General features: G+C 36.5%; 3 protein-coding genes across 8 annotated transcripts; 2 read left to right on the forward strand and 1 right to left on the reverse strand.

Moving 5' to 3' along the window:
- The first annotated feature begins 5,739 nt into the window (after nt 1-5,739).
- On the forward strand, nt 5,740-20,509 carry LOC142553753 (uncharacterized protein At5g08430). 6 transcript variants are annotated; one of them, XM_075664229.1, is made up of 14 exons: nt 5,753-5,859; nt 6,080-6,133; nt 6,333-6,374; nt 7,220-8,022; nt 8,716-8,828; nt 10,272-10,331; nt 12,489-12,539; nt 13,882-13,952; nt 14,796-14,998; nt 17,159-17,266; nt 17,819-17,863; nt 18,773-18,883; nt 19,028-19,072; nt 19,963-20,509. In XM_075664229.1, exons 4-14 carry the CDS (start codon nt 7,395-7,397, stop codon nt 20,223-20,225), a joined length of 1,698 nt encoding a protein of 565 aa, XP_075520344.1. In that variant the 5' UTR covers nt 5,753-5,859; nt 6,080-6,133; nt 6,333-6,374; nt 7,220-7,394; the 3' UTR covers nt 20,226-20,509. The 6 variants fall into 6 exon arrangements, with proteins under 6 accessions (XP_075520345.1, XP_075520343.1, XP_075520344.1 ...); XM_075664231.1 differs by having other exon boundaries at nt 5,767-5,782; XM_075664230.1 differs by lacking the exon at nt 6,333-6,374 and having other exon boundaries at nt 5,740-5,782.
- Nucleotides 20,510-20,826: 317 nt separating this feature from the next.
- LOC142553754 (zinc finger A20 and AN1 domain-containing stress-associated protein 5-like) lies at nt 20,827-21,795 on the reverse strand. The gene has a single exon (XM_075664234.1). The coding sequence runs from the start codon at nt 21,497-21,499 to the stop codon at nt 20,987-20,989; it is 513 nt and encodes a 170-aa protein (XP_075520349.1). The 5' UTR covers nt 21,500-21,795; the 3' UTR covers nt 20,827-20,986.
- Nucleotides 21,796-54,360: 32,565 nt separating this feature from the next.
- On the forward strand, nt 54,361-59,149 carry LOC142553755 (uncharacterized). Its single transcript, XM_075664235.1, has 5 exons — nt 54,361-56,110; nt 56,802-56,986; nt 57,086-57,256; nt 57,825-58,277; nt 58,395-59,149. Exons 1-5 carry the CDS (start codon nt 54,625-54,627, stop codon nt 58,836-58,838), a joined length of 2,739 nt encoding a protein of 912 aa, XP_075520350.1. The 5' UTR covers nt 54,361-54,624; the 3' UTR covers nt 58,839-59,149.
- The last annotated feature ends 12,940 nt before the right edge of the window (nt 59,150-72,089 follow it).

A 72,089-nucleotide genomic window follows, 5' to 3' on the forward strand; every position in this document is an offset into this window, starting at 1 on the left:
CGGTGTTGGACTTGGTGTTGGGCAACACCTTACGCAACACCAGATTTGGATGTCAATTCAGGTAGTCATTTCTTAGTTTGTAGCATAAGGGTTTGATGTGCCCAGGCTTATAATAATAATGACAGATGAAATGACGCTTTCTTTGCTTGGGTTTTGAGGTTGACACTGGCTTGTTGACTTGTGACATCTTTGCTGAGGAGTGAACTTTTGAAGGTGAGGAAGATGAACTGGGTGTTTTCAGCCTTTTTTCAGAGACCAACTTTGAGATTGGCACAGTCTTCATAAGCGGATTTACGGTTAGGGGGAAAAACACAGTCTTCAACACCCTTCACAAACACTGTAGTCTTCGAACCAGCGTTGGACGAACACACTTTCAACATATCCAAGACCAGTTCTGCCGTCATTTTCCATAGTTAGCATTGAGTCAAGCTTTGATGGGCTTGAGTTGAATTTAGCAAGTGTCTTTCATACCTTCTCAAGATCATTCTTGACTTTACATAGTTCAAGGTCCTTCCAACTCAGCAAGACTTCAAGACGAGACAAGCTGCTTTTAAATCAGTGTTTTCTTTTGAAAGTATGATGTTGGTCTCATTCCTTCTGAGCTAGTCATCATACAGTTCTTCGTACATCATCTGGACAATCTCCACAATAAGCTCTTCTTGGTCCGATCCCTGGATTTCATCAAGATCTGAATTCTCCAGAGATTTAGCATTAAGACATAGTGACTTTGACACGGTGTTGCGGCCTGGTATTGCAACAACAGTGGCAACACCAAAGGGATTTATGTGCAGTTTGTATATCTCTTTCTGGATGACAGATAGAGAGGTGCAATCATCTCCTTCCTTAGAGTCACGTTCTTCATCGGTATCTTCGTAACCTAAGGAAGCTGCCATGTTTTTATTTCTACGAAATCGGTTGGCACACTCATTAATGACCAAATCCGGAACATTATCTACATTGTACTGAATCAAGTTTATTTATCTCTGGTCGACCCAATACTTCATTCCTTGATCTAAAATTTCATTGAGTAGGTGCATACATTTTATTCCTTTCAAAAGGAACAAAAGAAGGTTTGGTGCTGTCATGGTTTTCTTCTTGTATCTCATTCTTTTCAAGTAGTCACCAAACTTCTTAGTAATCAAGGAGATTGACTCCTCACCAAGATCGGATTCATTTTCCTCTTGAATTAGGCTGTTCATGGAGTCATCAGTAGTTTGTAATGCAATGACCTTCCCTTTATTTCTTTTCTGTATGTCCATATTCATCTCAAATGTCCTGAGTGAGCTGATCAAATCTTCCAGGTTAAGTGTAGAAGTGTCCTTAGACTTGTCAATAGCACATATTTTGATGTTGAAGCGTTCTGGGAGGGATCTCAGGACCTTGATAACCAGTCTTTCATTCGACATAGGATCATCGAGACTAAAAGCCTCATTTGCAATGTCACACAATCTTCGATCATATTCAACAATAGTCTCGTTCTCCTCCATTCTCAAGCTTTCAAATTTGGAGGTTAACATCCTGAGTTTGGTTCTGCGTATACTTTGAGACCCTTCGCAATGCTTCTGAAGAATATTTCACGCTTCTTTGACAGAGATGCAGGTTGTTATAAGGCTGAACATGTTGACATGAACAGAGGTAAATATAACATTGAGCTCCTTTGAGTTAAAGTTTGAGGTTTGGACTTCATCATTAGACCATGAACTCTCAGGTTTAACTCTACTATTCCCATCATCAACTGTTCTTGGTGGAGATCAACCATCTAAGACCCGTTGCCATGCCCTTTCTTCGATAGATTTAATGTACATCCTCATCTTGACTTTCCAGAGGGCATAGTTTGATCCATCCAAGACTTGTGGCCTAAAAGCAGTGCTAGAAGCCAACTGATCCATCAAGTTATTTAGAATACTACCTGTAAAACAACAGAAGGACATAATCAATCACTTAGTATATCAAGCGTTGGCTCTGATATCACTTGAAAGGATTGTTGTTCATAAACTTACATGAAATAATTAGAAAACGAGTATATCAGAATTTGGTGTTGTGCTCAGGTGTTGTCAACACCAGTACACAACACTGCAGCGGAAATTAATTTTTAACACACTAGTAAACTTAAATAAACAGACACCAGATTTCAATCATGCACAAATACGAATATTTGTGCGATGCCTCACGGCACGAAATCGCTAGAAAATTATGTAAATCGTTTTAAAAAACCAGTACTAGTGAGAAGATACTCAAGGAAACCAAAATACATAAAAATTAACTAATACGAAAAACTGGATGCATAAAAACGAAACGTATTGCTCAAAGCCAAACACAATCACTCCTCGATCAACACTCTGCGTCAATGTTATTCTTCAAGTGTTAACAACACAGTGATTATGTGAGTCAATCACACAAACTCTTCATACAAATCTTCAATACTGAATTCGGTCAGGTTCAGCAAAGCTCCAGTGGCCGTAAGTAATTCTTCTCCCGTCGTCTCCCATATTCAATATTCGATCCCCATATTTATATTCCTTCTTGACCTAAATCTCCATAAATTTTCCATACCTATACACAAGGAAACAAGAGTTTATTTAGAATCAAACTCTATTCAACGCTGATATCTTATATCTTATGGATAAGTTCTCAAACTACATTGAATAATTCCCAAGAATAAGATTATCTATATCTAGGAAAACAAATCTTATTGAATGATTAAGTCAATTCAAATTAGTCTAGAAATGCAAAATAAGATATTAATTTATTTGGAATACAGAATCAAGTATTGATCGATTTGGAATACAAGATTCCTTTTAGTTAGATATTATATATTTAATTATATTCTTAAGAATATTGGTAATTTTAGAATTTATATCGATATTGTCTAAGAAATTGTAATAAATTTATCGATTTATAAGATACTCAAAATAACATTTAATCAAAAAATCATTAAATTAATATTCCTCAAGAATATTGTCTAGTCTTGGATCTTATATAAATATTCTTCATGAATATCAACAAATATTTTGATATTTTGATCAATATTTCTTTTTAAATATTGATATATTTTTATATAGGTCTATATTTCAATAATATTTATAGATTTTGGATATGATATCAGATTTCAATCATGAATGTTTTTAGATTCTCAATATTTAATAATGTTGTGCTACTTTAGAACCATCAACATCATGATATTTCATGAGCACCAATATATAAATAGTTATAATTGTGCTACTTCTAGAACACTAAAAATTATCTCATAAAATTGAGTATTGAAAACACGTTGTGATATTCCAATAGCATCAAGAAAACGAGAAATATGTTCATCCTCGGTTGTTTACAGCGTCATGCTGATAACGTGTTATAAACCATAAAAGAAAGATAGATTAGTAGAGATAATTCATAAAATAAAATAGAAAATGAGTCAATAATCATGTGTAATTTTCAATAAACACAATTGTGGGGACCCGGACGCTAATCATGTTCTTAATCATCATGGGGACAATTTAATCAATTATAACAAATATGGTCTAATTTTTTTTCCCTTTTTAAAATGCAATATTAATTGCGGAACGTAATGGAATACATTCTAGCATACATATCAGTATTAAAGTACAATTCTTGTACTATATACAATCATTCAAAACTAAGGTTTAACGACTACATATCAATTGTTTAAACCCTATCTCTAATCAAAGCCCGTAGTCTCCACTCTAATCACGATCTCTCTTCATCTCCTCGACCCTGAACCTGTCTCACCTGTTGCCATGCACACATACAAACACGACAACAGCCGGAGAACTCCGGTGAGAAATATATCCCAGTATAAATCAACGAAACATGCAATCATATAATCAATATAAAGCATGAAACAGATATCAGGAATATGTATTAAAACCTGAAAACATAATCAATAGAAGACCGTCAATCAGACTCGTGACTCCACGACTTAGACTAGACTCAATCCTAGTCTAGGGATCCCGGTTTCCAGACGTTGGCATTCCTATATTGAATTCAGTAATAGAAGAAACTCCAATTCTATTCAATCGATATAACCAAACATCCAGTGTCTTGACCTATCCGTCACAGACTGTGGCACTATCGCCAATTCACTATCTTGTGACAATGTGCAATGTGCCAGTGACGATTCCATCACTATCGCACTTATGTCACAAGATCACTCGTCTAATACATGCTTCTATAAATCAATAGACCAAGCATACCAATTCAAATCAAGGTAAATAATAACAATACGTATGTGATTTAGGGAAACTCAAGTATATCCTACTCGAGTCGTTCTCCCAGTACCACATTGACTTATACCTTTCTATTATTGCAGTTCTGACGCCTTTCCTGTCTGGAATTCAAAGTCTCTCAACACTCAATCTGGCAATGACAATATCAATAGTACCATATCAATATACTACTCCAATCAATACCAATTCTGATTAATCTGGATTTAATTCAAAATCAATGGCATAACGGACCAATCTGAATATCCCCGTCAATACAATATCAACAGATAATAATTACAATCCATAACTGATATCCAACACAATCTGTAATCAATCCATAATCCAAATCTGTCCAATATCAATCGATATATTCTGAAAAATCATAACAATTCCATAATCAATCTGTTTCTCAATCTGACTTCGATTCTACGATGTCTAACATGTCAAGAACATCATATATGAATCATATCCGATTCTGACAATATCATAATTTCAAGACATATCAGAACATAAGAAAACTTACGTCCAGTTGAAGCCTGCGTCGATAGGAACTCAGTACTGAAGTCAGATTCAAAATCTAACGGGCGGATCGAAATCTAAAGGCGTAAGAATTTCTGGAAGATTTCTCGTGCTTCCTTTCTTCGTTTTCTTCTCCCTCGTTTTCTGCTGTATATATATATATATATATATTTATATATTGCATGTTTAGGCAACGTGTCTAACCTTTCTTCAATCTTGGTTGGCGCTCGAGCGGTCATAAATTTCCACCCGGGCGCTTGCTCGGCGCTCGGGCGGTTGAAACTTACCGCCCGGGCGCGAGGTGTTCTGCCTCCCGATTATTCATTGGCGCTCGGGCGGTAATCTTCTGTCCGAAGCATACCTTATTGAACATTGGCGCTCGGGCGGTCACTTTCTACCGCTCGGGCGCTAATAGTTCTGTCCAAAACTTGTACAATTCTTATGCTTTGCCCAATCTGGTCTCGGAATGGCCCGGCTATAATCACATCAGTTCAAAATCAATAATTTCAGATTACCAGCATTAAAATCTCGGGCATTACAACAATCACCCTTTATATGTGAATATTACAACATACAAATCTTTATATATATTATCTTGCCATATTTATCTTGATTACAAATCTGACTAAATAAGATAATAATTCACAATAAAAATATATTTATAACAAAATTGAATATATACCGGCCATTATCAATAAATAATATTTTTCTCATCCTCTTCACTCATTTTATTAATTTCTTAATATTATACAACGATTGAGATAAGTTTAAAACTAAAATATATTATTTTCATTCAATATTTTGAAATAAATAATTTTTTTGTCAAATATTATTCAATTTAATTATTTATGCCGATAATATTATCCAATATTTTATACCAAAAAATTTAAATTTGTTTTTTAAAAATTAAATTGTATTATTATTATTATTATTTAATAATATTATTATTATTTAATATTATTATTATTATTACCATTTGGCAAAGCTAAGCTGAACTCCGACAACTCAGCTCCAGCGGACTACGTCAGCCCCCAAATGAAGTTAGCTTTTTTATACATAAATTTCTTTTTGTTCCTTAAGAACACTATGCTTTCTCCAAGCTTTTCATTGAAGCACCGTAATAATCTGCAATTATTTTTATATTTTTGCGGTCAGCAATTTAATTTTTATAGTGTTGTGCGAAAACCCATTTGAATTTTTTGAATTTGAGAGCTTCTGTAATTCCTTGCGCTCGCTGCTTATTACTCGCCTGAATTTGTTTAAAGGAGATTGGAGTTTTCTCCCTTTTCTCGATTCTTATTTGGGTAAGCAAATTTGGATTTTTTTTGTTGTTGCAGTATTTCATTTAAAGGAGATTGCAGTTTTCTCCCTCTTTCGCGATTCTGATTTGGGTAAGCAAATTTGGATTTTTTTGTTGTTGCACTATGTTATTTATATGATATGATGTTTATATGCAATGCATGTCTTCTTTTGGATTCTGTGAATGGCGTTTGCTCATGGTCTTCTGATGCTTAGTGAGTAAATTTTAGGCGTTTAATTTTTTTTGATGCAATTCTTTCTTGATTCTCCCCGCCCTGCCCGTGCATGCAGGATTCAAGCCTGACCAAGGGCCAGCCTAAAAGTTTTGTTGAGGTCCGTTTAATATGTTTTTTTTTTCAACTTGCATTTTCACATATTTGAAAGTTTGACTTTTTTTCCCCAAATGAGGGCGATGCGTTGCCCATCCCTTGCTGTGTGCCATTATAGTGAATGCCATGTGAAAATATAAGAATGGAGTTGGTTTTAATTTTTTAAATTTAAATGAACTCGCGTTAGAGAAGTCAACTGCTTAAGCATGAGTATAGAAACTTTTAACAGCGCAGAAGCTTCCTGTGCTTTATGTTTCCAGAATTCTCCTAGATGATACCTTGAGTATGATGCAAATTCATCAAGACAGCTTATTAGAGTGCTGTGCTTATAAGCTATTCTGGAGTTTTTGTTTAAAATTTTTAGAAGATTATGAGTTGAAATGACAAAATGTTCGGGGCTAAACAGATTTTTTGAAAAGTTAAAGATACCACCCTTATTTTATGAATTAAAGAGCTAACGCCATTATGATAAATGATAATATAAATACGCAAAGTACTTATCGATGATGAGATTTAATGTAAACAAAGTGCGACCAGGCCGAGTTGGGACAAAGACTTGCGTGCATGATGATCCCTAAGTTTAAAACCGAGCTCTAGGAGCTAGGTGTTGATGTCAAATTTTTCTGTATCAACAGTGGGGTTCACCTGTAAGATTCTTGTTCTGGATTAAGTTAATTCTTGACTTGCTTTGGAAAAGCCTCTCCTTCTGCATTGATATTGTCTTCCGTGCATTTATAGCATGCTAAAAGGTTGTGAAATCTTCAAAACTCTATATTTTCAAGTACATGAGGCAGAATCTACTAAACTTACATACTTCATTGATAGTTTTGCTCTTTTTGTTTGTCGTAGATGGACTGGAAGCGCTTAGTGTGGTAGCAACAATTTGTTGATGTTCCTCATCAATCTCCTGTGGATTTCTAAGGAATAAAGTTATAATGCTCAGACAAGGACACATGGAAAGCTATAAAAGCTCTTGTTAACTCTTTGCTGCTAAGAAGCTCAAGTGTTGTATGAACTTGACGATATGAAAGACACGTTTTGGTTGGAGGAATACAGTGGGAAACCGCTTCTTTCTTTGAAAAGGAAGAGAAGAGTTGGGAAAAAAAGAATAGAATTTATTGGTTGGGGATCCAGACCTCTTCTTGAATTTCTTGGAACAATTGGTGAGGATACAGTGAAAAAGTTTTCCCAACGCGAGGTGTCCGAGTTCGTTACCAAGTATGTACATGATAAAAGTCTTGTAAAGAAGAATAAGAGAGTTGAATGTGATGAGATCCTTCGAGCCCTTTTTGGAAGGCCATCTGTATCTCGAACAAAAATATATGATTTGCTAGAGGAACACTTCGCTGAAAACCTTGATGAGTCAGACGATGATCTACTATGCAGTTCGGAAGAGGAAAATTATAAAGAAAAAAGCTCAAAAAGTAATTTTAATGGTCACAAAAAGAAGGATTTTGAGTCTCCAAAAAGTTGCTTTGCAGCTATTATCCCTGAGAACATCAAACTAATTTATTTAAAGAGGACATTAGTTCAGGAGTTTCTCAAGGTTCCTGAAAGCTTCGAGTGTAAAATAGTGGGGAGTTTCGTTAGGATGAAATCTGACCCTAATTACAATTACCAAAAGAACCGCTTTCAGCTTCAACAAGTTACAGGTGATTGACAGTAGATTATATATGTCTCATTATCCTAATGGATGCTGCACTGATGTTAACCACTTAACCTACTGCGTCAGTCTCTTTTTAGTTTTCTTCTCCATACTGGCCGTTTTCATAGCTAGTCCCACAGTTGTGTTATAACCCATAGACTCTACTAGGACAACACAAAATGAATGTGAGACTTTTGGAAATATTCGTTCGAAATTGTAATCATATTTCTGTCTATGACTCTGTTGTTAATGCCATTGATCCATCATCTTTCTTTTATCGTGAGTAATAAATAAGGAGAAGTGAAATTTTAATTAACGGCCAATTGTAGATCAAGTTCTATATTATCCTGTTGGGTATAAAACGTCAATGGCTTTCCCATGGGACGGCAAGTAAATCAGGTAGGACGTTGAAGTGAGAGAAGGTATTTATAGTAAATCAATATATCATTTGGCAATTTTTACTGAAGATTTTCTATTTACTAGGTGAAACCATTCTTTGTTCAATTACGAAATTTTTTGTGATTGCTTTCTCATTAAATTGGTTTAGTTGTTTGGAAACCATGATTTCTGAGTTTATCAAATAGGGGAAGGTGCTATCTAAGATTCTAAAAGTGTTGAGATTGTTTACATTTGTTCCAGTTCACCATAAATTTTTCTCCTTATTGTAGTTTGCCAATTGATTTTTTATCATGTTCTGAAGGTGTCAAAATGCTTTCTGGAGCTAGTGATGCTGGTATAGAAACTTGTCTACAAGTTTCAAATCATTTTAAAGATGTTCCTATCTGCATGCTGTCAGACGATAACTTTTCTGAGGTAAATATTCATCTGAGCCAGTCAATGTTTCAGTTCTGTTGACCAGATGAGGATTAGCTTTAAGAGCACGATACTATGTGTTGTGCGGTACCCAATGACATTTTTTGTGGCATATTTTGAGTTGTGTAAAATTAGTCAATCTTGAATGAAGGAGAAAATGCTTATAAATCACTCGCAGGTTCTCCGAGGGATAAAAAATTAATACATATTTAAAAAGAAAAAGAGGATGGTTGACAAATTTGTAATCCCACTTAGTAAATCAGATTGCAACAATTGCAATACTCTATTCAAACTTCATTTCTAACTCATAGGAAATCCTTTGATCATCTTATCCATATGATGGTGAAAGCATAACCTAATTACAATACATAACAAGCTAGAGGAAGAATGGACTGTTCCAAAACATCTGGAAAACAAACACTTGCAATGCTATTTGGCTGATTAATCGTCTGGCATTATGAATCCTCTATAAGAAAGTGAATTAATCTCCTGCCTAATTGTTAACAACTTCATGAAAAATAAAAAAACAACGTTTGCTATGAGAAAAATCTCTCCTGATTTTTCCAAGGTTTCCAGTGATTCCACAATCTTGCCTAACAACCCGGGCATGTAAAAAAATGTCACACAATGAAATAATGAAAAATCATATTTTTGATATTTTTTATCAAAACAACTCTAAATTTTGGTCCTCATCTTCCAATTAATTCTGAATAAAAAAAACTTTAATATGATGACCGGTTTTCCCATGCCTTTAAAAAAAAATCAAATGTTCTTTTTCTTTGTCATTTTGCACCTGGTAATCTGAACTGCAAATGTTGCTTATATTATGTTTACTTTATTTCAATTACCTCCTGAATTTTGACGACAAATTGCTCAGTGAACCAAGTTTCTGTTTTTTATTGGCAATTCATATAATTTAACATATGCCACTGCTTTGCCATTCTTTAACATATAGAGCAAAATGCGAAATGTTACTTTCAAAGTTGAAGGCCACTGGGTTTGCTTTTTAATTTGGAATTAATTTCTTAAAGTTGCAATATATATTCTGCTGATATCTTTTCATTTTAAGAGTAACGAAGCACACAGCTTTTTCATGAAAGTTTGTTGTGAAGGGTCATCACATGTGGTGTTAATAACTTTTGGTAATTGTGGAGATCCTCACCATTGGACAAAATTGAGGTATTCTATAGTTGGAGGTTCTCATATTTAGTCTCTCCTACTTTATTGGTTTGGCAATTGGTCTATATGTTATGTTACTCTTCAAAGTAGCTTGGCTCTTCATGTTTAATTCAACATTTGATGTGATTATAAAATTTATTGTTTTACTTTAACTGAATTAATAAAGGTTCAGTTTGTACTTGGTCTAAATGGCCACTGGCTTCACATTGTAACCATTTTCAAAGCATTTGTATTGTGATATAATCCTAGTCTTGTTTGGTGCAGGAAGAAATGGAGGATTTACGAGACAGAATTAAAGCTGATTTGTTCAAAAAGATGAATGTCGTAAGAATTCTTTAGCGCAAATCGAGTCTTCTACTTCTTTAATTACTACGACTTTTATTTATTTTTTGATAGGAAACATTAATATTATAAAAATAGATAAAAGTGTTTTACAGAAATAGCGGATGAGTAATCCGCGACATATAACTATGCTAGGACAATCGTCAAGACATACGAACTTCCAATCCCTAACAATATCTGAAAGGGAAAAATGATTAAACTCCTTGAGCTTCGTTGTCCAAGTGGCAACCCTGAATTTGATCATCTCCCATACTTTTTCCACGGATGCGTTCTCGCCTTTGAATATTCTGTTATTTCTCATCGACCAAAAAGTGCAATGAATGACTAAAAATCAGAATCTGTTAACTCTTGTCCCTGCTGTAATTCCGGGGTCAATAATGGACATGTCTCGTGCCCCTTCTCGGAAATACCCACTAAAAACTCAATTCTTGCATCACCTTTATCCATATTCCTCTCGAAAAAGAACAATGTACGAGTAAGTGATCCTGATTTTCGTCATGGTTGTGACATAAAGTGCACCATTGCGGACTTAATACATAGCTTGGCCATCTTCTTTGCACTGAGTCGGAAGTCGGAAGTTTGCCCAAAGCCACAATCCACGAGAATATTTGAACCTTTTGCGGGACAGGAATTTTTCAGATATGATCATAACATGAGAAGAGGGGAAAAGTGGTAATGAGAAAGAAAGAGTCGTAGAAAGAACGGACTGAAAAATTACCAGAAGAGTCACCCAACCAAATCCTGAAATCGTTTGCTGTCAACTCTAACCTAACCGCATCTAAGAATCCTAGTAGGCTAGCAAAATCCCCCAACCCAATCTCATTTAGATGTCTTCAAAAACGCACATCCCATCAAAATGTGTGACTGACCCCCTATATCTACAACCTCTAAGAAGCTACGAATAGGATTATTAGTCTTGGTGCATATCCGAAACAAAGATGGAAATCGTTCTTTGAGCGAAGGACCCCCTCCACCCCAAACATCCTCCCAGAACCGAATGTAATTGCCCTGTCTTAAAACCGTCTTAGTCAAAAGATGAAATGCCGGGTAAGAATGAGAAATAAATTTCCACGTGCTTCTAAACATCGCGTTCCTGGCCAGCCCCAAGCTTTATTTCCCCAAACAAGCCAACAAAATTTTCATGTTAATAGAGATGGCTTAATTTTCTCGTGTTAGATGTTTATTTGGTCATAGTCTACATTAAGAAAATTTGGTATTTGATTATGTTAAATATCCTTCATCTGCTGGTGTAATTCATTGGGAGTTGTATGTATAAACTTTGACAATTCTCTCCCCTTGAGTTAGCTTTTGGATTTGAGTTACTTCAAAGTCCAATTTTATCATGGTAGCAGAGACATGTTCCGATCCAAACTCGGGCCCACCATTATATGTTGGACTGTCCTATGTACCACCCGATAATGTCTTGTAATCTTCACGTTCCATTTATTCATTCCTGAGTGTGACAGGGTGTGTAAAATATCCCACATCAGCTGGATTAAATCTTTGGAATTTGTATATATGAACTTGGACAATCATCTCGCCTTGAGCTATTGAATTTCAAATGACGCTCATCTTGGGTGTATTTGAAATATATTACACTTACTATTGAATTTGTTTAACTTGACATAGAGTGAATTTAAAATTCATTTCCAAACAAGTTAAGAAATTTGAAATACTTCATCTCAAATCGATCGATCCAAGCACAACATAAATGTTTTGAATGTAAATATTCGAGTGATAAATGCAATTGAGTCCAAGGAAGAAGTTCAGGGATGCTGCTTTGGTTGGATTTCTCATATTAGAATCCAGCTCTTTCCCTGTAATTTGCTTTTATCATTTTGGCTGTTGACTGTTGTCATCAAATTATTTTTTTTAACTTGAAAACAAGTTATAAGCAGTAGCTCTTGACATAGTTTGATGACCCTTAAAGCACTATGAAAATGATGATTTTGGTCAATTTGAGCACTTCTTTCCTTTTGTATCAGCCTTTATTTATGTTTTACATTTTCTAATACATGTTTTGGAAACAATGATTCTATATTTTTGATGGATTTCTCACAAGGATTGAAGTAGTCTTTTGTTTTTTTTCCGACTATTGCTTTCGGTTTTATTCTTTTGATGGAGTTCTATAATAAACAGGTGGAGTTCAATTTGAAGGCCAAAATGTTGCACGAAGATATAACGAAACATGTAGGTACCCCCATCGCTCTCACTCCTCATTTTGTGATCTAAGACTAAGAATAACTTACTATTTCAGTTTGTATAAGTTACTTCTAAAATGTTAATTAATCTCTTAACATTTGATTTGTTAGTGTCCCCAAGGAATTACTTACATGTGTCCGCGTGTGTCGTGCTGCTAATATGTATGTGTAGACGTATAATGCAGCAGATGATTGCTTGCAAGGATCTGAATAATAATGAAAATTGAGATGAATATTTTGTGTAACTAGGGTTGTAACTTGTATCTCATGGTATATCTAGATCATAGTAACTGACTTACATGCCCTAGATATGAGAAATTTAGAGTATTCGAGCTTTCCACCTCATTTACTCAGTAGTGAAAGTGCTAGACATAATGTGGATGAATTGCATGCCTTGGTTATGATTTTAGGCACTTCTGTCAACACGTAATAATATTAGTAATTTCAATTCTGATTCTAAAATAGAGATGATTTTGAAAGTCACTTGTAAGTTTTATTATAAATAACTGTACTGGTGAAACTGTGGCTGTCTTCATAATCTGACTGAAAAGCCAAGTAGCTTAGTCATCTTTCTTGTCATTATCTCTCTTTCTGTTGTCTGCTTGATGCGGTTTTAGAGCTTGACTTGGTACAGTCTTGAGAAAGCCTATATGTGTTCAATTACGTTGCAATTCCATTTTACAAGTGGCCCTATCTACTATGTGCCTAAATAATCATGTTCACTCTTGTAAGTGTAGGCACATTTAAATTTCCAAGCAAGTGATCCTTGTGCAAGAATTTTGATCTTGCTTAGCAACATATTTTTAGTATGTACTTTTATGGTGATGCACCTTTGTGACTTGTGACCATGGTAATTTATAGAAACATAATATTTTTCTGACATTTTTCCCATCCCCGTCGAAGTACGGAATATCATTTTGGTGGAAGACAATTTGGATGATATCGCATTGTTTTGAACCTTAGGAAAGGCAGCAATTTGCAATATATGGTTCTTATTTTCAGAGACTGCCTTGAGTGTTTTGCAATATGCGAATACAAATTTTTTTAAAGGTTGCAAACACTCCCTTAGTTTACAATGCCAGGAAAAGAGATTCTCTTACATTCAAATCAAATGGGTTGTGAATGAATACATTGCAATTCCATCACGAGGTCCATGGCCAAATTATGAATGAATGCATCTGTGAACTGGTATTCTAAAGATATCCACATTTGTATACAAATTATTTCAGATCACCAAGTTAGCTATTCATAATTTCAAAGTTCTTTCTCTGATTTTTGTTAACCTCTGTTGTGGTTCTAAACATTTCACTTAATCCTTTTTTGGGTTGTAGTGGATTGCGAAAGAAATATCTTTGTTGCAAAAGCTCATTGATCATGCCAATGAAAAAGGACGGCGGAAAGAATATCCTTTGATGTGCCTAACTTTTGCATAGTGAAACTCATATGTGCATTCTAGTGTGTAATATTGACTAAATGCCTTCATTATATATGTGTAATCTTGGAACAAAACTGAATCATTCTTTTAAGTTACAGACACAAATTGGAACTTGAAGGAAAAAAAAGAGTGATAAAATCATTATTTTATTTACACGATTTCACGTGTCTCATGCAGTTCTACTACTTTTTCTTGTGGGGTAGACAATGCGTGTATCATCTGTTTGTTTTAGACTTTTTTTTCTCTCAATAGACTTTTGTTTTAGGCTTTTACACTTTTTTGAACCTGTTTTGCCTGGAATTTGTTTTCCTGGTTTTCTAGTCAGACTTGTCTTCCTGTCATATTAGTTACTTTGGTGGAAGTTCACGCTCTCCATTGAGCCTTGTTAGGTTTTTTCATGGTCATGCTGTCGTTTTTTCAATGAGTTAATTGTCTCACTTTATGCCATCAACTTTTTTTATTCCTAATTAATAATATTGCTGCTTATAAAGGTTTTCCAGTATACCAATTTAAGAGCCCTATAACCATTATTGGGTTCAAAGGACCAGTTTAAACATGATGATTTTGTGCCTGAAAAATGTTGGTAGCATTTCATTGATCTTTTTTATGAAGACGTGGTTATTATAGCTATATATTTACTCATATGAAGACTATATACCAGGAACTATTGCAGTCTGTCCTACATATATATTTTTTGTTTGGAATTGGACAACTTTGATGGCAAAAGTGAGGGAAATAACTACTATCCCATGACTCTTATTTGCTATTTAGATTTTGGCCACATTGTTTCCTTAATTTTATAGATTTTACGTTATTCGAGCTCCTAGAAAGAAGGAAGCAGCTACAGAAACCATCAGAACGGGAAAAATTATTGGCTACCATTCCAGAAGTTATTGCTGAAGAATTAGTGCCTGATGAGACTGTGGCAGTGTCTTCTGAAAAAGCAGAAAGAAATAGCTGTTCACCAAATTCAGCTCTTGTGGTTTCAGATGTATCCAGCGCAGATGCCTCAGGTGTGTGTTGCCTTCTCTCCAATCCTTACTTGAAGTATCCTAAAGACCATGTGACTTTAGTTGGATTCCTCCAAATACTTTCCTAAATAATCCAGCGTCATTTTGTTTTCCCCATGCTTCAGTTTTTTGTTGCATTTTAACTTTTCTGTATTACAACTTCCTGTAGGTATTTCCCACCTTGCTCACTTCACGTGATTTTTCTGGCTTGTAATGCTTGTGATTTCAAACTATTTCTCTTGATATTCATGCTCTGAATCTCTATTTTAATTTCTTAGCTGATGCTTTACAAGAAACGCATACCATTATACGATATATGCTCAAATATTTTCTAACAAGTTTTTTCTCTTGACCGGCCAATATATTTGGCTTTTAATATCTTGATCTTCTTTACTTGCACTTGATGTTCTTTTCAATTTCTGAAATCCTTATCAAATTCTTTTTGCTATGTCTTCTCAGTCACAAAATTCATTCTGCATCATCCTGACTGGCTATAAGGGCTGTGGCTATGACCTTTATTTGTTTGCTTTACCACCCTTATCTGCATGTTTCAGTTTCTTTCCAGTGTCTCTATTTTTCTGTTGTTGCATTTGTTTTAATTAATAAATTGGCTGAATGAATCCATATTTCTTAAAGGGGCCTTTATACAAAGTATAGACAACCTATTATAGGACAGTATACTATAGAATTAATTAGACGACTAATATGCTGATGATAATACATCAAATCATATTTAAAATGAAAATATAATAACATATAATATTATGCAAGCTGTACAGGTTAACTCTCACCCTCAAGTTAGTGTATAAATATCATATATGCTTGCTGTATAAAATGTTCCACAAGGAAAAGCACCGGTCAATTATCAGCTATCTGATTTACTTTGCCAGACTCTTGGTTATCTTTTATTTAGCTCATGTCAAGCTCAACATGCTTTGTTCCATCATGTTACACTGGATTATTTGCGATCTTAGTTGCTGCCTTATTATAGTAGAAGAGTGTCATAGGTTTTTCTGAACCAGAACTGAGTTCGCTTAGGATAATTTTTAGCCAGCAAAGCTCCATAGTTACATGATGAAGAGCCCATAGTCAGCTTCTGCACTAGATAATGGAACTATATATTGTTTCTTGCTCCTCCAAGTCATCAGATTGCCCACAACAAATGTTATATATGTCATGATGTAAACTTCCTATCCAATCTAGATTCGTCAAATCTACGTATGTATTACCAACAATGTCCAGATGACAATGTCTGGAGAATATTATGCCTTTGCTTTGAGAAGGCTTAAGATTATCCAAGATATACTTCACCACATTCATGTCCCAGTCATTTGGATTATGCATGAATCGCCATTAAATGCATAAGATTAGTTGAATTTCAGTGTGAGATAAATCGCTCAATTTCTCCGTCGGCCTGTTTAAAATAGATATTCAAATCATGATTCTCCTCAATGGGAGGATTTCTCGACCACCACAACTCTTGTCTGGTAGCCGACTTCCCTATTGCTCAATGAGTGAAATTGCGATGCTTGGTTTAGCCAAGTTCCCAACTGCTTCACGATGGTTGAGCTCCTGACCGCGCAATATTTTGGATGCTGTTTGGGAATCATCGGGTTGCAACTAGCAGAAGGAAAGGGAAATAAACTTTTGTCTATTTTCTAATATTTAATTATTCATTTTTTGGCTCGATGTCCGTGGATCTAAATGGTGATGTTTTATATAAGGATAGTAATTAGTTCTTACCCAGTTTTTTTGTTGGCATTGTTTCTTTCAGAACTAAACAACAAGGTACGAGAAACGGAAAAGGAGTAGGAGGTCCATCAATGAATAATAGGGCATTTGCCAATTCTGCCTTTGTTTTACCTGTTCCATTAATGTATTGACTCCACATGCCTTTGTCTTATTTTGTCAGCCCTAGTGTTCTGATACTAGTGCTGGGGATGGAGGGGGTGTAATTGGTCAATTGTTTTCTGATATTCTGCATGATGCTATTTGTTCGTCTTTCCCAATGTTTGGAAGGTTATGCTTGGCGACTCCTTTACTTGTTTTACTTTAGTGAAACTTCTTGTGCTTAGTTACTCTCTTTTGATTGGGAAATATTAGCAGCTATTTACTCCGCAATCATATCTCCCATTTCATTCCATCTTTGTCATTCTTTTCCAGGATTTGTGAATCTCATTAACCGTTCTCAAGTTATTCTCAATGATTTAACTGCTATCAGAGAAAAGGACGTGAGAGCTTTCGACATCATACCTGTTGAGGCTCCAAATGGTAACTCCATGTTTTGGATAATATTTTTTCATAATAATGTTTGTCTTGTAGTGGAAAGTTTATGCTTCTTTGATAATGTGTCACCAAAGAAACCTGTAATTTCTGATGTAAAGTTCATCGTATTTCTGTCAAAGAATATGGGAAATTAAATAGAGAATGTGGACATCACAGGCGGGTGACTCTCCATAATTCTAGTCCTATGAACATGGAAGTAAATAAAATATAACCAAACATATAACCTAAAGTTATTAATCACAACCTTTATTAAAAATACAGATCCTTATCAGGTCAACCCATAGGGAAGGCAGTCACATAATTCCTCAAAGCCTACAATGCGCGAGACATTGTAAGCTCAGAATGCTGAAAGTCGGGAATTGTTAAACCGAATGCATCATCATCAATCACAAACATTTGAAATTGTTATTTAATTATTGGAATTGAAATGAATCACCAACACTTTGTGCGTCAAAATTTTGGGATTAAATGGTTTCCTCATTTCAAATTCTTTGTTATTACCGAGTACCTAATCATTTAATCATCAACGTATTGCAGGAGATACAAATGCTCAAGGGGCATTCAAACAGGCGGAGGAAATGAGTAAGTATCAGTTTCTTGCAGAACTTGTCTAAAAACAAATCATATTTGGTCACATGAGCTTACAGTTGAAATTTGAGCTTATCTTCAGTACAATCCGATGTAATATATATTTTAGGGTTGTAAGTGTTGATTTTTATTTCCATGAGATATTCCTGGACGTTATTAACGTGTAGATACCAGACTAACCGCAATCCATGCATTTTCTATCATGTGTGGTGGTGATTATCTTATTTAATTTTCGGCCACATTTGGTGTTACATCTCCTTCTACATTAACTAGATATTCATCTCTTATCTCATGGTATAAAAGGTTTTAGTCAAAAAGGCTTGCTAATGGACGTATAGCAATTAGCAAACATACAAATAGTGTTGTATAAGTTGTAGCACTAACTGTATCAGCAGACTTGTGATATGGGACCAAAAAGTGCTGGTCCAAGTCATTTTCTAGCCCTTGGATGTCTAAATATTCGATGCCGTTCATCTATCCCAGTTTTTTGATGATCCTGCATGGTGACTTCATTAAATGTTATTATGATGAGACAACTGACCCTTGAGAGTGCTGCTTTTAAATGGGAATATTGCCAGCCATTACTTTGCGATCCCATCATCCTATTTCATTCCCTATTTGCATCTTTTACGGACCCAATTATCAGTGGGCCTGGATCCAAACGGTCCAGGAGTTGTGGCTTACAAGTGTGTAGAAGAAGGAAAGTAAATAAAAATGTATAGGGAGTGAGGTAGCTAGGAATTCTGTTAGTTTTTGCTTGAGTGCTGTCACTTGCTTAGGCTAGGGGAATATAGCATTAGCTAGGGTTTGTGTACAGAGTTCATCTCTTGGAAAAATTTCCTATTCTATTGGCAATATTATTTTCAGTTCCTAAATTGTGACCGCAATAGCATCTCTGTCCAGGCTTTGAAGATCTTGCAACCCCGTCTGAAGTTACTTTGAAGGACCTGAATGTTGCCGCAGACAAGGATGGGATGGGTGTCAATTGCGCCATACCATTTGAGGCTCTGAACCGTAATGCCGTGGTTTTAATATTAATTTTTTAAAAATGACGAGATTAACAATGCGAATTTTAGTACTTGTTTTCTTGATTAAATGGATTCAGGTTCAAAAGTTTTGCTATCCAGTATTTAATCATGTACTTGCTGATGGATGCAGGAGACAAAAGTTTTTGTGAGACTTCCAAACAAGTGGAGGAAACAAGTAAGTGCCAGTTTTCTTGCAAAACTCTCTTCAAATTCTATTCTTTGTTAGAGGATAAACATGCTGGGGATTTTTAAATGTCAACTAACATATGCTCAATTCTAAAGCGCGAAGCACCGAGCTCAAGGTTTTTCTGTGGGAAGAATTTCTGATTGCGAAAAATGATCTAAATTTTTTAAATAATTTATTTTTATGGAGATTTTAAATTTTTATAATATTAATACTGATGGCATAAACTTTTGCCTTTTCTCTTGTGCATTAAGCCCGCGTAATCTGGTCAACTAATGATTTGACCGTTTTTCTCGCTTTTAGTCGAATAATTGTTTTTTGCTTGTACTTCACACGTAATCTTGCTTAATCCCCACTTAGTCTTGCTTTTTAGAACACTACATCTCTTAAATTATTCTGGAGTTTAGGAAACCTTCTTTGATAGCATTGAGGTTGATATCTAGTGTGGATATAGACAGTCCCCTGCAATTCTTTACTTATAGGCAATGCAACATTGGATACTTTTATATCTTTGTCATGCTTTTACTTAAGGTCTAAGGAGCTTTATTTAAAAGGTGTACCGGAATATGATAAACAATGGCAAACATGACATGTAACATCATGCATAGCTGATGAATTGAAATTAAGCATACACCTTTTCATATGTTTTTATTTGTTAGACTTGATGTAATTGAAATAGTCTCTTTTTAATTATTGGATCTCTAAATGTTAGTAAAAGTAGGCACATTCAACATGGTTTAACTTCGATGGACAGACTAGATAGCATTCCATCTCCAACCAGTAGGTTTCTTAATAATTTGTATGATTTTCATATATATCTATATATATATATATAATTAAGGCTGACTGTATATAATCTCAACAAAATTCTGAAAAAGCAGCAGCTCCAACTGAGGTAATTGAGTTGAGCGACGATGAATCAGAGCCAGAGACAAATGAAACAGTCAGCGAATCCTCCGACAATGCTGTATGGCACTATTTGGATCCCCAAGGGGAAATTCAGGGACCCTTTTCGTTGAACATATTGAAGGTATGGAGCGAGTATAATTACTTCCATTCGGGGTTTGAGGTTTGGAAAACCGGTCAGAGCCAGAATGAAGGTGTTCTTTTGGTTGATGTTCTGAGGCAGACGTTTCCTTCGTGAGAATTATTAGAGATGTTTCAACAACTTGGTACGTAAATTTTGATTAGCGAATTTGAATGTATTTGGTTGATTATCTAAACTATTCACTGTAATGTGTTAATGATAATACCAAAAAAAAAAAAAAAAACATGTTTTATTACATTACAATATGAATAGAAAGTGAGGTTAGGAACTTTTCTGGTTTGAACAATTAGAAACTAAACTCGAGGGAAGATCATGTTAAGATATCGAAGGAAGCATCGAATGTTTCTATTTAAAAATTCTTGAATACAAATGTTATATCACGAGATGTCCACCTCTGATAAGATGAGCCACACTAAATGTGGTTTTATGCTATATCGTCAGTGTTTCTCTTTAGACGTAGCATAGCATGCAATGCTAGCACGCCGTCGTCCGTGTTCGTCCATCTCTACGTCCCCGGTTTTTTGGTTCTCTGATTGAATGCTATCTTGCTATGTTTTATGTTGTGTTTTGAGTTATCCGTAAATCAAAATTGTACCAGGTCAATATGATTAGATTTAAGAGTATCATAGGCATACTCAGACAGACGAGCACCAAAAAAAAAATCATAAGAAAAAAAAAATCGATCTGAAAATGTAAATAAACAATGAGAAAAATAAAATTATATTATATTCCCATAAACACACAACACTTGAAAAACTATTATATCAATCAATATCTATAAACACAATTTCCAAGGAAATTAATCGGTTCTCGAGCAATAACTGATCGATCGAGCGGTATTACATTCATCTTCCGCATCATATCTTCACAATTTTCGGGGCTTTCACAACCGGATTCTCCCTCGCGATCGCCTCTCTTCCGCTGGCTTTGTAATCGTAGCTGCAGTCGTGGCGATCGGAGTATCTATGATTGGCGCAGAAAAGTTCGCCACAACGGCATCTAAACCCGGTCAGGCCTACCTTCATGCGGCAACCGGAGCAGCGGTTCACTTCTCTCTTCACAGGTGGCGGCCGATACTCCGCCGACGCCTCTCCCTTCGGAGCTCTGCTCCTCTCCGCCGGATTGGAATCCGTCTCCGGTGGAAACTTTAAAGAAGAGGTAGATCTGAATGATTTCTCTTCGGATACGTGATTGATCAGCCTCTCTACAACCGGTGACTTCACAGGCGCGACTGCGGAGCTGGTGCCGAAACATTTCTGGCACGAATTACCGGCGGCGGAGTTATAAGCGACACCGCATTTCGCGCATAAAACGATTGTTTCAGGTACGACCTTGAATTCAGCATCTTCCTTCTCGGTTTTTTGCGCCATAAAATCTGCAAAACAATCCGCGTAAGAACTGCAAAACAGAAAATTGGGGAATATGGATGAGATTTCCGGAATGGAGAGATGATATAGCGGATGGATTAGAGGTCGGTAATGGCGACAGAATATTGGCCACGTAGAACGCGCATCGGGGAAGGGAGGAATTGACGGGAATGCCCTTTGTCAAACTGGCCGACGTGTAATGTGCGGTGGATTAGATCCTCAGATGTTTAGATATCTTGACAAAGTAAATCTATTTATTTATGCGGTTCTAGTTTTCACATCAGTCCATGCATTGTGAACACCCTTCGGCAAAAGAGAGAAACAAAATACCTGGGGATGCAGACAAATCAAATTGTTATTGAATTATTTGGAGTTCGGTTTGATAAAAAGTTCAATTGGGATTCGTTTGCTAATTATATCAAATCAAGCTCGAGTATGATTTCGAGCTCGACAATTTAATCAAATTAGGTTGAAGCCTAAGAATTTTCGACTCGTGAGCTCGCAAATATGTTCGCTGAAAGACTTGCAAGCTCGAGCTCGGCTTGTTTAGGTGGCTCGTAAGCTCGAGCTCTAGCTCGGCTCGTTTATGTATTATTAGTTGTTATGTTTGTCGTTTTGATTATTTAAGAATGAATATACACTTTTATGTTTGATTTAAAATCAGTTCATAGATATATTTAATTTTTAACAAGCTCGAATCAAGCTCAAACTTGAGCTCAATTGTATGCTTACGGGATCGAAAATTAGTCGAGCTCAAGCCAGGCTTGTTAAACAAATAAACGAGCTATTAATGAGTCAAGCTCGAGCCGGCTTGATTAACATGATAAACGAATTTTTAACAAGCCGAGCTCGAGCTTTTCGCGAGCTTAGTAATTTCAAGACAAATTGAGCTCGATCTTAATGATAAAAGCTCGAATCGAGCTCAAGCCGAGCTCAAGTCTTATCAATCTTAAACGAGTCAATCTCAAATTTGACATTGTTTAACTTGATTTGAATTGTTTGCATCGTAAAAATACCCCTTTTGATGGGGGGCTGCCCTGAGGTTAGAATGTTTGGACTATTTTGAAAGGCAAAAGAGAGAAACAAAAGACCTCGAAAAAAGGGGGGAAACAAAAAGCTAAAAAAAAAAGAATAAAAATAAGGATTTAAAATAAAAAAATGAAAAAAAAAAAATTGATTGTGCTATGCCGTTTTACTCCACAATACCCCCTGTCGTGGGATCCCCACAACAGGGATCCGTTCCCTTAGTAAGATAGCTGATAAGTCCAATTTCTATAGAGATTTAGAGATTTTATTTGTGTTTATTTAGATTTTTTATCCTGCTTAATTGAATTAAGAATTATAGATTTGAATAAAAGAGGAAAAATGATTTAATTTGAAAATAAAATAAATTTACAAGATTTCAAAGGGGAAAATACCAAAAGAAAGGAAACAAAATATTCTTATATTTTTATTATATTGATATTATTGAAGTTTTGGTAGAATGTGCATATCTTCATTAAGATGAAGCATCATCTTTGAAAATAAAATCTACAATCTTATCTACAAAGTTTAAGTTGGAGATGAGTTTAAAAGGAATTGAAGGAGGATGTCCATTTAGAAGGATAAAAGAGGCGAAAGCGTACAAAGAGCAAGAGAGTCGTAACAGCAGAGGAAGAGAGAGGAAGTGCAGAACAGAAGGCTACAATGAAGCAGCAACAGTGCAGAAGAAGAATTGAAGGCAGAAGCAGGAGAAATTCATCAACACACGCCACAAATCACTGAGAATTCCTTTCATTCCTTCTTGATTATGTTTTCTTCATTGAATTTAAATATGGATTTACATTTTTGTTTTGAATTTATGGAGTAAACTTTTTTAAACTAAGGCCACGATAGGGCCGAGACAAATTATTTTTGATGTTTTGAGTTCGATTCAATTCTATTATTTATTTTTATTCATTGATTGATGTCGTTTATCATGTGTTCTTTTAATCTGGCCAATTAAATTGAATATTTGTTGGTTAATCTAAAACCGGAAGACAATAGATTAATGTTTGCTTCATACATCAATCAACACATGGCTAAACTGACTAGAAATAATATCCATTTTCAGTGTGCGACTTTAGGTTGAAAAAATAAAATTTCACAGCGATTTAATGTGGTTGAATCTAATTAAATTCAGTTAGGAATAATTGGACTGTTAGATTTAATTAGATTTATTAATTCGAGAAATCGTTTAATAAATAATTCTGAGAATTTCGTCGTGAATTAAGTAAATAATTATTGAATTTGAATTTGACACGTGATTATAAGTTTGTCTCGCTACTGTTGCGCCTTAGTCGTTTTTAAATAATTTGAATTCTCCTCTAAATTAATAGTTTTGATTATTTTTGCTTTAGTTAATTTATTTAAATTGTTTAACTTAATTTCGATTAGTTTATCTCATCTCACTTGAATTTGATCTAGTATTTAAACATCGATTTCTATGGATACGATACATGGACTCATCATCCAATTACTATTACTTGACTTAGTTCGCTTGCTAAATTTATTCTCAACCGAAATCATTGGTCAATAGCCATGGAGAGAAGTGGCATAGGTAAGACAGTTGGGGTGGGATACCATGTACAAATCCTTATTTTTGATAGTAATGTTTCATTAATTATGTTATTATACGTAATGTCTCATAATTAATTAAGGTACATATGTAATATTTTTACATTACTATAAACTAATAATTATAATAAAAGACCAATAAAATTTAAAATAGTTAACTAAAACATATCAATACATAATAAACAAATACACACACACACACATGTTTGTGTGGAGATGCATTAGCATCGTCATCATGCTTACTTAGTCGATACACATCTTCATTCGATAATCAATCGGTGATCGGAAAGTGTCTTACATGGATAAGAGGTAAGGCTTGATTCTTGACTATAAAAGAGACCTTTCACCTTCAGGAATTCCATCACGTTCATTGTCAAATTTCGAGTTTGAAGGCTGGTCTAGATCAGGGAGGAGAAAATTGTAGAAATTAGTGTATTAGTGAGTTAAAGATAGGTAAAATCTTACGTATAACCCAAAACCATATCGGAAATTCCAGAAAAATTCCACAATATATCCTATAATCACCCAGAAGGCTAGCAAAAAAAAGTGGTGTCGAAAAATGATCAACCAATTTTTCGTTAAAATTCAGAAACTGCCGCTGGTATGGAGGGGAACAATATTAGAAAAATTCATTTTTCACACCCGTTTTTCATACATGTAATCACAATATTTAACCCTGGTTCGAACATGAAAGTTTCTCACAATGTGTCATACTTTTCATATATGGCGGCAGTTGGCCAAAAATATTTTTGATAACCAATATAAGTTATAGGTCGTTATTTCAATTCTTATACTAACCGACATAGAATAGAATCAATGTTAGTAGCATCCGATATATTGCTTAAATAATATATATTGCTACTATTATTATCATGACAGATAATGATTCATTGAATACAACATGTACCGACTCTTTTACGATTATAGTTCTATGATTATAAACCCTATGTGCTTTATTGATATAAGAGTACCCTAAAAACACACATATATCATATTTAACATCAAAAAAGGTTAAATGTGTTTTATCATTACTGTGAATGAAACACTTGCAACCAAATATGCGGAAATATGAGATATCGGGTTGTTTTCCATTCCGTATCTCGTAAGTGATCTTCCCGTTATTCTTGTTAATAATTATTGATTTGTTATGTGTTAGCATGCATTGTTAAAAAATTCTGCCCAAAACCTTTGAGAGATACTAGATTTAGATAACACGCGCCGATGCACTTCTTTGAGTGTTTTATTCCTTCACTCAACAACTTCATTTCGCTGATATGATCTAGCAACTGAAAGCTCATGCTTAATACCATTGTCTTAGATATGTTGAGAGGAGTCTATGGGTGAACTCATTTCCTCTATCATTCTTTATCTTATCTACTACTGAAGTTTTCTCATTTTGCCATATCTTAAGGATATTGATAAGCTGAGAAGCGGTATGATCTTTAAAACTTAGGAATATTACCCATGTAAACATTGAAAGATCATCAACAATCACCAATATGTACTTCTTTTCCTCTAGGCATTATGGGTATTGGACCAAAGAGATCCATGTAAAGAAGTTCCAAACATCGAGCCGTGAGTTACTTCCCTTGTTCTTGAATGTTGGATATGGCATGCTTACCTAACTGACATGCTGAACAAACTTTATCTTTAGTAAAATCAATGTTAGGTAACTGACCGACGATTTCGATTGAGAATGAATCTAGCAAGCGGACTAGGTCAAGTTATAGTAAATGGATGATGAGTCCAAGTATCGATCCCACAGAGACTAATATTTAATTACTAGAATTTTTTATCACTTAACTTAAGCAAGACAAAATAAATAAAAAGATGATAAATAGATTATTAATTAAACTATTAAATAAAATTATTGCAATTAAAAACGAGACATTCAAATATCAAGGAGGGGTTCGAATTCAAATAAATAACTAAGACACACCATGGTACCAAACTCTACTATGTTGACACGTGTTAAAATTCAATTAATTATTTAATTCTTGTCAATCACGGTGAAATCCCCAAATTTATTTATTAAACGATTCATCGAGTTAATAAACCTATTTAAATCCAACATTCCAATTATTTCTAATTGAATTTAATTAGATCTAAATGCATTAAATCTTCGTGATATTTCAGTTTTCACCTAAAACCGTACACTGAAACCGAATACTATTTCTAGTCAGTGTAACTATGTGTTGATGACGTCTTTGTTGCTATATTTAACCAATCATCTTCCGATTCGTGATTAATCAACAAACATGTAAATAGTTGATCAGACTATTAACAAAAAATATTAAACTAACATCAATCAATAATTAAAATCAAGAAAAATAATATATTGAAAATAAAACAAATATCAAATAAAGTATTGTTTGGCCCTATTGTGGTCTTAGCTTAAATAAAATTAATCCATGAATTCAGAACAAAAGTGCAAACTCAGATTTAATTTCATAGAAGAAAACAAAAGAAAGAAGGAAATAAGAGGAATTCTCTGTAATTTAGGCGTGTGTGAGGAATTCCTTCAGCTTCTGTCCTCCAATCTTCCTCCCCTTATGTTCTTCTTCCGCGTTGTCTTCTTCTATCTCTTCCCTATGTACGCTTCTCTCTTCTCTCCTCTCTTCTTTGTTATGTCCCTTCCGCGTTGGTTTTTTCTTTTGTTTTGCGCCTCCCTCTCCTGTTACGCTTCTGCCCCTTTTTATTCTTTTCGATGGGCCTCCTCTTTCAAATATTTTAAGCCTGTGTCAAGTATAAAAAATGTAGATAAGATATTTATCAAGATTTATATAGATTTTTCTAAATTTTCAATATCATCAAGGAATGAGAATATTTTATTTCCTTTCTTTTGATATTTCGTTTCCTATGAAATCTTATAAAAGCATCTTATCTCCCAATTTAGGCATTTTTTCCTCTTCTATTCAAATCTACAATCATTATAAAATTAATTAAGATAAACACAAAATTAGGGATAATAATTCTAGATAAGCACAAATATTATAAAATTAAAATCCCTAAAATCTCTATAAGATTTGGGCTTATCAGTAACACGATACCAATTTCTGTATATTAAAACTTGCAACATTTTTGAAATTTTGGTGGTTTATTCGTTTATGCCAGAGTCAATTTTTATTACCATGCAAAGCAACTAAACACATTGGAGCAATAAGATTATCGTCATTCCAGCTTACTTTACGAGTGTCTTGTTCTCTTAGTCCGATTAACATAACATCACAATTAGTGGATTTAACCGTCCACGTGTGTTTGTGAAACTCAACAGAATAATCATTATCATATAATTGAATAATACTAATCAGATTGTAGAAAATATTTTCAACTAATAATACATATTTAATAATTATCTTGTTATGAAGAATCTTATCTTTACGAACTGTCTTACATTTTGAGTTATCACCTAATATGATTTGTGACCCTTTGTAATCAATGACTTTAGACAACAACTTAATGTTACCTGTGACGCTTGTTGGTACGTTCAACTTTCGTACGTTCAACTTATTCATATATTCTAATGATATTAAATACATTATTTGAAAGAACATTTACCATGTACTATTCATACGTCAACATATCAAAATAAAGATCTACGAGAAAAAACCTGAACCTTAGAACTTGTACTTCGGCTATAAAATTTTCGACAGCACTTCATCGTAAACCAGAAAATACATGAATTCCTTATATATTTACATACCTAGGAATAGGGTTTCTTGGGGGAATATGAATCTTGCTTCAATTTGTACTTGGTTTAATTTGGAAAGAATAAATGGAAGAGATGAAAAACCATAGGCTTTCCTTCGATTTTCTGGCTGGACGATGTTTGAGAGGAAGAAAATGAGCTAATAATTCGATCCCCTTACCTTTAAACAACTAAAATCTTGTTTCAGAGTCGCACTTTTGTCCAACAGACGCTGCAACACTGACCCTGGGCGCCGAGGCACCTGCCTACGCAATTGGCATGCTGGGAGGCACTGAGGCGCCTCTTCTTGTACAGCAGATAGGCACCTCTTTTCAGGCGCCTAGGCGTCTCTTTCTCAAATTTTTGTCCCGAACATTATTTTTCCTTCCGAATTAGAAAGAGTGGCAAACTCAAAATTTGTGGCTCTCTGTCTTGGATTTCATTTACAATTGATATCATGCAATTTGAAGTTTGGACTAGAAACTTATGCTCACTATATTAAATGTCAGTGCAGGAAAGTATAATACATGCGACGCGCGATTTAGGTCCTTCTTTTTATCAAGTTTGAAAAAATCAAAATATAAAAGTTATAATCCTATATATTGGCTTTCTAATGAAAGTGGTTTCATCTCATTTAGGCTAATATACAAATTAGTATACTAAAAATTGTCTAATGAAAGTGGTTTCATCTCATTTAGACTAATATACAAATTAGTATACTAAAAATTGTAACCGATGTGGTTTATCCAACACAGTCCAAACACACGTTTCAATTATAAAATCAAATACTAATCCTTACCTTCGTTACAACATCATATTTTGGTACAAAACTTGTTCATTATCCATATTTTGTCCAATCATGCCATACACATATTCATTCCCTTTAGTCCTTGATATTTCTGCCCCTTCAACACGATCTCATTTCCATACACAGTATTGTCATCGTCCTTCTACTTTTCACCATCATCTCCATATTCTAATGTTTCAACCTCGACATATTCATATCTTAGCATCACCATGAATAAACTAACATTTCTATATCCAAGTGCAATACATTAAATAGATATATTTCATTCCCACGGTCATATTGCTAATAATCTTGAGCACTTTACCTATCAAAAATCGCAAACATATTCACCCACTCCATAGATACTATTCATTTTCGTCATTCATGTTCGTATACTTCATGTTCATGTACCATGTCATCAAAATATGGACTGTAAAGGGCCTAAAACTCCTTTGTTGAAAATTTGCGGAAAATTAAAAATTTTCTTTTTAAAAGAACTTAAATGGCCTCATTCATAAAATCACTGGGGAATCAAGTTCAATGTTTAAAATAATAGCAGCGGAAGAAAATAAAGTTTGCCAAAAATCACAATTTAAAAATATCCAACAACTGATAAAAATTGTTTGCGGAATAATATAACAACTGCTGCACTGAGGTCCTCGGGTGCCACTACTGCCGACCCAAGCTGGCTCACTGGTCCTCGCCCTCGGCCCTGGCCTCATCAGTACCTACAACAATCAAGTCTAGTGAGCCTAAAGACTCAGCATGCATAAATCGCATCTAACGAGTAAAAATCTGAATTTAAAATATGCATGAGTTAACATATCCTGTCCTGAGGCATACTGAAAATAATCTGTACTGAGCAATTATAATACGTGCATAATTGAACTGGAAATCACTGTAAAAATATTTGCTCCTTGGAGCCTGTACTGAAATATCTGGTAAAATTTTCTGTTGAGATTATGTTTTACACCTGTGGCCACTGCACTAAGCTGAACTGATCGGTAACTGGCTACCGGGGAGGCTGAAACTGAACTGAGCTGGCCGGTCACTGGCGACCGGGTGGTACCATACTGAACTGATCGGTCACTGGCGACCGTATAAATAACACTCCCACATAGTGAATGAACCACAAGCCATATCGCATAAATCTCAAAAATAATCATTTTCTATTTAATGCACGTAAAATAATTAACTGGCGTAATGAAAATGTCCCGTAATTTTACCAACTGGATTGGATTGGATCGTTCCCAGGCTCGCTGCAACCTAACTGTGCCATGAAAAATATGCAATAGCTTAAACATGACCAACTATGCAATTTACGTTCAAAAGATGCGACTATGACGCCTAATGACTTCGCATTTAATCATGACTCCGAGCCAACCTGAACCGACACTGAACCGACGTATAGTCATGATTAAAATACGCTGAAAAATCATAAAATAATGTTCCTAAAATGATAGGGTCGAAATCTAGGTGGAATGGAGGCCAAAACACGAAACGCTCTTTCGAGAGTCAATTTGGCACATTGCACCGTAAATTCTCGTACGACCTCGAAAATGATCCGAATGACGAACGGTTGAAAACATGACCTTCCTAACTCAATGAGGCACTGTCCAGTCCAAGGCCATGGGCTAAAAGCCAACCAAGAACTCGAACGAGCCTTCTAAACAACACAGCAACTTGCTGTAATTTTCCAGCAACTGCGCAACTACAAGACTTGCGTTGGTTTCGAGGCTATCGGCCATTAGGGAAGTGAACCACCGACCAGAGACTCTTACCAACATCCCAAGGAATGATTTGAACCATGGCTAAGGGCCATAGGCCAGCCACAATCCGCATCACACCAAATCTTAACCGAAGGGTCCAACCGAGAGCAACCTGCATGCGTGTGTAGTGTTTATGCTATGATCGATGTCTTGCATCGTTCCAGTGGCCATTTGATTGACCATGGCACGATCTAGACATCTAGGAGCATGATATGAACCGTGGCTAAGGGCCATAGGCCAACCAAGATCCATACCAAGCAACAAAAGAACGAACCAAAAGCTGAACAAATGAAGAAGCCGAAGGGGTATAGGGGCTGTTGTGATGTTTTTATTAAAAACCGATGAACCATGGACCAAGCCACCAAAAGGGCAACTTAGTCACGTCTTAGACATGCTAGGGAAGTGATCCAACCATGGCTATAGGCCCTTGGGGCAGCCAAGATCAGATCCTTCCTCCATGACAACAAACTGAATTTTTCGAACAACATTTATGCACCTATGGGAACTTGCTGTCATTCTGAATTTCCAGCAAGCATGGGGCTGGTTTGAATGGACCAACATGGTCCTAATGCATGCTACTACATGTATATAAGCCGCCTTGAGAGCCTGGAGTCGATCCAATACCTGAAACTCACAAAACAAAGGAAACCGTGAAGCTTGCCAAGGAATTCGAAAATTCTGCATGTGTGGTTTCAAAATGTTTTGACTTGGATCTCGATTTTTACTTGAATAAACATGATCATGTACTGAAAAATAAATGATAATATGACTTGATTGAGGTTTGAAAGAAATCTAGACATGCCTGGTTTCGTTTTGAAAGAAAACGAACGAAACAACGACGACGCGGCCCGGAGGAGGTGGAGCGCTTCTCTTTTCTACCTTACCTTGCTCTCGATTTTTCTCTCTTCTTTTTGGCTAGGTACCTCACGATTTTTCTACTGAAAATGAGTGTGGATTCACTCTGAATTTTCGAAAAGGAGAGGGGGGAAAAATGGTTATGAGGGGTGAGGAGAAGGGTGCACAATATAAGGAAGAATCAAGACCAAGTCCACTCCCCTTTGAATTTTAAATTTTGAATTGATATCAAATGAGTTGGTGGATGCTTCTAGGAGGTAGTGGCCGAAATTTTGCTTATTTTCTAGTCTAGGATATGTCCATTAATTAATTAAATTGTGCTCCCAAAAATCCTAGAATTATCCTACTAATTACATGCAAAGAATTGGTCAAAGTTGATGAGTTGGAAAATGAATCTTCTAGCACTAAGGGTGGCCGAAAAATGCATAATAAAATAAAGGGGAATGTTGATTATCTAGTCAACTAATAATCCTTGAAAGCCTTACTAATCCTTTAAATAATTTAGTGAGCTAACCCCTTAATTTAATAACTTAAATGAGTTCATTTCTTAATCACCTCAAATAATTAAATTAAATCCTCAAACCTCCCTTTCTAACTTAAATGAACTTGGTTGCTAGCTAAATTAACTTCTGGAAATATTTCTCGAATCTTAAATTCTATCTCAAAACTCCAACTCCGGTCCGGCCTCACTGAAAATACTGAAATGCTAAAAATCAATCTACTGAACTGAAATAATGAAATAATTAACTTCAAACAAATGCATTTAAAATAATCATGCAATGAAGTCAATTAAATTTAAAAATCTAGAATTATGCATGGCTTATACGTCTACTGATTTACGGGTTCTACAATCCTCCCCCCCTTAAATAAATTTCGTCCTCGAAATTAAAACTCACCGAATAACTCAGGGTATCGACTTCTCATCTCCGGCTCAGACTCCCACGTAGCTTCCTCCTCTGAATGGTTGAGCCATTTGACTTTGACTCTCTTAACCAACTTGTTCCGAAGTTTCTTCTCCTGTCTGTCTAGGATCTGCACGGGTCTCTCCTCATAAGATAAGTTCGGAGTAAGCTGCAACGGCTCGAAATTCAGCACATGCGAAGGATTTGCCATATACTTCCTCAGCATGGAGACGTGAAAGACATTGTGTACTCCGGCCAGATTCGGCAGAAGAGCCACACGATAAGCAAGCGTCCCAACTCTGTCAAGGATCTCAAACGGTCCAATGAATCTCGGACTGAGCTTCCCTTTCTTGCCAAATCTCATGACACCCTTCATAGGTGCCACTTTCACGAAGACATGATCGCCCACTGCAAACTCTAACTCTCTCCTCCGCTGATCGGCATAACTCTTCTGTCGGCTCTGAGCAGTCCTCATCCTATCACGGATCTTGACTACTACATCTGCTGCCTGCTGAACAATCTCTGGACCCAACTCTGCTCTCTCTCCTACTTCATCCCAATGAACAGGAGATCTACACTTGCGGCCATACAGCGCTTCATACGGAGCCATACCTATAGACGACTGGAAACTGTTGTTATAGGTGAACTCTACCAATGGTAAGTTCGACTCCCAACTCCCAGAGAAATCAATGACGCAAGCACGGAGAAGATCCTCTAAGATCTGAATAACTCGCTCCGACTGTCCATCTGTCTGCGGATGGAAAGCTGTGCTAAACAGCAACTTCGTACCCATAGTCGAATGCAAACTCTTCCAAAACGAGGAAGTGAATCTGGGATCTCTGTCGGATACGATAGAAACTGGAATACCATGGAGTCGGACTATCTCTCGGATATACAGCTCTGCATACTGAACCATGGTGAAAGTCGTCTTAATAGGCAAGAAGTGCGCTGATTTGGTAAGACGATCTACAATCACCCAGATAGCATTCGATCCTCTGGCTGACCTCGGCAATTCGGTCACAAAGTCCATGGTAATGTTCTCCCACTTCCACTCGGGAATAGGAAGAGGCTTGAGCAAACCTGCTGGTCTCTGATGCTCGGCCTTCACTAACTGGCAAGTCAGGCACTCGGATACAAAACGCCTGATGTCCTTCTTCATCCCTGGCCACCAATACAATAGCTGCAGATCTTTGTACATCTTCGTACTCCCAGGGTGAATGGAGTACGGGGACGTATGGGCCTCTGATAAGATGTCTGCTCGGATAGAATCACTGCTGGGAACCCATATCCTATCTCGGTATCTCACAATACCGTCGCTGACTGTATACAAAACACTGCCCTTGGCTTCATCTCTCTTCTTCCACTGTGCCAACTGCTCATCTGCTGCCTGACCGCTGCGAATACGGTCAATAAGAGAGGACTGGATAGTCAAGGTAGATAAACGAGGAACTCTACCTCGAGGATAAGTCTCAAGATCAAACCTCTGCATCTCAATCTGAAGAGGTTTCTGCATCGTCAAATGAGCCATCACTGCGACTTTCCTGCTCAAAGCATCCGCAACTACATTAGCTTTACCCGGGTGGTAGCTAATGTCACAATCGTAGTCTTTCACAAGCTCCAACCAACGCCTCTGACGCATGTTCAGCTCCTTCTGCGTAAAGAAATACTTGAGGCTTTTGTGGTCGGTAAAGATCTGACACTTCTCTTCATACAGATAGTGCCTCCAAATCTTCAAAGCAAAAACTACGGCCGCTAACTCCAGATCATGGGTAGGGTAATTCTTCTCGTGGATTTTCAGCTGTCGAGAAGCATACGCTATCACTCTCCCATGCTGCATCAAAACTGCACCTAAACCAAGCTTCGAAGCATCGGTATAAAGGACAAACTCACCAGATCCTGACGGTACAGCCAAAACAGGTGCTGAGATAAGAGCTTGCTTCAAAGTATCGAAGCTCTTCTGACACTCCTCGCTCCACACAAACTTCACATTTTTCTTGGTCAGTGCTGTGAGTGGAACGGCAATGGATGAGAATCCCTGAATGAACTTCCTGTAATATCCTGCTAGCCCAAGAAAACTGCGGATCTCTGATGCATTCTGAGGCACAACCCAATCTCTGACTGCTGCAACTTTCGCCGGGTCTACCTCAATGCCACTGCTAGAAACAATGTGGCCCAAGAACGCCACCTTCTCTAACCAGAATTTGCACTTACTGAACTTTGCGAATAATTTATGTTTCTGCAATGTCTGCAACACTGTGGTCAGATGCCTGCTGTGCTCCTCCCGATTCTTGGAGTAGACGAGAATGTCATCTATGAACACTATCACAAACTGGTCGAGGTACGGCTGAAATACGCGATTCATGAGATCCATGAAGATCGCTGGCGCATTCGTCAGACCGAACGGCATCACAAGGAACTCGTAGTGACCATAACGAGTCCTGAAAGCTGTCTTCAAAACATCAGCATCTCTCACCCTCAACTGGTGATAACCGGAACGCAGATCTATCTTGGAGAAAATCGAAGCTCCCTGCAACTGGTCAAACAGATCCTCAATCCTCGGCAGTGGGTACTTATTCTTCACTGTAACCCTGTTCAACTCCCTGTAGTCAATGCAAAGCCTCATCGTGCCATCCTTCTTTTTCACGAATAAAACTGGCGCGCCCCATGGAGAAAAGCTCGGGCGAATGAACTCCTTGTCGAGAAGTTCCTGAATCTGCTTCTTAAGCTCTGCCATCTCTGTCGGTGCTAGACGGTATGGCGCTTTGGATATCGGAGCCGTACCTGGCACAAGCTCAATGGAAAACTCCACCCCTCTCTCTGGTGGCATACCAGAGACGTCTTCGGGAAAAACGTCTAAGAAATCTCTAACTATCGGAACATCTGAGGCTGACTGGCTGGGTTCCTCGGGGACAGATAAAAAGATCGCTAGAAATGCCCGACACCCTCTATGCATGAGCTTCCTAGCCTGAACATAAGGAATAATGCGCGGTAAAGAAAAGTACCTGTCCGGCTCAAATAAGAACTGCTCCATTCCAGGCGGTCGGACAAGAACGGATCTCCGCTGGAAGTCTATCAACACTCTGTTCCTCAATAGCCAGTCCATCCCTAGGATGATGTCAAATTCCGGCATCGGTAGCACAATCAGATCCGCATAAACAAGATTACCGTGCAACTCAAGGTCTATATCTCGGATAATATTGGTGGCTGCCATCTCCTCGCCTGACGGCAACACTACTGAAAAGGCTGTATCTAGCCCAATGGTCTGGATCTTGAGAAAGTTTGCAAAGACCTCCGAAATAAATGAGTGAGTGGCCCCTGAATCTATCAAGGCCTTGGTAGCGGAACCATATATAAAAATTCTCCCTGAAAGAGCGGAGTTCTAAGTTGAATCCCACTACAAGATCTAAACTTATAGACATGCAAAGGTCAAGGTTCCTCTAGCTTAATTTCCTCTGAAATAAATCTGAGTAGAGCATGCAATCCTATAACAGTTCTAAGTTCAAAAATCTAAATACCGATTCCCAAAATGCTGAAATTCGAAGAATAACTTAAAGTTTAAAGGTACCTGTCAACAACATAGTCTCCGGGTTGTTTTCCGCGGCATGGAGAGCAAAAACTCTGCCTTGGGTAGGCAGATTCCTCTGAGGGCACTGCAGCAACATGTGGTCTGGACTGCCACACTTAAAACACTTTCCTGAGCCAGCCATACATGCTCCAGGATGGCGACGTGAGCACCTGGGACAAACTGGGTGCTCCTGAGTCCTCGGAGCTGGGCGTCCCCGCTGCTGCTGCTGCTGCTGCTGGCCTCGGTTCCTGGGCGGTCCATGAAAAGGCCTCTTATTCTGCTGCTGATGCTGATGAGGAGGAGGGCGGTGCGGTGCCTGGACTGGGCGCTTGCCCTGGCGATCCCTCTCGATATCCCGCAGATCCTGCTCTGCGGCTAAGGCCTTGGAGACGGCAATCTCATAAGTAGCAGGGTCAGATACCCTAACATCCCGGCGCAAGATCGGCCGTAAGCCCACCAGGAAGCGCATCAGCTTGGCTCTGGCATCATTCGCTATCAGGGGCACAAAGTGACAGCCCCTCTCGAACTTACGGATAAACTCCGTAACCGACATATCCCCCTGCCTCAGGCTCATGAACTCGGTGGTCAGCCTGGTGCGAACCTCCTCAGCAAAATACTTGGAGTAGAAAACTTCCGTAAAGCGGGTCCAAGAAAGTGTAGCCAATGTCAGGGCTACCGAAGCTCCTTCCCACCATAAGCGGGCGTCTCCAGTGAACAGGTAGGTGGCACATCGGACTCGGTCTGCGTCCCCCAGCTCCATAAAATCGAAGATAACCTCGAGGGATTTGATCCATCCCTCGGCAACCATGGGGTCAGATGCCCCAGAGAATTCCTTCGGGCGCATCTTCTTGAATCGCTCGTACACTGCCTCGGGCCCTGTCGGCCTGGCTGCGGCTGCGGCTACGGCTGCGGCATTGCCCCCCGCAAACTGTGCGAAGAACTGTGCCATCCCAGCTAACATCTGGGCACTCATGTCCGGTGGGGGCGGTGGAGGAGGTGGTAGGTCTCCCTCTGGTCTACGCTCCTCCCTGTCTTCTCGGCGAGGCTCCACCTCTCTGTTGCGCTCTAAAATTCGTCTAGGGGGCATACTGTTCCAACATAACCCATAAGTAACTAACATGCATAATTCCATACTTTATTTTAAATGAACTCTGAAATACTGAAAATCTGGAAGCATGCTGACAAACTAATTCATGCTTTAACTAAAATACTGAACAAAATGCTGAACTGAAAAACCTTACAGACCAAAGGCGTGGCTTCGTGAGCTTCTCGCGGTCAGTAGTAGTGAAACCCTATACAGAACCACCGCTCTGATACCAACTGTAAAGGGCCTAAAACTCCTTTCTTCAAAATTTGCGGAAAATTAAAAATTTTCTTTTTAAAAGAACTTTAATGGCCTCATTCATAAAATCACTGGGGAATCAAGTTCAATGTTTAAAATAATAGCAGCGGAAGAAAATAAAGTTTGCCAAAAATCACAATTTAAAAATATCCAACAACCGATAAAAATTGTTTGCGGAATAATATAACAACTGCTGCACTGAGGTCTTCGGGTGCCACTACTGCCGACCCAAGCTGGCTCACTGGTCCCCGCCCTCGGCCCTGGCCTCATCAGTACCTACAACAATCAAGTCTAGTGAGCCTAAAGACTCAGCATGCATAAATCGCATCTAACGAGTAAAAATCTGAATTTAAAATATGCATGAGTTAACATATCCTGTCCTGAGGCATACTGAAAATAATCTGTACTGAGCAATTATAATACGTGCATAATTGAACTGGAAATCACTGTAAAAATATTTGCTCCTTGGAGCCTGTACTGAAATATCTGGTAAAATTTTCTGTTGAGATTATGTTTTACGCCTGTGGCCACTGCACTAAGCTGAACTGATCGGTAACTGGCTACCGGGGAGGCTGAAACTGAACTGAGCTGGCCGGTCACTGGCGACCGGGTGGTACCATACTGAACTGATCGGTCACTGGCGACCGTATAAATAACACTCCCACATAGTGAATGAACCACAAGCCATATCGCATAAATCTCAAAAATAATCATTTTCTATTTAATGCACGTAAAATAATTAACTGGCGTAATGAAAATGTCCCGTAATTTTACCAACTGGATTGGATTGGATCGTTCCCAGGCTCACTGCAACCTAACTGTGCCATGAAAAATATGCAATAGCTTAAACATGACCAACTATGCAATTTACGTTCAAAAGATGCGACTATGACGCCTAATGACTTCACATTTAATCATGACTCCGAGCCAACCTGAACCGACACTGAACCGACGTATAGTCATGATTAAAATACGCTGAAAAATCATAAAATAATGTTCCTAAAATGATAGGGTCGAAATCTAGGTGGAATGGAGGCCAAAACACGAAACGCTCTTTCGAGAGTCAATTTGGCACATTGCACCGTAAATTCTCGTACGACCTCGAAAATGATCCGAATGACAAACGGTTGAAAACATGACCTTCCTAACTCAATGAGGCACTGTCCAGTCCAAGGCCATGGGCTAAAAGCCAACCAAGAACTCGAACGAGCCTTCTAAACAACACAGCAACTTGCTGTAATTTTCCAGCAACTGCGCAACTACAAGACTTGCGTTGGTTTCGAGGCTATCGGCCATTAAGGAAGTGAACCACCGACCAGAGACTCTTACCAACATCCCAAGGAATGATTTGAACCATGGCTAAGGGCCATAGGCCAGCCACAATCCGCATCACACCTAATCTTAACCGAAGGGTCCAACCGAGAGCAACCTGCATGCGTGTGTAGTGTTTATGCTATGATCGATGTCTTGCGTCGTTCTAGTGGCCATTTGATTGACCATGGCACGATCTAGACATCTAGGAGCATGATATGAACCGTGGCTAAGGGCCATAGGCCAACCAAGATCCATACCAAGCAACAAAAGAACGAACCAAAAGCTGAACAAATGAAGAAGCCGAAGGGGTATAGGGGCTGTTGTGATGTTTTTATTAAAAACCGATGAACCATGGACCAAGCCACCAAAAGGGCAACTTAGTCACGTCTTAGACATGCTAGGGAAGTGATCCAACCATGGCTATAGGCCCTTGGGGCAGCCAAGATCAGATCCTTCCTCCATGACAACAAACTGAATTTTTCGAACAACATTTCTGCACCTATGGGAACTTGCTGTCATTCTGAATTTCCAGCAAGTATGGGGCTGGTTTGAATGGACCAACATGGTCCTAATGCATGCTACTACATGTATATAAGCCGCCTTGAGAGCCTGGAGTCGATCCAATACCTGAAACTCACAAAACAAAGGAAACCGTGAAGCTTGCCAAGGAATTCGAAAATTCTGCATGTGTGGTTTCAAAATGTTTTGACTTGGATCTCGATTTTTACTTGAATAAACATGATCATGTACTGAAAAATAAATGATAATATGACTTGATTGAGGTTTGAAAGAAATCTAGACATGCCTGGTTTCGTTTTGAAAGAAAACGAACGAAACAACGACGACGCGGCCCGGAGGAGGTGGAGCGCTTCTCTTTTCTACCTTACCTTGCTCTCGATTTTTCTCTCTTCTTTTTGGCTAGGTACCTCACGATTTTTCTACTGAAAATGAGTGTGGATTCACTCTGAATTTTCGAAAAGGAGAGGGGGGAAAAATGGTTATGAGGGGTGAGGAGAAGGGTGCACAATATAAGGAAGAATCAAGACCAAGTCCACTCCCATTTGAATTTTAAATTTTGAATTGATATCAAATGAGTTGGTGGATGCTTCTAGGAGGTAGTGGCCGAAATTTTGCTTATTTTCTAGTCTAGGATATGTCCATTAATTAATTAAATTGTGCTCCCAAAAATCCTAGAATTATCCTACTAATTACATGCAAAGAATTGGTCAAAGTTGATGAGTTGGAAAATGAATCTTCTAGCACTAAGGGTGGCCGAAAAATGCATAATAAAATAAAGGGGAATGTTGATTATCTAGTCAACTAATAATCCTTGAAAGCCTTACTAATCCTTTAAATAATTTAGTGAGCTAACCCCTTAATTTAATAACTTAAATGAGTTCATTTCTTAATCACCTCAAATAATTAAATTAAATCCTCAAACCTCCCTTTCTAACTTAAATGAACTTGGTTGCTAGCTAAATTAACTTCTGGAAATATTTCTCGAATCTTAAATTCTATCTCAAAACTCCAACTCCGGTCCGGCCTCACTGAAAATACTGAAATGCTAAAAATCAATCTACTGAACTGAAATAATGAAATAATTAACTTCAAACAAATGCATTTAAAATAATCATGCAATGAAGTCAATTAAATTTAAAAATCTAGAATTATGCATGGCTTATACGTCTACTGATTTACGAGTTCTACATGGACCGTACTATATCTGAGTTAAAACGTAATTCATGTCAATATTATATCTAACGTCATATATATTCATGAAGGATATATAAATACTATATTTATGTATACGGACAATGCAACGCTACAAAACTCTTCTTTCATGTTACATAAATGTCAAGTTCCTTATTGATTTTATAATATTGCGTACATTCAAATATTATATGCCCATAAATCCTTATTCATGTCACAATCCATACTGAAACAATGACATAAAGCATCAATATCATAATACTTAAGGAAACTAAGTCATAAAAACATATCTTATATTAATATATCAAATCGCATGATTTACTTAATAAAACCATAAGTGTAACAATACATGTAAATCATTTGTATGGAAGACCGGACGCTATATTTACCGATCATATTTCTGGTGCAATTCCACTGTTCAAAAACCAGATTGATTCTTTGATAATATTCTTCTTCGAATCCTACAATCGATCAAATAAATTTTTGGTATCCAAATCTAGTTGGGTCCTGAACGGATTAATCCATTCGTAACCCACACTTGAATTAGCCTAACAAGCCTAGTCGTGTGCATGCACACAAAAGAGTACGAGCTTGTGCACAACCAAGTGAAGTTTTTGTGATGTGTTTTCTCTCTTACATAATGTTTTTTAGGTCATATGTCCTTCTCATTTAGTCTATATCACTTTTGAACAATTTTACAATTGTGGTAACAAATAGATTTCTCTTTCACAGAGTAATTTCTGGTTGGACTTGCATTCCTGCGAGACCAATTTGAAATTTATAACTTCCTGTTCAATATAATCTAAACCCATATGTTTGCCCTTATTATTAAAATTTATTTTTCATTTGGGTTGAGCTTTTGACTGATCATGTTCATATATCGTGATGGAACTGACAAAAATTCTATCATTTTATATTAGTCATTCATTTTCAAACACGATTGAGTACATGTTTCGAGAACCACATTTGTTATTGTCAAACCAAAATCCATTTATGTCTCCGGCCGGTTTTTGCAATTTGTACATCTTCTCAACAGAGACATGATGATTTGTACCAAAAATTGACTAGAATTGTCAATCATTTATTATAATTAATATTTTTTTGAACACTCTTCTTATATCATCATTTCAGCCGTTAATATATTGACTTTTATCCTTAGACCGTCGAATTTCTTTCATTGCAAACAGCTAGAATTTCTTGAATAATTTATAAATTTATATTTTCTATTTTGACTTTCTTAAATAACTACAAAAATCTTTTATACTCATCTAACCTAAATTTGTTTTATAAAAAAAAAAAAAAAAAAAACTCTGTCAGCCACCACACGGAGCCAGGTATATTAGTAGGCCACGTGTTGACAATCATGCGTATCACATTTCTCCCGTGTGACTCCGCCCGACCCAAATTAAAGACATCCAATCAGGATGAAACACCACAAAGGGCTAACGCGTCTAAAAAAGGCACCAATTTTGGGTGTCTACACATAGATCAAATTTGTGAATTTTATTCGGTTTTATTAGATACTTTTTATTTTTATTATTTTAAAATGTTTCGTTTTATTCGTTGAATGTGGGTGGTTTTTTATACAAAAATTATTAACAAAACGTGATCGATCTTTAAAATTTGATGTCTTCAAAAATTTTAATGTTCGCCTATTTTAAAATCAAGCGTTACACGATTTTGAATATATGTATAATTTTTTTAAAAATGGTTACTTTTATTTTTTAAATATATATTTGTAAATACTGATTAGTTCGTTTAAACCAACGTAACAACCGCATCGGGATTTTTTTGAGTCTCGACTCGACCAGGTGAATTTTTTTCGAGTAATTAGTCAGGTTCTACTAATGTCCGAACCCGACTATAGGGTTCGGGTAGAAAATGTCGAACTCGAAAACTCGGTTTTCTAAAAAAAAATGAAAAGGGTCTGGTCTTGAATTTGGAGAGGCCCAAAGTTTAGTGAAGACCCAATTACAACATCTCTATTCTCAAACGTGGAATATTTCTTCCCTCTTTGGTTCAAGTCGACAGTGGAACTAGAAGCCATCTTTCTCTAGCTGGTTGAAGTCGTTCGAGTCCCATCTATCCTTCGCTGGTTGGAGTTGCAAGCAAGCCAACGACCTCCCTGCCCTTTGATCAGTGACGGAGCCAGGAATACGATTCTACCGAACTAAAATTTTAAACTATTAAATCTTTTAATATTTTAAATTGATCTATCCATACTAATATAAAATTTATCCAAAATAATACAAAAATTTACATATAAACTTTAAAAAAATTTAGGACCACCCGAGTAGCCCGGGTGGCAAGGACTGTGGCTTCGCCACTGCCCTTGATTCAAGTCACAGCAAGCCAACAACTAGCTGATCAGCACTTTTCGGTAAAGTCGCATACATTTTTTTTCTTCAGATTTTTAGATTCTAATGGGAATTATTGGAAGTTGAATATTATCATGTTATGCCCGTCAATTCCAGTAGTTCATTGTTCCGTATGGATTTTTGTTCATTGTTCTGTATAGACATGTCTTATTAAGTTCTAGATCTCAATCTACGTCCATGGTGTTTTCTTTTCTAGCCAAATTGCTAATAACAAAAATATAGAAGTATGGAACGAAAGTAATCTCGTAAAGATACAGATAGAGCGGCATCTTCAGGAGCCATCTTTATCTAATTATATACTCAATATAGTAATCAATAAATGAAAAACTTTCGAAATACTGTCGATGAGTAAGTATATCTATGCTCGGCAGAGGGAATTCATCCTTTGGGCAGGCCTTGTTGAGGTCTCGGTAGTCGACAATCAAAAACAGTATGCGAAAATGAGCATAGTATTGAAAGTATGAATATCGTGTATAAAATAATAACAATAAAACATTAAATCAAACCGAGTCCTGTACGAAGTACAATTTTCTTAAAACAGATTTGTCCCCTCCGACGGTGCTTCGAGGATCTCGACGGACAATTGTTTCCCAGGATACAACGGCAAAACCTTGCAGCAACTTAGCACGAAGTAACTACACCAGCGAACCGAAAACATACCTTCACTTTATCACCGAAATTTAACGGAGGCCAAATGGAAAGTTAACAATATAAAATGCAAGAGAATGCTTGAAAGAGATCTTGAGTGTTTGTAAAAACCAATTTTATGCATATGGAATGAGGAAATAAACACACTATTTATAAGCCCCAAAATACACACCAAGAGTCATGCAAGATTAATTAACTCAATTAATCTTCTCATTAACTCAAGAATATGAAGAGCCAAAACTCTTCAATTATCTCAAGAATGCGGAAAGTCAAAAGACACTTCTACAATAATGAGCCACAACCAATTTAAGAATGTGGAGAGCCAAAAGACACTCCCACATTCATGAGACATAATTTTTATTCAAACTCTAAATTTGATTCAAATTTCCAACAATCTTCCACATGAATGAAAATTGATACAAATTTTAGTGACAAAGTTCTACAGTTGAATCCTGCATAGGATAGTAGGTGTTACCCTTTGAATATTCCCTTATGAAATATATTTGTTTTACTAGTTGACCAGTAGACATGATGTCCTTGAACTGTTCTGCCGTTTATGTAAATTAAGATATACTTCACACAAGACTCTTCCTGATACTATTCAGTTCTCATGATTGTGTTCATTTTGGCCATGAACACACGCCTGGTTCTGCGAGAGGATCTAGAATTGAGCCTTACAATTCCTTCGAAGCGGCCCCACTTCTCTCTCACATAGGTGATTCTATATTATTCTCATCAGAATCAATAAAAGTCGTACGCTTATCCTCAACATTCACTATTTCATAACAGGAATGAGCTAGGGATAACCCCCACACTGATATACCAAATCAAATGCGATTAGGTTGTCCCATTGAACCTAGTTCTTGGGATCTCCAGTCAGTGTAGGTTGGGTTTTTCTTCACACCAATTTATTCTATAGGCTTGAGTCCCATTCCCCTTGACATTTTCTCAACTAACTCTCTGTTTAATCACTTGATTAGTGAATCCGCTATATTATCCTTTGACTTTACATAGTCAACAAAGATAACTCCAGTTAAGAGTAGTTGTCTAATGATATCGTGTCTACGATGTATATGCCTAAACTTACCATTATAAATTTTATTTTATGCCTTTCCAATCTCAGATTGGCAATCACAAAGTAAGCATATAGCCGGCACTGATTTTTCCCATCCTGGAACATCTTCTAAGAAGTGACGCAACCATTCAGCCTCTGCAACACACTTGTCAAGAGCTATAAACTCAGATTCCATCGCGGATCTGGCTATTACAGTTTGTTTAGAAGATTTTCACGCAATTGATGCACCTCCTAAAGTGAATACAAATCCAATTGTAGATTTTGAGTCTTTCATATCAGATATTCAATTTGCATCATTGTATCCTTCAATAACAGCAGGGTACCTGGTATAGTGCAGCCCATGATCACGAGTATACATTAAGTATCTTAGCAATCTGATAATTGCTTTCCAGTATTCAACTCCTGGATTACTCCTGAATCTACTCAATTTGCTTACTGCATAAGCTATGTCTGGTTTTGTACAACTCATTAAGTACATCAGACTTCCAATGACTCGAGAGTATTCTAATTGAGACATACTCTCGCCTCGATTCTTTGATAGATGCTGATTGGTATCTATCGGGATTCTAGTTAATGCAGAGTCATCATTATTGAATTTCTCAAGTATTTTGTCAACATAATGTGACTGACTTAGAACTAGCCCTTCTGATGTTCTACGAATTTTAATTACAAGGATTAAATTGGCTAAGACCAAATTTTTCATGTCAAATCTTGAGTTCAATAACTTCTTAGTGGATTTGATCATCTTATCATTGCTACCAATGATAAGTATGTCATCTACGTAAAGACATAAAATGACATATCCATTTTCAATGTTTTTTTTATGTATACACATTTGTCACATTCATTGAATTTAAATCCACTTTCTATCATGGCTTTATCAAATTTTCCGTGACATTGCTTTGGTGCTTGTTTTAAGCCATATAGAGACTTCACGAGTTTACAATCCTTATTTTCTTGCCCATTCGCATAAAATCCTTCAGGTTATTCCATGTAAATTTCCTCTTCTAAATTTCCATTTAGAAAAGTTGTCTTTATGTCCATTTGGTGTACTTCAAGATTTCGCAAGGCGGCAATTGCGAGTATCACACGAATAGAGGTTATTTTCGATACAGGAGAATATGTGTCAAAGTAATCAAGTCCTTCACATTGATGATAACATTTTTGATTACCAATCTGGCTTTATACTTATCTAAGGTTCCATCTGATTTGATTTTCCTTTTGAAAACCCATTTACAGCCTAGTGGTTTGATTCTCGGAGGAAGATTTACTAACATCATGAAAGTGATGAAATCCGGACCAAATGATTTCTCAGTCCTAGCTCTTTTGCTACGTCTAGGTTCAATATCTTGATCAAGATCTTGTTCTCTTTCGATTGCTTCATATAATCTTTTGTATGAACTTGCTTCTTCCTTAGATTTGCATGGAAACATGTGTTCAAAGAACGAAGCATTTCTTGATTCCATTATCGTATTCTTGTGAATATTAGGGTTTTGAGATTTATGACAAAAAAACGATAAGCGCTACTGTTTTGAGCATATCCAATGAGAATGCAATCAACAGTTTTTGGTACTATCTTTACTTTCTTTGGAATGGGTACAACTACCTTTGCAAGATACACTCACACTCGCAAGTATTGGTAGGAATGACTTCTACCTTTCCATAACTCGTATGAACTTTTATCTTGTCTCTTTCGGGACACCTTATTTAAAAGGTAATTTGCTGTTTGAATAACTTTCCCCCCCACATGTTCTGAGGTAAACCAAAACATAATAACAATGCATTCATCATTTCTTTCAAAATGAGATTCTTTCTCTCTGCAATGCCATTTTTCTGGGAGAATAATGTGCAATTCTTTCAAGTGTTATACCGTGTTGAGCACAAAACTCAGCAATTGGTGATTCATATTCACCTACATGATCACTTCTTAGCACCTTAATTTTTTTGCTAAGTTAGTTTTCAACTTCACTTTTATAGTGGAAAAAATTTTCAATTGCTTCATCCTTACTTTTAAGAAGATACACATAACAAAACTTTACGCTATCGTCAACAAAAGTAATGAAGTATTTATTTCCACCACATGTTTGCATACCTTTTAAATCACATATATCACCGTGAATTAGATCAAGTGGTTCACTTCTTCTTTTTTGTTGGAAGGAGAAAATTTCTCTTTTTCGAGCTTTGACCATGCTCGACAACTTTTCCCTTGACAGCAACTGGAGAAAACAATCGTTTTTCAGAACTCTTGTTGTTTTCCTCAATACAAAGTCGAACAATGAGTTCTTCAACATTCATCTCCATTCGTTTGTATTTCAAATAGATTTCGAAATTCTTCCAGGCTGGTGGTAGCTTCTCAACAATAGCAACCACTTAGAAAGATTCGTTCAAGGTCATCCCTTCGGCGTTAATCTCGTGAAGAATCACTTGGATTTCTTGAACCTGACTGATCACCAATTTGGAGTCAACCATCTTGTAGTCTAAAAATCGACTAACAATAAATTTCTTGGCCTCGACATCCTCGTTTTGTATATCAAATCCAGAGACTCCCACAATTCCCGAGTCGTCTTTTTTTCACTATACACATTTTATAGCGAATCAGCCAAACCATTCATTTTCTACACACGAAATATGAGTGGAGACATGCATCAATAGCACTAGCTCTTTACACGTCTCCATCAACCACAGCTGGATTGGGAGCATCCTCGACGAGAAACCTTGCTAGATTCAATACGGTAAGATAGATTAACATCTTCTGTTGCTTCCTTTTGAAATTTGAGCCGTCGAATTTCTTCGGTGTATCAGCATGGCTAGCACATCGATAACAATGACTTTCATAATCATGGACTAAATTTTGGCACATTCGAGTCATTTATAATCAGTAGCCTCCGGAACTGATCATAAATATAATGTTGTGGCCTAGGAGCCTGCTGTAAGTGCTTCTCGAAGAAACGAGCCATACCCTCCAATGCACGAGTAGCAACATCCCCATTAGGAAGCGGGGGTGCATTAACATGACGATTCTCGATAGTCTCAGTCTGCCTATCAGTACTAGGTGCGCGTCTAGGAGGCATTATATCTGAACATTTTCCAAATTCTAACGGAACCAACATGCATTTAAATCTAAGTTTTCTAATCATGCAACATATCCTAATTCATTTTAGCAATTTTAAGCATATAAAACATATATTCTCGTATAGCTATTAAACATGCGACACAGACATATATTTCACGTAATCAAGCATGTAACATCATAAAAATCATATAAATCATGTAAACTTACAAATTTGAGGCTTGATGACTGAGCTTACCGGCACTGATGGTGGCACAACTCTTTACAGGAACATTGCTCTGATACCAACTGAAACGTTCACTACTCGTTTACTTAAAAAGTACCTAGAAATTTTTTTCCTCTCCTCTAGTTTCGGCCGAAAATAATCTATATAAATATATATATTTAAAATATTTTGCACTATTTTAAAAGTAAAACAACCAATCAATATTTGAAAATGAAATAACATAGTTTAAATCATAAAAACATCAATCATTTGCATCTCCTAACTTAGCAAAATTGCTAAAACTAACAACCTCTCAAAAACCACTCAAAATCATAATCAAAATCATAATTATCTTTAACATAATCCTAAAAGTCATAATTCATTATCATAAGTCTACTGCGAAAAACTAGCGCTGGTTCTCGGGTTATGTGCACCTTCAGTCCAGGCAGGTCAACCATCAAGACCTCCATTATCATTATTATCATATTCACCTGCATCAATCACACCTAGTGAGTCTAAAGACTCAGCAAACCATATTCTTGATAACAAGTAATACATATACAGATCACATGCAACAGTAAAAATACTTGTACGTAAAATAACATTTTCATAATGATGCATAAACATAAACATAACCATTTTCATATCAACATACTCACATATTCATCATATTCATATGCGTATTCCATTTTCCTTTCGTTGAATTCAGATCGTTAATTGTGACTTTGTATTCGTATTGGAGCGATGGATCCATCTACATGTAACCACAGTACTGGGCGACGGGGTCATCAGCGACACTCTCACCCGTCAACTGAGCCTTGGCCTTACGTATTAACATATCATCGTATCATCGTATCAGTCACAATGACTTCACTTTCTTCAACATTTCATATTTTCATCACTTATAAAAATTAAACATGCATATAACATTTTTCTTTTAAACCAAACATGCAACATATCTTGTAATGTTATCAGTCATCATAAAATTCCATAAACATACAAAATAATCATATTAACATATAAAACTGCATTAAGGACACTTGTAACGTCCGAAAACTAACCTACGTAAACCGCATGCATGCAAAATTATTTTATTTAATTGATTTTAAATGTTAGCATGATATTTATTATATGATTAAATGTATGATTGCATGATTAAATGATAATATGACATGATTACATGAAATTAAGGATTTTTACCCAAATATTCGATAATAGATAAGGGGAAAGGAGACCGAGTACGACCAAGATAAGAATATGTATTTTTATTTAACTAATGGCAAGGGTTCTATATGATTAAAAATTATTTAATTTTCTTAAAAATGTTGGAGTTTGAAATTATTTTACATGTCGAGCACGATTTTTCCCGGGAAGCCAATTTTGGGTAAACAAGGAGTTTTAAAATATCAAAAATATTATTTTATAAACTTTTATTATTTAATTAAATAAGTGTTATTGAGCCTAACTTAATTAAATTAAGTAGGTCCAATTACCCTTAAGCTTGCAAACTCAAAATCAAAGCTCATTAATATGCTAATTAATTATAAATAAGTTTACTAAACCTCACAATTCACCCACCCAATCAGCCGTGAATCACACTTTACACACACACAATAATTTCAAAAATTTGGAGGAAAATAATTTACTAAACCTCACAATTCACCCACCCAATCATCTGTGAATCACACCTTACACACACACAATAATTTCAAAAATTTGGAGGAAAAGAAAGGCTTGCGTTCTTCGTCGTCCAGCCGTCCAACGTCGCACCCTCGCCGAAGATCGTATATTCGAGCGTTATAAACGCAAATGCATGTTCATAAACTCTTTTAAACATCATACAAATCATAATATGTATGTTTTAATTGTTTATGCATGAAAAAATCGTGGGTTCGATTATTTACGGTATAATACGTATTTTCAACGTTTTTACGATTTTACGCTTGTTTTAAAAGAATCGTTGTGAACCCAACGGACACGCTGCCAAAACATGATAAAATATGATTGATTATGATCAAAACATGATAAATTTAAAGATGAAACAAAGCTGGAACCATGGGATAAGTTAGAAGAGACAACTGTTGGTTTTTATATGGTTTGTTCTTGGTGCAAGTGGTCGGATAATGTGCATGGGGGCTGGGGCTCGGCCAGGGCTAGTTGGGTCTTGGCTAGGGACGTGGTTAGGTTCTAGGAAGGGTCCTAGCAGGGCTAGGGCTCGTGCTAAGGGGCTGGAGAAGAGTCCTTGCATGAAAGGACTTTTCCCATGCATGTTTGAGGATGGCCGAGAGTTTTCAGTGGAAGGCTCGAGAGAGGGCTGGGATAGGTCATCTAGGCTATGGCTCAGGGTGTTCCAGAGAGGGTCAGGAAGGTTGGGACTCGAGGGTGGCTCGAGCTTCGGGCTGGGGAAGAGTCCACATGAAGAGGGACTCTCCCCCAAAGCATGCTTGCTGCTGGTGTTACGGGAGAAGGTGGATTGCGGATTGCCTGGGGCTAGCCAGGGTGGTCTGTCAGGATCCAAGGGAGATGTGCAGGGGTCGGGCCAAGGGTTGGTGCAGGTGGGTGCACTGTGGCTCGAGCAAAACGTGGAAATCGTGAGGGATCACCATGTAGGAGCGCAGGTTGCTGTCTTGGGTTCAGGGGGTTCGCTGCTTGGGTTCCAAGGCTTGGGCTGGTAGGGGTTGGGCTCGAGCGTGGTCCAGGGATGTTAGGGTCAGGTGGGCTTGGTGGTGGCTCGACTGGAGGTGTCCTAGTGTCACTAGAAGTCTATAGGCGTGAGTTCAAGCCATGAGCAGGTTGGGTCCAGTTCCATGCGAGTTTGAGCAACTTAGGGTGAGCAACTTAGGGCAAGGTTCTATGGGATGGGCTTGGTCAGGAGGGTGCCTAGATGGGTTGACTCGGGTTTGGCTCGAGGTGGCTCGTGTGTGGCTCGAGTATATCGGGAGATGGCTCGGTGTGTTCTTATAAGGGTCGAATTTCGAATTTAATAAGACTAAAATTAGAACCATGGGTCCAAGGGTGGGGTTCATGGCTCACAAGGGTAGAATAAATAATAAAAATATTATGTTTAAAATTTTGGGTCAAAATAATGAGTTTTGGAATTATCCGGGATATAATCGCCTCACGAAACGTTAATTAAAGAATTAATTGAAAAACCTAACTTTAAGCTTTATAAAATTATGAAAAATTATATTTAAGCTTAAATAATTATTTAGAATAATTTCATGTCATTAAAAGTGAGAAAAAGATAAATTCTAGAATTTTTACGTCTAGGGGAAAAACAATAATTTTACACTTAGGAAAATACGTAAACGCTTGGCAACGTCCCGAAGGATCATAATGTTTGTTAAATGATATTATATGATTTAAAATGATGATTTGGATGATAATATGTATTTTTATGATTTATTGTAAAGTTGTGCAATTTCTAATGTTAAAATGTTATTTTTGGAAGTTATGCTATTTTATGATTTTTAAAGAAAAGGAAAAATATTTTGAGGGATGTGGATTGACTGTGAAATATAATATATGATTTGTGGGGGATCCGTTTATGTTGAAGACGGTGAACTTACAATTTTATGGGGATGTCGTGAGGGGAAAAAACCCTAGAAAGAGCCCATCTACGGGAAAAAGGCCCCAGAGGGAATCCATTTGTGGGAAAAGGCCCCCGAGGGAACCCCGACGATCGTATTTCTATGGTGGAGCCTAGTGCACACCCCCATAGGTCATGTGGAGCTGAAGACTGATCAGTCGACCGGAGAATAAAGCTAGTACTTTCAAGGATCAAACGTCACCCAAAATGATATATGATTCAAAGCTTATGATTAAAATGATTTTATGATATATGATTCAAGATGATGATTAAAGCTATTTTTAAATGATTTTTAAAATGATTTATTTATGCTCAAAGCTTATTTTTAAATGATTTTTTGAAGGATTTATTTATGCTTAAAGTTATTTTATAATAATTTTACGATTTATGATTTAATTAAGCTTAAATGATTTTAAATTATTTATTTATGTTCAAAAGTTATTTTAAATAAAATTATGATTTTTAAATGCATGTGATTGTATATATATTATTTGATAGCCATGTTTAGAACGTGCTGAGTCTTTAGACTCACTAGGTTTGTATGATGCATATTATGATAATTTATGGGAGGCGCTGATGATTGAGTGTATCGAGTGCGGCAGTACACACCGTAGGGCCTTTATGTTTCCACACTAGCTTGTTAGATAAATGATTTAAAAATTATGTTAATGATTTTATTTAGAGATATTTTTATGCTTTATTTTTATTGTTAGTTGATTTTTTTAAAGGTCAATTTAGGAAGTTTTGGTTATATGATGATTTAGGATTTATTTTATGCACATGAGATTTAAATTGTTAAATTATTATGATTGTTAGAAATGGAAAGTTATTTTATTTAGATAGTATTTTCGAGTTTATGATTTATGATTAGTAAAAGAAATAAAAATCGAGGTCGTTTCAACACTGCCATGACGTTTACTAATTTTTGGGTGTAAAATTATCATTTTACCCCTAGATATAAAATTTCACGATTTTAACATTTTCTTAATTTCGTTGACTCTAGACCATCCCAAATAATTATTAAGCTTACATTAATTTTCTCATATTTTTATTTAGCTTAAATCGATGATTTTTTTAATTTATTCTTTAATTATAACTTATCAATGTGTTTTAATCTCGTATTAAATCAAACTTTAATATAAAATTCTCAAACTTAAAACATAGACTTTTAATATTTATTTAGCCCTCGTGAACCATGATTCGACCCCCGTTGAACCATGTTTCGAAATCTAGCCATTAAAACCCTAAGTTCGAACCAACTAAGGAAAAACTATGAGCCAACTTGCGTTTCCACCGAGCCATGCTCGAACCACCCTGATCCGACCCTTGACCAGACCCTGGAGGAACCCTACTGGACCCTTAGAACCCCTAGGACTCAAACCACAGCTCGCTCGAAGCCTCCTTGTTGGGTGCAATAATTGTCCTTACTTGGTATAGCGAATCGAACCGTGGTGCTTGAGTAGCTGTGCGGTTTAAAAGATTTGAATTGCACCATTACCACCAGCTATAGCTTTTGGTAAAGCGGCAAGCGCTCGGTCCCATAATTGGTATCAGAGCCAAGGTCACGGGTTTGATTCCCATTGATTGCAAGGAGTGCAATTATTGGGAGGGAGATTGTTGGGTGCAATAATTGTCCTTGTCTGGTAGAGCGATCGAACCGTGGTGCTTGAGCAGCTGTTCGATTTAAAAGATTTGAGTTGCACTATTACTACTAGCTATAGCTTTTGGTAAAGCGGCAAGCGCTCGGTCCTACGCTCCTGCACCAGCAGCAAGCAACCGACCGAGACCCTCATTGCCTTAGGACTCTTAGAACTCGCCAAGGACCCTAACCACCGAGCCAACCCCTGACCCAGACCCTTGTGCACCCTCTCAGGACCCTAAAACCTAGCCTAGCCCAACCCTAAGCCCCCTGGCCGAGCCCTGTCTTCCTGTGTGGCTGCTACTCATGCGCGCCTCTACGCGATGGCTTGGATAGGGTCCTAGCTTGCTAGGACTTTTCCCAGCCGCTGCTGCTCGGGTCCTAACGTGGCTAGGACTCCTTCCCTGACCCAAACCATGACCCAGCCATGACCCAAGCCGAGCCATGCAAAGCTTAACCCCCTAAAACTGAAGCTTGACCCTAAAATTTGAAGGTTGGTTCCAGCTTGTTCTGTTCTCGTGTGCTACTTGTTCGTGTGGCTTAGGACTCCTTAAACACGTATAAAAACATGCCCCTTTTTAATCCTGGAACATGTCAGCCCCTTCATGTACATATACATCAAATTTTGGATCAAAATCATGCTTTAAAATTCATGCTTTGAACCAAAAAGAAAATAAATAAAAGTGTACCTTTATTCATGCAAATTAATATTTAATACATATTATGGTGTGATGATGAGTAAAGAAAGAATATGACATGTCTTTGCGTATTTAACGCACGAATAAACGTTGACGATTGCGAAGAATGGTGACGAGAAAACTTGGGCGAATTTCCTTGAATTTTTTCGAAGCTTTCCTCTTGTTTTGTGGTGTGTGCCGTGTGGTTTAGGGTGTTTAGGAGTCTTGTGAATGAATTAGGGTAAGGAGCGTGCATAATTATAAATAAAGGATAGGGTTTGATCGTTTATTTTTGTTAGAAAAATTATTGTGCAAGCTTGGACCCATTCGTAAACTATACTAGGCCCAATAAGTCTAATTGTGCATTTAAAATTATTTTGTTTAATAAAGTCTGTGAAATTATTAGCCGAGTTGTCAAAACATTTGAATTTTTGTTGAAAGTCGAATACTGATAAAAATTACGTCACAGCGTAAAAAATCTCCTCAAAACTCCTTATGTTCAAAAATGAGAAAAAATATCCACCTTATTTTAAATAATTAAAAACAATTATTTAATAAATGTTTTTCTATTTTTCAGCAGTTGGTCTCCGTTCTTCGATCGCAACTCGTATAACCTTTAAAAATACATTTTAATGCATTTAAGTAAACAACTACCGTAAAATCATATAAACATATCACACATAATTAATTTAGCAATTAAAATCAATTAATTAGCTATTATTCATTTTCCCTAGATTTGCATGCAGTTGGATTACTTCGTCTTAATTTTGGATCTTACAACCTTAGGTTATAATTCTTGTAAATAGAATTTAATGGAGTAATTAAATATCTATTAATATTTTGAATATCTAACTTTTGTTGAAGTTTAAAATCAAGTTTAAATATCAAATGATTTTATAAATTTTTATAAAAATTTATATTGAATATCATTAAATTTATATAAAAATCTAATTTGAATATATATAAACTTTTAATCTCTATAAAAAAATTTAAAAATCTAGAACCAAGGCAACTCCTAAATTTCTACTTTGTATTATATTTCATGTTTCAAATACTTGTTCCAAATGCTACCTAAAATCTCCTCAAGACTGATTGAGAATTCCTCCCCCAACTGTCCTACGAATGTCTCAAATTCCCAAACCTAACCCTAATGCGACAGTTCCGCAGGTCAAGCGCTAGTCCTGTGTTTTAGCTTGAGCTTTACCCCGTCGAACCAGAGGATTTTTCGAAGTCGTAGTCATTGGGTACCGGTTTTGTTCCTTCGGCCACCTTTCTGAACAATCGGAATTTCGTGCTTCTGTCAGATCCCCCTCAAGTGCCATGGTGATATCACAGGAGTTGTATCCAAGTGAAGAGGACTACCTGTATGAAGAAGAAGTGCTCCGCAACCCTAATAACGTCAAGCTGTGGTGGCGGTATTTAATTGCCCGCGGAGAAGCACCTTTCCGAAAGCGTGCCATTATTTATGAGCGTGCTCTCAAGGCATTGCCAGGAAGCTACAAGCTTTGGCACGCGTACCTCCGGGAACGCCTTGAGCTGGTTAGGAATCTGCCTATCAGTCACGCACAGTACCAAACCTTGAACAACACGTTCGAGCGAGCTCTGGCTACAATGCATAAGATGCCCCGCATTTGGATGATGTATTTGCAGTCGTTAACTCGGCAGAAGTTGATCACCAAGACACGGCACACCTTTGATAGAGCTTTGTGCGCTCTCCCAGTTACGCAACATGATAGGATTTGGGAATATTATTTAGTCTTTGTTTCGCAGAAGGGTGTCCCTGTTGAAACTTCTCTGAGAGTGTACAGGAGGTACTTGAAGTATGATCCGAGTCATATTGAGGATTTTATTGAGTTTTTGGTTAATTCAGAGTTGTGGCAGGAAGCCTCGGAGAGGTTGGCAGGGGTTTTGAATGACGATCGGTTTTACTCTTTAAAAGGGAAGACAAAGCACAGGCTGTGGCTGGAATTGTGCGATCTGTTGACACAACATGCTACTGAGGTATCAGGGTTGAATGTGGATGCAATAATTAGGGGTGGAATTAAGAAGTTTACAGATGAGGTTGGAAGACTTTGGACATCATTGTCGGATTATTATATTAGGAGGGGTTTACTGGAAAAGGCCAGGGATATTTTTGAGGAAGGGATGACTACAGTGATTACAGTGAGAGACTTTAGCGTTATATTTGATGCTTATTCTCAGTTTGAAGAGAGTATGTTGTCCATTAAGATGGAAAATATGGATCTTAGTGATGATGAGGATGACAAGGAGAATGAAAATGAAGAGAAGGAAGAAGAAGAGGAGGATGACAGGTTGGATTTTGAGAAGTTGAAGAAGATAATTGACACATTTTGGTTGAAAGATGATAAGGATGTGGATTTGAGGTTGGCAAGGTTGGAGTATCTGATGGATAGGAGACCAGAGTTAGCTAACAGTGTGCTCTTGAGACAGAATCCTCATAATGTAGAGCAGTGGCACCGGAGAGTTAAGCTCTTTGAAGGGAACCCCACGAAGCAAATTCTTACTTACACGGAGGCAGTGAGGACAGTAGATCCAATGAAGGCTGTTGGGAAGCCACATACTTTGTGGGTTGCATTTGCTAAGTTATACGAGAGCCACCGAGATGTTGCTAATGCCCGGGTGATTTTTGACAAGGCAGTGCAGGTCAATTTTAAGGCTGTGGACCATCTGGCCAGTGTTTGGTGTGAATGGGCGGAGATGGAGCTTAGGCACAAAAATTTTAAGGGCACACTAGATTTGATGCGTCGAGCTACCGCAGAGCCATCAGTTGAGGTCAAGAGAAGAGGTGATTTCTCCTAAATGTTTGCGATTTTCTTTTTTCTTGTTTGCTCTTTTAATATGGTTAATCTCTGTTGGAGCTGTGAAGTTACAGAACTAGCTGTCATATATTTTCAAACTTCCAAGGGAATCTGCACTAGGTTCTTTTAGTTAATTGCGCTCATTTGATATTTCTTCTATGGCACGAGGAAATTACTTGCCACAACAACTTGTAGCCAAATTTGAGAGAATAATCACAATGAACTAGTACCATCCCTGTGAACTTCAATTTTACATTTAGAAGGGATAAAGTATTGAGAAAATTATGAAGAGGCAGTGTATCTGAACCGTAAGGGAGCACCAAATATGGGGTTGCAATTTGTAATACCTAGACTAAGACCTCAAAAAGCCTCTACTTGTAATTTTTATAAGATGCGGACTATGCTATCCTAAATCACGAAGTTTTTATATAGTTTGAATGAGACTAGGTATCCAAATTGCATTATTAATCTGTTTTTTTTCTTCGATTGGTTGAAAGGATGACCTATCTCTCAGTTGTAAATTCTATTTTTATTAACGAATTTCAATTCTTACCGAAAAAATGGAATAGTGAAATATGCAGAATGTTTTTTTTCGCATTAGCACTGCCATGAGCCATCTATGTTGCCCACTGGTTCCATGAATAGCGATCTGGAATATTTGTTCTCTTGTTTATGCAGTGGCTGCTGATGGCAACAAGCCGGTGCAAATTATACTTCACAGGTCTCTTAAACTTTGGACGTTCTATGTGGATTTGGAGGAAAGCTTGGGCAGCCTAGAGTCAACTCGTGCAGTTTACGAAAGAATATTGGATTTGAGAATAGCCACACCCCAAATTATTATAAATTATTCAATGCTCTTAGAAGTAAGTTGAAAATTCTCTTGTGGTCTTTCTTTTTTCTCTAATTTTCCCTTCAAATTTATGGTTGTCTGACAAATTTATTTTCACATGAGATTTTCCCAGGATAACAAGTACTTTGAAGATGCTTTTAAGGTTTATGAGAGAGGTGTGAAGATATTCAAATACCCCCATGTGAAAGATATCTGGGTCACTTACCTTTCAAAGTTCGTCAAGAGATATGGGAAATCAAAACTAGAACGAGCTCGAGAGTTATTTGAGCATGCTGTTGAAATGGTATGTCCATTTAATTATATTCTTCGACTATGATAATTTTATTAATGTGTATTGGTGAGTGTGTTTTGCATTTCTGTCGACTGAACTTCTATAATTAGTGAAAACGTGAGCCAGAGGATTCAGAGTGAAGTTTCGTGGTTATTTGGTGTTCTTTTATTTTTTTGAAATTTGCATTAGAACCCATTTTATTTTATTAAAGAACTGATGTATCATGTCAAGATATATTTGAATGATCTGGAATTCGGTTTTGTGCTGAGTGCAGTGTCTCTACTAGGTAATATTTTAAAAATCATAAAATTTTGAGTGTGCTGGAGCAACATTCATTGACGGGTCTGTCAGCGGCTATTTTTTGGCTGAAATCCTTATCTTTGGTGATTAGTCTATCCAGCCGCGCTAGATCATATCCCTAATTAAATCGTCTAAATATGGTGGTTGTGTCTGTTTACTCCTTTTCAGGAAAACTTTTAACTACAAAGAAACCTTACCGTTTGTGTTCCTTTGCTTGTGGATTATTGTTTGGCATATTTCTTTATAAAATCATGCTTGCTAAATATATTGACATAACCAGGCACCTGCAGAAGCAGTGAAACCTCTGTATCTTCAATATGCAAAGCTAGAAGAAGACTTTGGTCTGGCTAAAAGAGCAATGAGAGTATACAATCAGGCAACAAAAGCTGTCCCTGCTAATGAGAAAATGGGCATGTATGAAATATACATTGCCCGTGCTGCTGAAATATTTGGCATACCAAAAACTAGAGACATTTATGAGCAAGCAATAGAATCTGGCCTCCCAGACAAAGATGTAAAGGTTATGTGTTTGAAGTATGCAGAGCTTGAGAAAAGCCTTGGAGAAATTGACCGCAGTCGTGCATTATATAAACACGCTTCACAGTTTGCCGACCCTAGATCTGACCCCGACTTCTGGAATAAATGGCACGAATTTGAAGTGCAGCTTGGGAATGAAGATACTTTCCGAGAGATGCTCCGAGTTAAAAGAAGTGTTTCTGCAAGCTATAGCCAGGTAAAATTTTTGCTTGTTTTGGTCACATGGCTATTATCATTCAGTTTTTTTTTTGTTTCTCTGCGCCTCCTGACATTTTTCGAGCGTTAGCCCTAATTCTCCTAGTTCCCATTCCAGACACACTTTATCCTTCCAGAGTATTTGATGCAAAAGGATCAGATGCAGACCCTTGATGAGGCAAAGGATGTACTTAAGAAAGCTGGTGTCGATGATGATGAAATGGCTGCCCTTGAAAGGCAGTTAGTCCCTACTCTCAATGATACCAAAGTGAAAGATAGTGGTAGACGATTAGGGTTTGTCAGCGCTGGGATGCAAAATGAAGGTGAGTCCCTATCAAATAGGGAGGATATAGAGCTTCCAGAAGAAAGTGATTCTGAAGATGATAAGGTTGAGATAGCCCAAAAAGATGTTCCAACAGCCGTATTTGGAGGTCTGGTGCGGAGAAGGGAAGAATCTGAGGAAGACGTGGAAGCTCCTGATTCAACTATTACTGAAAGCAAAGATAATGATGCCCATCTTGGTGCTTTGGAGAGAATAAAAAGGATGAGGCGAGGCGCATAGATGTTCAGCCTTCCTCTTCAATCTTTTCGGTATGTAATTTTTGCTGCTTTATATGGTTAACCATCTGCTAGATAACTGTCTTCCATATGGGAATCAGTCTGGGCTTTGTAGCGAAGTTTGCTCTTTACTTCAATAGTACTTCTCACTATCGAGCTGAGTGTATAATTTGCAATTGTCATTCTCCTTAATCTTTTTCATCGCCCATTGTTTTGTGAATCTTTTGTAATAGATAGGCGTTGTATGACTGAATTAATCTACTTACTGGTTGTGCAACCTCATTTTCCAAGAATACATACCTGGATTCGAAACAAGCAGGGCGTTGATAAAATTTAAAGGAAACCGATGTGCTTTTTTCCATGAATCTGGCTTTCTTTTCAGATTCCATGTATCTAAATTTTGATTAGCAGAGTTTAATAATGACATCCGTGATTTTACTTTTGTAGTTCTATAATTTATGCCAAGTTGCTAAACTTCCAACTTTACTAGAAGCCAGAACTTCCATCATATTCCAATCTGTTTGAACATAAGCGAGATTACGGATAGTTGAAGAAAGAACAATTTTGTTGGAGGCCTTATTTGATGTCTCAGTTTGGTCAGATTCACTCTTCCACTGAAAACTCCTTCCACCAAGTTTAATATGTATGCGAGCCTGCAATAAACTGGATATGCCCCTAGTAAAAGGAATTTTGCTAAGTCTTGAAACAAACTGCGATGCTCAAACTATGTGACGACATGTCATGATAGAGGCTGCTTCTTCAGGTCGAGTAAACAGTCTTCGTCAAGATCTGCAAATGCAAAAGAAGTGTTGAGGGAAACTCGATTTATGGAATAAGTTATTGGTGTACTCTAGCTAGTTCAGTGCATAGTAACTTCAATCTATTTACATGGATCAAACACTTGAAATAGCAATGAATAGTTGGAATCCCCTGTTTTTCGAAGTATCGGTAGCTTGTCTCGGCCAACAGAAGTTACTTTCCACTTGTAAATGGGAATTTCCTGGGCTGAGTTAATATCTCAGAAAGCTGCCTGTAGCATTCATTTACCATTAGTTTACCATCGCTAAAATCCATAGCTCCTGTATTTCATTTATGTTGTCCATTCTTTCAACATATCTCCATTTGTATCCAAACTTTAAGTGTCAGATCTGTCATGATTGAATTGGCCATGTCTGTGAAGTTATTCATTGTCTCCAATAAAGAGGACGAGAGTCTCGTCTGTTTTGTTTTCTTGGTATCGACTGTTAGAGTACATGTCCAGCAAGCCAGCTTGTGGCTTGAATTTTATTGACTTTTGTGTACAATCAATCTTTATTTTAATAATATTTTATGATTTTATCCAATTACGACATTGATTTTATCTATATACTCTTGCACGTCGCATATATAAAGTTATTGAATATGTAAAAAGTAGCACGAGCTTTCTCTCAGCATGAGATCATGAAACTCATTAGAAAGCGTACCAATTTATGGCTAGTTATATCTGAATCACATGAAAATAATGAAGCCAATTACTGTAAGCTCGAATATGAACAAATTTTGTTCTGAATCACAAGAAATTCTCAACTCACGGTTAGTTGTATCTCTGAATGATTGAGGGTCACACAAGTATCAAATTATGAGTTTTCCATGAGATATTAAGTTCAAAGAGTTGAAATTGACGACTATACTTTGACAGAGATCAAACAAATTGCTTAGGAACGAGTTTATAAATTGATTTTATGTATTAGAAGTTGTGAAAACTTATCTTAACTGCTAATTAAGTGAGGATAGTGGAACTGCCTGTTTTAGTGAAATGTTTTACAAAACTGACAACTGTAAAAAATGGATTAGTGGAAAAAAATTTCGTTCGAAATTTTCATTTTTCATTATATGAACAAGATATGTACCACTGATACTTCGACGCTGTCTGATCGTCGATCGTTAGTTATAATTAGCTCACAATTATTTATTTAGTAAATTTAGAATTTACTAATTAAATAATACATTAATAGTAGGGACTACGAAATATAAGATTTTTATGAAATATTTTAGAAGAGTCTAGAATTGATTAATAATTAATGGGTATAAACTAAACTTTAAATTTACTCTATATACTAAAAAAACTTTGTTTCCACCCCTAAAAGTATTTAAAAAAGACAAAAATACCTTATTTGTCATTACATGTGATAAATTCAATTAATTGATTTTCTGGGCGAAAAATGGGGAAATAAGTCTTATGAGATCAGTAAAAATTGCTTGGGACATGACTTCGGTAGAAACCAAAGAATCAGTCCTAGCAGGAGAATCTCTTAGTGAGATAGCCGGAAAAATGGCTACTCTTTCTAAAGCATAATTTATATGGGTAGACTATTTTAACAGTCAAGATACAGAGAAGAAAAAGAAATATACTCAAGCTCTGTATAATCTTGAATTACATGATATATGTTTAGTAGATGAATACCATCAAGCAAAATGCAGCTCTTCTTCGCAAAAATGCCAAGTCCCTGGAGAGAAATGCTCATAAGGAAATACGTCTCGGGCAATCCAGATACATTGGCACGAACAGCCTATTTCCTCAAAGGAAAATTGACAGAATGATGTCATCTGGCAGCATTATAAAAGAATTACAAAAGATTAACGTACTCCTTTATGTTGTAAAGAAAATGATTTTCCAACAATTATTGGAAGTAAACCACAAAGGTAGAAGAGGAGAAGTTTTAGAACTCATGAACTTCTTGGAAACCAAGAACAGTTTGGTCCAGACAAAAGGTCTGATTTTATAAATTTGGGCAAAGAAGTAGACCATCAAGAAGTAGAATATCATCCCAAGCATCGAGTACATCTCGAAGCATACAAAGAAAACTTTCAGAAGAGCTCATACTCGAGCTAATGAAAGTTTTAAAGATTGTAATTGCTGGACATGTGGAGCAAGAGGTCATATTTCAACCAACTGTCCAGAAACTGAGAAACGAGGTATTAAACGCTTCGATCTAACTCCGGATATTGAAGATGCATTTTATTACCAAGATCTCATTCAGGTATACCGATTTGAGGATATTGCCTCAGACGAAAGTATATATGAAGAAGAAGAAGAAGTCTAAAGTCAAGTAGAATATGATGGAACTGAATCAGGATCTGACTAAAGACGAGGTGTTTCGACAAGAAACACATGAAGATTTGTCTGGTTTCTTTAGACAACAATATCTCATAACATGGTCCAAAGGATAATGAGAGAAAATCCTAGTCTACAGAGATATCAGTGATTCTCTGCAGGATAGGTAGAAAAATTCTTAGTAAGTCTTGGCATAAGAAATAGAAAGCATCATCTAATCTATAAAGTTTTTAGAAGGGAAATGTCAATTCCAATGGAGCTTACAGAAAATAGAATGGAGATGCAACTAATTTCTTCCGAGAAAATTAAGGAGGAATTACAAAACTCAAGATAGAAGTAGCATGAACCATGTCTTTGATTCATATTGGAGCAATCCAGATTAAAATAATAGCTACTTTCAAAGAAGGAGTAGATGCACCCATTGATATTGCTATATGCGATAAACGAATGAGAAAACTTCAAGATTCAGTACTGGGAACTATCTCAGGAAATCTCTGTGCAGGAAAGATTGTAGGAGTAATCTATCCAAGAATTGTCTACAATCTGGCAGATCGAGATTTCAGTCGAGCCTTGACATTACATCAGAATTTGAAGGAAAAAAGACTGATGAAAGAAGGTAATAGACCATATTCTATTACCTATCAAATTTCATATGCTCTATCTAATACACATAATTCAGAATTGTTTATTAGAAATGACTTTATTGAAATACTTGAGATATTTGGAAAAGTTGCTCAGGCAATTTATCCAGAAAGAGTTGAATTTCCTTTAATACAGGAAATATATATCCAAATACAAGACAAACCAATTCTACAGAAAAATCAAAGTCTTAGATTGGAATCAAGAATACTATATTTTCAAAGAGAGAGGATTACGAGCTACAGGTGAAGAAAAACACCTCTCCAAGAAACCCAAAAGACACTAAATTTTTTTCGACAATAGGAAAACTTAGATGTCCAGAAGAGTGGAAGGAAATAGAAATAATATTTGATATTACGAAACAAAAGAATCAATTTCCTTGTAATGTCATATACTATTTAGAACAACTGATGATAGGAATTTACCAAGGAATGATTAATATCAGAGAATTGGAAGTTCATATCAAAGGAATTCCAGGAAAAGAAACTGATAAATTGGTTCTTGTGTTAGAGTTTCTTGATGAACATAAACCTTGGAAACGTCTAGAGTATGGAATGAAGTTTATGGCTGAAGACAAAATGTGAAAAATCCAATGACCACAAGCCTATTCTCGATATACATTCCAGTAGGGATGTTATACGAACAATATAAAGTAGAATACTTTGCTGCTTATATTGATTCAAGTGTTGGAATCTGCACAACAAAAAAAAAAGAGTTTTTCCAAATAATTTGGAAGAAGAATTACCAAAGATTATTGAAAGAGATTTTTTCAGAAGAATCTTAATCTTATGTAAATGGATTAAGATGAATGAAATTGTAATTGGCGGTGCTGGACTAGCACCTTGGTACAAGGTAAAAACACCACCAATTTATTTTCATGATACATGAGCTGACATTCTGTTTAGGAAATATTTTCCTAAAAATTTTTAAATCCTATATTCAAGAAAATGAAACTCGAAGATTAGTGTTCACAACGCTTTCTGATCACAAAATCATCGTTCAGCGATTAAGAGAGGAAATTTATCCAAAATTGCCAATTCAATTTCGCAGCAAACGTGGTGATGAAGAAAAACTTCTAAACCTAAAAATGAAGGATTCTTGACGATTTTAAGAAACAATGCTCCAATTAAGAGTAAATAAACAACTCCAAACAGAAGAAATTGAATGTCTTAAGATAACTCTACATAAGAATGAAGTATAGTTTGAATCCAAGGTATTATTAGAAGATGTCAAGAGCAGGATAAAAAAAATTACAATGAAGATCCCTTGGCATGGTGGGACAAAAATCAACTCAAAGCCTGCCTTAAAATTAAGGAAGGAAAAGAATATGAATTTGTCCGATGCAAACCGATCTCAATGAATATAATTGATCAAAGTGATATGCAGATTATAATCAAGGAACATTTGGAATTTGGTTTAATCAAAGCAGAAATTTCACCATACAGCAGCCCAAGATTTCTTACATCTTGGAAGAAATCATGGGGAAATAAAAAATAACAAACCCAGACTAGTTATTAATTACCAAGAAATTAATAAGATTTTGGAGTTCGATGGATAATTTATACTTAGTAAAGAACATCTAATTAGTTGTATACGCAATGCAAATATATTCTCTAAATTTGATTGTAAGTCTGGTTTTTATCAGATTGGAATGCAAGAAGAAAGTAAGAAATTCACAGCTTTCTCCACAGAACAAGAACACTATATTTGAGAAGTATTACAATGAGATTGGTTAATTCACCTCAGATATTTCAAAGAAAAATAGATAATCTATTTAAAGATTATTTCAAATTTATGTTTGTCTATATTAATGATGTGTTGATTGCATCTAAAAATATAGAAGAACATATTAAGTATTTAGAGATTTTATCTGATGTTTGTAAAAAAGAAGGACTGATTCTATCATAAAAGAAAGCAGTCATTGCCACAAGAAATATTGAATTCCTTGGAATATAAATCGATGAATCTGGAATAATTTTGCAAAATCATATAGTAGAAAATGTGCAAAATTTTCCAAACGATTTAAAAGAAAAGAAACAACTTAAAGTTTTCTGGGAGTTGTTTTATCAAAAATCTAGCAAAACACAGAAAAGTGTTCAGTACATTACTGAAAAAAGATTCAAAATTTATATTTACAAAAGAGCACACACATGGACTTGGTCAATTAAAGGAGATTTGTAAAAATCTTCCGAAAATGACTATTCCTCAGGATGAAGATGATCTGGTATTATATACCAATGCCAGTGATCATTGGTGGGCGGCAGTTTTAACAAAGCTCACACCAGAAAGAGAACAGCAATGCAGATATTGCAGTGGACTCTTTTCAGATGCAGAAGCCATAAGATGACATATCAATGAAAAAGAATTTTATGCAGTAAAAAGAACTTTTGAAAAATGGCCATTATTTTTACTTGCAAAGAAATTCACTTTAAAAATTGATAATACACAGGTAAAAATTTTCTTGAGGAATATGATAGAATCTAAACGTGAGAAGACTAGATTATTAAGATAGCAAGCGTTATGTCAAAATTATATTTTTGATATTGTGATCATTAAAACTCATGAAAATATTATTGCAGATTTTTTAGTAAGAGATGTACAGCGGTGATATCGATGTTATCATAAAAATACAGAGGCATTTGAGGGAACACCTTGAAATGTTTCAAAACGAGTTCAACAACCTGCCCTTAAACGCAGAAGTTGCGGGAAGGCTACAACAAGCCGAAAAGAGAATTGCTTCTGATCCAATCACAGGATGTTTACAGGCTCATACTCAGTTATGGTCTGTAATACAAAGGCCTCTCTTTCAAGGTATTGAGAAGCCACTGGTTTCCAAAATGGAGAGTTTTCGAGTACATAACTCTTTACCCCTAGCACAAGTGTTAAGTCGGGATCATCTCCAGATGAGTCGACTGAAACAAAAATTGAGACTCCAGATCCCTATCTCGAGTCCTCAAGTCAACCATTCACCTCAAGAATTGAAGATGGAAAGATCAACCTTAGATCTAATACTGACAAGGGTAAATCTAAGGTTGGTACTAATGAAGTTACAATTTCTTCATTCCAGACGTATCAACAAAACTGGGAGAAATTAAAAACAAGAGTGGCCATTAACCCAGCTACAATCAGGGTTGATGTTTCAGGAAAATATCCTAGGGTATGGATGGAACCAAATTCATATCCAAAGGAAGTCAAAGCATGGTATGAATTCGGGATTACCCAAATGGATCCAGGAAGCTGTTCATGAAACTTGGGCAAATAACGACTATTTGTCCAGAGGAGACATTCTGGAGTTATAATTTTTTAGTACAGCCCAGAACCAGCAGAGAAAGACTCACACGAAGCCTTTCATTTCATCAAGCTAAGGAGGCCAGACACAAATGTCCAGAAATTTATCAAGGACCCTCCGTTAGAAGAAACACTCCTTGTTGCTTCAATAACTGAAGACAATTTCTACCAGAAGAGCATGAGGTTTATGAGTCTGTCTCACTGAAATAGACAAAGTCAAGTTTCCATTTAAGTTTTATCATAATTCTTTACATGGATCATTCATGTTAAATACTCTGACAGGAAAAACGACAAGTTTTGTAGAAGATTTATTCGAAAAGAAAGAAATCTTCTATGGAATAGCAAGCTCTCGGGGAGTAAAAAAACCCGACGAAAATTCTGTAATATGGCTCATGTTGGAAGATGGTCGGAGAATATCTGCCCAGAATGTCCAAATAAAAATGATCCAAAACTTGGCAAAGGTTTCAGACCTCGGTCAGACAAGAAGCATCTTGTTGAAACAGGACCAAGTGGTGAAGGACTACGATCACGTTTTTCTCGGGGACACCAAAAGTTTAAGATTCCTCGACAAAAATAAGTGAAAATGTGACTAACATCACTTTTCTTGGGGATAACAAAAAGTCAAAAGATTTCCTGACAGGAGATAGTGAGCATGTGATAGGACCCAAACAACTATAAATAAAGAATAAATGGGAACAAGAAAATTACACAAGATTTAAATCGAAATTTAGAACCAAAGAAAATGTATGCTATATATCTTAAGGTTTCTAAATGATGGATTAAAGCATTTAGAAAACAGCTGATGAATTTTAAAGATCTCTACAAACTGTTAAAAGAAGAAGGAAACGAGATCTCAGCTGATATGATACAAACACATATCTACTGGTTATGCCAGGAGATAAGATTAGAAGAACAAGCTATTTCTAGATTAATGATCTAGAAAAAAGGCAAATCAAGAAAATGTGGAGGGATCATTCAACCACCACTCAAGAAATAATGCCAAACAGAGCTGGATGACAATAAAGAAAAGCTATGACAAGAATTTGAAGTCCGAAAATAAAATCAAAAGGGCTTCTATAAATAAGAAGACAGAAGGAAGATGAATGCATCACTCAACCTCTTCATTTTCTTTCAAATAAATTGTAATATTTTCTCTTTCAAGTTTATGTGTGTTTTATCTTCGGTTACTATAATTAGCTAAACAAGTTTCTCCTCCTCTACATGAGGGACTATGTAATAATATTCTGTATATTTGAATAAAAGAATTAAGGCTGTTGCCTCTCTCATGTATTAGTTTCAAATTGAACTACTTTACTATACACCCTGAGGTAGGAAACGAAACAGGGTTGTGCTAAGTGCTGTTGAAATAATTTGCGTCAGGAACCATATGTTGCGACTACGTGATTAGGCTGTGAGGAGCAGTCTGTAAAATCCGGTGGATATAACCCGATGACACTCTGGTCAAAAAGGTAAATTGTTGAGTTTATTATACGGAAGCATGATAGGCCATATATATATATATATATAAATAAATTAATTGAACATAATATATAGGGTGAAAAACTTTGCGTAGCTGTATGTCTCGGGGCTATGTACCTTTAAGAACATGCTCGATAGGTATAACAATGTCACATACCATAAATCAAAGACACGGGTATTATCGTACAAGCTTTCAGCTCTAAATGTGATTAACACAAGTTTCAAATGCTCAACAAGCTCTTCCAGGTTCTTTCTATACACTAGGATACTATCAAAATATACAACAAATTTTCCTATATGTGCATGAAAAACATGGTTCATTAATCTCATAAAAATTCTAGGAGCATTAGTTAATATGATGATAGCCACTTTTAAGATCAATCTTGTTGAATATGCTCGACCCATGTAGTTCATCTAACATATCATCTAGCCTAGATATGAGATGCTTACATTATATGGTAATGTTATTAATTTCTCTACATTCAACACATACGCCACAAACCATCTTTCTTAGAACTAATAAAACAGGTACAACACATGGAGATATAGATTCATGCATAAATCCTCTATTTAGTTCACTTACCTACTGCTGAAGTTCCTTAGTTTCTTCTGGGTTGCTTCTGTATGCTGGTCGGTTTGGCAAGGCACTCCCAATGACCAAATCATTTTGGTGTTGAATTCGTCTCAACTATTGTAGTCCTTGCACTAGCTCCTCTAAAAATACGTCATCAAAATCCTGTAAAAGAGACACAACAATGTTCGGAAGTGATCTGACTATATCACTTATGTTTAGGAGAACTTCCTTATAAATAGTTAACACGAATAGATCACATGTGCGCAAGATTTGTTTCAGCTCACTCTTTTGAGGAATAAAAGTACATTTCTTGGTCTCTTTCCTCTCTTTTTAATTCCCCTCTTTTTTTCTCTCTATGACCATCTTACTCTTTTTTTCGCTTATTTTTTTGGCCATTTTTTCTTTTAATTAGTCCTCCAGCACTTGCTTTGGGGACAATAGAAGAAGTACGATATGTTCCTTCTTAAGAGTAAACGAGTACCTCGTTTTAAAACCATCATGTAACACTTTTCTATCGTATTGTCAAAGCCTTTCCAATAGAATATGACAAGTATGCATGGTACCACATCATACAACATCTCGTCCACATAATTTTCATTACAAAAAAAAAAAAAAAACCAAAACTTGCTTATTCACTTTCACTTTCACACAATCATTCAAAAATTGCAATCTATATAGTTGAGAATGCTTTAATGTAGGGAAACCCAACTTCTCCACAAGTTCACAAGTAGCCACATTAGTAAAACCGTGACATCATATATGAAATTAGAAAAACACAATTCCCTAAAGCACATGTTTTGCTCTGATCAGAGACTCTTTGCACTATTAACTCTTCAGATCGCATATGATATCTTCATCCGTAGGCGAGCGGTGAATCTCTGACTACAATGCCTTCACTCCTACGTATTTTGAAACTACACCCAACCTTGTCACCTGATGACCCTCAATAGAATCAGTAAACGGATCAAAGTGCATGCTAGTACGTAGAGTCTCTATGTTGTCCCGGGTCAAAAGCACTAATGATGTATGACCATAATCACGGACTATTCCACTCGATAAGTGATAACAACTTGGAAAGTCTGAGGAATAGTTGTTCAGTGCATCATCAAATGACCACTCATCTGTATGAATGAACATCTTCGAGCTCTTACCAATGAAACATGACGTTTACATCACAGATATTAGTCTCAAACTCAAGCGATCTTTATACTTATTTTAGGCGGTTGAATCTACTAGGAACTTGTTTAGAATATACAATATGCTTGCTAATGAGTTTCATTATCTTACGTTGAGAAGCAGATATCATTGTACCTTTAGTGTAAGGTCCAAAACGCGATAACGTAATCCAACTACATGTAAATCTAGGAAAAATGAGAAATAGCTAATTAAATGGTTTTAATTGCATAAAATAATTATGTTAGACATGTTTATAAGTTTAGGAGGTAGTTTTCTACTTGAATGCATTAAAACTGTGTTGTAAAGGTTAATCGACATGCGATCGAAGAACGGAAACTAGAGACCACATGAGGGAAAATATTTTTATTAAATGATTAATTTTAATTATTTAATATATGGTATATGGTATAGGTTATTTTTGAAAATGACAACTTTTGAAGGTGTTTTTACATGACGAGTCTTATTTTAAATCTGCAATCGAATTTTGACAGAAATAGGGACCTTCTGAGAATTCGGTTAATATTTTCACAAACTTTCCTAAATAAAATATTTTAAATATTGACTAATGAGTCTATTATAATAGGTTAGGTTAATGTGCCTAAGCTTGTACCTTGTGTTATATATTAAATAAATAGCCTAAAAACATGCCCATAACCCACATAAACTCACGCCCCACCCCTCACAAACACACTAGGACTCTCCCTAGCTGAAACACAGCCGCACACATACCATTTTGAGAAGGAAAAACACGAAAAGATTGAAAAAAAAATCAGCAAGGTGCATCTAGTCGTCTCTCCACCAACGTCCCTCGCATCGTAAGTCACACCTTAATCTTCTTTTAAACGCAAAGGCACGCCTTAATCTCCTTAATCTCAAAGGACACGCCTTAATCTCCTTTTTCATCTATCACACCATATTATATGTTCGATGAATTTTTATATGAAAAAAATATGAACCCTTGAATTTATTTTCCTTTTTATGATATGATATGCCAAAAATTAATGATTTCTTTATTCAAACCTCATGTTAATGGTACATGAAGGGGCCGCCATCATAGGGCTGTGAGAAGGGACGAGTTTAAGAGGGATTAAGGGCCTAGAAAAGCTGACACAAAGGCTGGACATGGAGAAGGAAGGGGTTGTTCGAAAATAGAACCCTTGTGGGCAAGGACTCTTCGACTAGGAGTTTTCGAGGGCCACGGCTACTAGCTGCTGTTAGGGTGTGTCCAGGAGACCTAAAGGGGCTGTAAGGTGGTTCAAGGGGGGCTGCACGATGCTAGGTGTGAATGGCTAGGCGATCGCGTGAGGAAGGAGGGCCGCGAATGGCTTGGAGGGTCGCTGCTGTGAGGCTGCGACTTCTAGGCATGGAGGACTTGGTCCAGCAGGTTCCTTAGTGGTTAGTCATGGTCCTAGGAGGATCAACTAAGGTCTGGACATGGTGGATAAGGGGCTGGAGTCGAGGCAAGCGAAGGATCGAACCAAATAGAGCTAGTGTTTTGTGCATAAATTTTCAGTAGGTATCATAGGCTGGTCTAGTGGTTATAATGGGCTAGTTTGGGTTGGAAAAGTTTTAGTTAGGTGTTATTAGGCTTTGGTTCAAGTTTGGTAAGTTTTCGTTAAGTTTCGAATCAATACGAGTCAAAACCGGGATATACGTCTAAGTTTAGAATAAATCAAGGAAATTATCGAAAATCTAAATTTTAAGCCTAAAGAATATTTAAGATAGTGTTTTAAGGTAATAGGTTAAGTTTGGAATGATTTGAGAAGTCTTTTTGAGGTCTAGGGATGATTATGAAAAAATTATGCGTCTAGGGGTAAAACGATCATTTTACACCTAAAAATTGTTAGACGTCCTGGACGTGCCCTGAGTGTTGCAATACATGTTAAAACATTTATTTTTATATTTTTATGAAATTTTATGGCGAAACGTTTACGCTAAAAGACGTCTGCATGCTTGGTTTAAAAGAAAACGATTTATATATGCTTGAATTTTTATAAGTGATGAAAATACGAAAGGTTGAAGGAGGTGAATGGATTGTGATTAATACGATGACACAATGATATGATGATATGTAAGACCAATGCTCAGTTGACGGGTGAGAGTGTTGCTGATGTTCCCGCCGTCTGGTACCGTGTTTATACGTAGATGGATCCATCGAATAATAGCTGATACAAAAGTCACAATTGAGGATCTGAATTCAATAAAAAGGGAAACATATACGTATATAATGAAAAGAAAGATAAGATATGTTGAAAGGAAAATGTTAAAGTTTACTGTTCATAAAAAGCTATTTTATTAAAAGTATTTTCTCTGTTACTTATGAATATATATGTATTATTTGTTATCATAATTAATGTTTGTTGAGTCAATAGACTCACTAAGGTGTTATAGATGCAGGTGAGCATGAGATTGATGCTAATGGAGGTCTTGATGGTTGATCTTGATAGACTGAAGGTGAACACAACCCGATGACCGTTCGCTAGTTTTCCGCAAATAAAACTATGTTTATGATTTATGATTACGTAAAGATCTTTATTACTTATGAGGCTTTTGAGAGGTTTTTGAGAGAATGTTAGAGTGAGTTTATTTTGAAATAATGTTAATTTAGGTTGACGTTTCACGAATTTATGCTTTGAATTACTTTCTTTTGGATTTTCAAATAATAGTTGGTTGATTTATTTTAAATGGTGCAAAAATATTTTTAATATATATATATATATATATATATATATATATATATATATATACATAATAGTTTCGGTCGAAGAGATGAAAAAAAACTCTAGTTCATTTAAAAAAAACGAGTAGTGGACGTTTCAGTTGGTATCGGAGCAACATTCCTGCAAAGGGTTATGCCGTCGCCAGTCCAGAAAGCTCAGTCGTCAAGCATCAAAATTTTTAAGTTTCAATGTTTTATATGATTTTAGTGATAGCACCTGCATGATAGCATGATTCATGTGTTTAAGTTGCATGCTTATTGAAATTTAACGATATTCATGTTTAAG

This window comes from Primulina tabacum, chromosome 8, assembly GCF_025594145.1.
Source record: "Primulina tabacum isolate GXHZ01 chromosome 8, ASM2559414v2, whole genome shotgun sequence".
Lineage (NCBI taxonomy): Eukaryota > Viridiplantae > Streptophyta > Magnoliopsida > Lamiales > Gesneriaceae > Primulina > Primulina tabacum.

Bases quoted from the DNA above. Each gene is read 5' to 3' on its own strand.
- LOC142553755 (XM_075664235.1), top strand. From the start codon at position 54,625: ATGGTGATATCACAGGAGTTGTATCCAAGTGAAGAGGACTACCTGTAT. The intron at 56,987-57,085 runs GTAAGTTGAAAA...AGATTTTCCCAG, and splicing joins ATTATTCAATGCTCTTAGAA to GATAACAAGTACTTTGAAGA. The intron at 58,278-58,394 runs GTAAAATTTTTG...TTCCCATTCCAG, and splicing joins TTTCTGCAAGCTATAGCCAG to ACACACTTTATCCTTCCAGA.
- LOC142553753 (XM_075664230.1), top strand. From the start codon at position 7,395: ATGAAAGACACGTTTTGGTTGGAGGAATACAGTGGGAAACCGCTTCTT. The intron at 13,953-14,795 runs ATATCCTTTGAT...TATAGATTTTAC, and splicing joins GAAAAAGGACGGCGGAAAGA to GTTATTCGAGCTCCTAGAAA. The intron at 14,999-17,158 runs GTGTGTGTTGCC...ATTCTTTTCCAG, and splicing joins ATCCAGCGCAGATGCCTCAG to GATTTGTGAATCTCATTAAC.
- LOC142553754 (XM_075664234.1), bottom strand. From the start codon at position 21,499: ATGGCGCAAAAAACCGAGAAGGAAGATGCTGAATTCAAGGTCGTACCT.